This window comes from Corapipo altera, unplaced genomic scaffold (assembly GCF_003945725.1).
Source record: "Corapipo altera isolate COAL_440 unplaced genomic scaffold, ASM394572v1 51, whole genome shotgun sequence".
NCBI classification, from domain to species: Eukaryota; Metazoa; Chordata; class Aves; order Passeriformes; family Pipridae; genus Corapipo; species Corapipo altera.
The window spans coordinates 7,135,494-7,207,582 of NW_020884892.1; the positions used below are offsets into that span (position 1 = coordinate 7,135,494).

General features: G+C 39.3%; 2 long non-coding RNA genes across 2 annotated transcripts; one reads left to right on the forward strand and one right to left on the reverse strand.

Annotated features, from left to right (window-relative positions):
- Positions 1 to 8,390: 8,390 nt before the first annotated feature.
- On the reverse strand, positions 8,391 to 15,913 carry LOC113948241. Its single transcript, XR_003528056.1, has 3 exons — positions 15,784 to 15,913; positions 15,222 to 15,363; positions 8,391 to 9,663 (listed from the first exon to the last, which is right to left on the reverse strand). It is a non-coding gene; the product is annotated as an uncharacterized LOC113948241 (long non-coding RNA).
- A 28,879-nt stretch (positions 15,914 to 44,792) lies between these two features.
- LOC113948268 lies at positions 44,793 to 55,611 on the forward strand. Its single transcript, XR_003528073.1, has 3 exons — positions 44,793 to 44,883; positions 48,689 to 48,797; positions 55,372 to 55,611. It is a non-coding gene; the product is annotated as an uncharacterized LOC113948268 (long non-coding RNA).
- Positions 55,612 to 72,089: the final 16,478 nt, after the last annotated feature.

Genomic DNA, 72,089 nt, shown 5'->3' on the forward strand with positions numbered 1-72,089 from the left:
ATAGGCAATCAGAGAGTACTCTGATATCAGAGCAACTTTGTCCAGTGGAGTGTGTCCCTGTCCATGGGGGGGTTTGGGAACTACATGATCTTTAAGATCTCTTCCAGCACAAACCATTCAATGATGGGTTCAGATTATGGCATTCAGCCAGTGATGGAGCAGTACAAAAACACCTGGAGGAAGATGGTGTCCACGGGAAGATGGGACAGAGCATCTGTCACATCCTGTCTCTTGTCACAGTTGCCCTACTGTGACTAGACAAGTTTATAATGAAGATTTGCCTTATTAACAGTGTCTGGAATAAGATTATAATGTTGTTAGCACCCTAAAAGAAACAAGGAAAGAAAGAAATATCTGTGAAGGAAAACTTCTATAAGAAGTAATGTGACTTCATAAGACTTCTCTGAAAAGTGTTTTGAGTTTTAATTATTTAGAGTTTCTCACTGTATAGAAGCAAACCTCATACAGATTTCTGAACCATAAAAGCAGATTCAGATTACATTTGAAGAAATTTAATGCCAATGGAAGAGTGGACCCATTTCTACAGAATTAAACCATACAAAATGTCATCTGTGGAGGTATATTCAAAAAAGATCTAATTTAATTACTATGCAAAAAGCAAGGCAAAATGAAGGATTTGTACAAAGAATAAATTCCTATTCATTCCCACAAAAGAAATGATGAAATTCCAAGTTCTTACTACACTGAAAATAAAATGTAACAAAGTGCTGATGATTACTGGAAAAAAACCCACCCTCTGACAGGGATGTGGAATACATGACTGAAAAGGTGCTTTTATCTTGTTTTCATCTCTAATTTCATACTCATTGATTAACAGTTTTACTCTGTGTTTCATATGATATTATGCATTATTCAAGCAACTTCTTAAAATTTAACAAAAGCACAAGAAACTAGAGGAGAATATCATTACATACAGAATTTTAAATGTTGTTAAACCAAAGGTATACTTTAAAGAAAATATCTACTAAGCATACCAACATAAACAAGCTGGTTTCCACACAGCATGATACCTAATTTTGTTTGCCTTGTTTACCTGGGTTTTTCCCTGCCAGGAGCCCTGTGTACAAAGCTGTGCAGTAGCTCAATAACATGCTGCAACTAAGCGAATCATTACAGAAAGGAAAACACAATTCTTGCTCATTAGGCGTACCATTCTTATTCATTAGTATATTCTTTCACCTTGATTAAGCAGTAAAAAGGAAGAGAACTGGGGATTTTAAGAGAGGTAGCAGGCTTTTGGAGTGCAGTAATTCTCAGCAATTCTCAAAACACTGCAAGGAGTTAAGAAGGAAAGAGTGATTTCTGTGTGCAGCCCCACAATTTAATCAATCCAGGTTACATGCTTTCTCAGCAGGCAAAATTCTATATTCTGAAAAGATATAAAGCATGGTAATGTCGAGATGGTACAGGACTTGAAGTACTGAATGCAGATAAATTATAATAGCTTCCAGTCTCATTTCCTGGAAATATACTGTATAATTAAGAGTTTTCCACTTGAGTGAAAACTCCTAACGTTCCATTCTTTTATTGACCTCTACTTTGCCCTAAATAATCTTGTTTATGCTGTTTGACTTCAGACCTGATTACATTTTTCGCTATGATTACTTAAAGCTTTCTATTGACATGGTTTTGTTAAGACAAACAGAAAAGTGAAACACAAGAAAGTGCAACTGCAATGAAATGTGAGCGTTACTCAGTCACGAGGTGTTTTTAGTCTACAGAACATGATAACTCAGCAATAGTGATAAGCAAGAGACAACAGACTTCCTGATAGACTGAGATTACAGAGAGTTCCTAAGATTTACAGAACCAACTGCAATTAAATCGTACTTGAGCTCCAGGCTCCCTAGGGAGCCGTTCACACCTATCACAATTTAGTATCACAATTATTGTGACTATGCCAATCACAACAAGAGAATCTCACAAGATCCTAAAAGTCATTAGAAATAAGTACCCCAAAGTGTGAATGCTTAGCCAGAAAGGCCTTTTCTCTGCCTCACAAGACTGAGAATTTACTATTAGAGAATTTACTATTAAAGAATTTATTAAACACGTGTAGACGCTGTCATTTTAGAGCCAAACTTTTCCTATAGCAAGAAGGTGAAGAAGACTGTCAGTATGGCTAGTGAAATTACAAACAGTAGTCTTTGTCTGTGGGAGAGGTAGCATGGTAAGAAAACATACCTACATTTAGAGTGTTTTCTCATGTAAATTTTTTTAGCAGGTTGCCTTGTGCTGACTGGATACGTAGATGATATGTGGATTAGGCAGCAGACAGATCATCTATCTAAATACCATCATGAAACAGCTGCCCTCTTCTTTTCTATCCTGTTAATGCTAATCTTCCAAATCTCAAGCAGGCACTGGTGTTTTTCCTAGAAAGACAGCAATCAGAGCAATGGACCCAACAGAACACTATGCAAAATGGCATGTCACATTAGAGGAGCACTTTGTTTTCATCTGAGTATTCAAAGTGTTGGAGGCAGCACATTTAGAACAAAACTCCTGGACTGAAACCTTGAGAGCTTCACAAATCACATTTTCTTTGCAAGCCAACACAGCATTTTTTTTCTAATTGCCAAGCTGCTGATTTTAATGTAGAGTGGGTTCTGTCAATAGGTTGGGATTAATGTTGTGGAGATGTTGCAAGTACCTAACAGGAAGTAGCATTCCTTCTGATAAAATCATCTTTATTACTTGTACTCGCACTTGCACTTTTTGGTTCTAATGAAAAATCCCTGGCTCAGGGTAGTTTCTAATCACTTGGAGAGATGTTATGCATTTATCTATGGTTCATTCATTATTATAATTACGGTTGCTGTCTGGAACTGAATCATGCACATCAGGGTTTTTTGCCTCTCTTCTCTACAGCCGGATTTGCTGAACTTCTTGAACTTGACGTGACTCTTGAGGACGGTCCAGCAGAGCTAAGAGCTGGACTTGATGATCCCTATGGGTCCCTTCTTACTCAGCATATTCCTTGATTCTATGCACTTTGTGTGAAACCTTCTAATGCTGTTTAGTATTGGTACACAGCTGTGAGCCACTGCATCTCTGGAGTATGTCTGCATATGTTTTCTGCTTGTACCTTACCATGTCTATTCTGCTGACTTCTGTACGCTGGAGACCATGGGGATACCAGTGAAACTCCTTGTGTGGTTCACAAGACACAAGGAAGGGAAGGTGCTATGAATAGAGTTATGTGACATGGGATTGATTACTGTTAAAATCTTTGATGTCTGGACACTTGTTATTAAACACACATCAGCATCTCTAACAGCAGCCACAAAAAGTTCAAACTGTTCTGGTAGGAAGACATCTATAAGACTATTGCGTAAGTATTAGAAGATGATATAATTTTTTTTTTACAATAAGTATGAAATTCAAACTACCTGAAATCTAAAATAATGTGGGTTTGTGTGAAGTTCTCATGCTCCCTGGTGTGAGCTCCACATTTTCTTTTTGTTGGCAAAGCTGATTAACATGATGCATGTTTTGCAGGCAGATACATAACCCAGACAACTACCTGGCCATGATGTGAGCCATGACTGGGAAAGGACTCTTTCACTTTTCAAAGACAGATATAACAGCCACATAGTCAAATGCATGCATACCTGCTTCCTATAAACTTGTGGTGTGAAATGAGGATGCAGGGGTTTTACATGGCTACAGATCCAACTGGTTACAGATGTAATCAGAGCTTAGAGCTTTCCATATTTTATCATCCAGGTATAATTTTGCTTGTTCACATATGTCATCATATCATGGCTGGGCTTCGCGAAAGAAGATTTGGGAAGGGCTCTATCCACATTTGTTACAGGCACGTTGGTGACTTATGAGGCCAATACTAGACAGACATATCCGATTGCAAAAGGCACAGCAGAAAGACTCCTTAGATGGTGTACTCTGCAAGACACGGTTCTTTCTGCATTGCCTTTTCTCCTCGAGAGTGATCCTGTGTGTGTTCTCGAAGGAGACAGCTGCGTTATAGATGGCGTGTCTCCAGGCCTCCCGATTTGAGGCCAGAGTAGACCAGTTATGTTGATCAATATGGCCAAGGTTGAGATGTTGTTTCAGGGAGTCCTTGTATCTTTTCTTCGGGGCTCCTCTCTTGCAGCAGCCAGTGGCAAGTTCACCATAAAGCAAGATCTTAGGGAGGCGGTGGTCCTTCATCCTTGAGACATGTCCTGCCCAGCACAGCTGTGTTCTCATCAACATGGCCTCTATACTTGTGACTGCTGCTTGCTGTAGAACAGATGTATTGGTCACATAATCTGACCAGTGGATGTTTAGGATTGTACAGAGGCAGCGTTGATGGAAGCGTTCTAGGAGACGCAGGTGGTGGTGGTAGATGACCCATGATTCGGAACCATATAAGAGAGTAGACAGCACTATGGCTCTGTAAATACTGATCTTGGTACTTTTCTTCAGGTGTTTATTACGCCATACTCTTTTGTGGAGTTTTCCAAAAGCACTGTATGCCTTTGCTAATCTGTTGTCTATCTCTCCGTCAATCTTACCATCCGAGGAGATGAGGCTGCCTAGGTAATTAAACTGTTGGACTGATTTGAGTTCTGATTGGCCAATGGTGATGTGGGGATGATGGGGGACTTCCTGAGGTGCAGGTTGATGGAGGACCTCTGTCTTCTTTAAACTGACTTCCAGCCCAAAGAGCTCAGCAGCATCTGCAAAGCAGGATGTTAAACGCTGCAGAGCTGCTTCTGTGTGGGCAACAAGGGCGGCGCCATCAGCATAAAGCAGCTCCCGGACAAGATGGTTTAAGGTCTTGTTCACATATGTAAAAGGTTGCTAACCCCTGTGAAGCAGTTAGTAAACTATTTAAAATACATTAAAAATACACTTGGAATATAAAAAGTGACCAGATTAAGTTTTCCTTCCACTGTTTGAAATCAGTTGAGAACCAGGCATGCTTTGGTCTTTCAGCGCTGCACAAGCTCATGTTTGGAAAATTATTTGGCCCTCTCTATTAGAGGGTCAGTAGGGTGTGCAGTACCACTGTCCCTTTCCTGCAGCTAAGACCAGTGCATGGAACATGATTTTTCTAAAAACAAATCAAGTCTCTCCCCCATTTACCTGGAAGAAGCTTGTTTTGAATGAGTACACAACTTGTCTGTGATGCTTCAGGGCTTGGGCCCAGTACCCAGGCAGTGGGACCCTCATGGCCAGCCCTGTCACATGCTGGGGATATGTCATGAGGCTGATGTGATGGTCTGGCATTGCTTCCTTGACCTGAATAACATCTGCTCTCACCTGAATTCACATTTGAGCATGACACATGTTGTGGGCACCAAAGTCAGTGTTCGGTGAGTCATTGCCACCATTTTTCTGCAGAGAGATATTTAGGTGCAAACGAGGCCTGATTCCGCAAACTTATGATGCTTAACAGCAGGGACAGGTGAAGGTATTGTGGAGTAGATATCTTTTACCTTTGTACTGAGTAAATTGAAAGACCACTGTGTGGTGAACAAGTTCAGCAGCAAATACGACCTCAAGTGATGTAGCACTGATGTTTGTTTCCTGTGGACCTGTAACTTACCCCTGTGCAAGGTTAATACATTCTGCTTTGGACAGGTGCTGAGCTGATCCCACTGACAGACACCTGGAGGAGCTTGAACAATTTTATAGGAATTTATCTTTTTACTCTTTATGGCAGGAACTGGGAAAAGTCAGTTAAGAAAATTACTTCAGAATATTCTGGTGTCTTCTAAGACACTTTTTCATCACACTGGCAATTCCTTCTGCCCTGGAGAAGGAATGGGTGTCATTTCTTGAGGTTATACCGTGCTCCTTGTCCTGCAGCTGAACTGCCAGCTGAGTCCCCCGGACAGGCCAGTAATTGGCTGAGTGCATATCAGGTTCCATTCCACCCCCCTTTGTGAACACAAAGGCTGGGAAGTAGCCAAGGCAAGAAAGTGAACAGCAAAACACAGCTGACATGAATGGCATAATAAACAAAAGCAGATGTGCCTCTCCACATAGTCAGTGTGAGGGAGGTGGGAGCAAAGTGTGTTTCAACAACAAAAGAAAACTGTTACCTGAACACAGGAGGATTTGCAGACAAAGAAAGATACTGTCAGTGATGGTTAGTGAAGTCACATTTGCAGATCACAAGATACCAGCTGTGAGGAAATGGCTGTTGTGAGTATGAAACCCACACAACAGCCCAAAAAAAATGACAAAAGCATGATGTCCAAGTTCAAGTCTTCCAAAGAAATATCGTTGGCATTTGGGCTGGCAAACCCAAAGTGCTTCACAAATCTATTAGATGGATCCAAGTTCACTACTGCTGTGCCACATACTGTGTACTTGCAGATGAAGAAGTTTTTTGGATCCAGACCAGAGGGAAACAATGTAAGAAATTAAACATGGTTTAAATTTGAATGAGTGTCAAGTGCAGATGATGGCACTCTTGAAATTCAAGATGCCTCAATGCTTTAGGTATGCCTGGCTTATGGGTTGTTATAAATCTGCTGTTGCTATAATGTTAAGACCACTGTGAAAGTACTGGCCTCTGTATTCATACACAGAGTATTCTCTGCATGTTTTAGTGGTAACAAGTGGAATGAGAATGGATATTTTTGATCACACCTAAGACAAAGATTGCACTGAGCTAAGAGTTTTACCTACCAGTTTCACATATCACCCTCAACTACTAAGAAACCCAAACCTTTCCTTTCTAAAGATAGACTTTGGGTGAGAAAACTTGATGGGTAAGGTGACTTTCCAAGGTTATTTCAGTGTCAGAGCTGAAGTTCCTAACTGTAGTTATATCTCATATCTAAATATCCTTTACATTAAGTCCCTCAGTGCTGCTGGCAGCAGAGTGCATTAGATAAATCAGAGTATTCAGAAGAAAGAGAATTACTTTAACAAGATAAAAGGTTTTGCAATACCTGTACTTAAATGACAACAAGAATTAATAAAATATTGGGGTTTAGATGTCAGAATTAACAGAGGAAGATGATATATTCACATTTTATATTGAGCTTTTCGGGTTTTAGGAGTAAACTTTTCCCTTCCACAGGGAAGTTGGTGAAGGCTATGAGAGCTGTCCTTTGACTGTGTTTTGGTGTAAATAAAAGGTCTTTGTTCTTCATTTGCACATCATGGTCAGATACTTGGTCACAAAAGGGATTTCTAAGCACTACATACAGGTGAAAGAATAAATGTTCTCCTTTGTAGGTTCCTAAAAAGATTTTTTTCTTGGCTCATATGCAGGATTATGCACCCATATTTTGGTATTAACCATGTGTGAAACTGCAAACTTGCGTTTACTGATGTTTTAGCAGATCATCAGGGATGCAAAGAAGTATCCATAAGATAATCATTATAATATTAATAGCAAAAGTGTTAATTCACATCTTGAGGAGCCCTATATCATGGTCATTATTCATGACAGATGTTTCCAGTTGAGTTGTAACTAAAACAAGAGAATTTTTTTTTCAATGCTACCTATCCAGAATTAAATAGTTTTTTATTATTGTAATGTGGAGATAAGATGCAAATGAAGAGTTATAAACAAAAAACACCTGTTTATATGCATTCAGAATTCACTCTGCATTTTTATTTAGGTTCTTTAAGGAGCAGGAAAAATGGTTTTTCAATTTTTTTTCCAGTATTATTCTGGAAAGCTCACAGTTTTTTCATAAAACTTTTCCACTTTTTTTCTTTGCTTGTTTATTCCTTACATTCCTTTAATGCCAAATGGCATTTTTCTTTACTAATGGCACTGTAGTCCTAAAGACCAGGAACAGCAGTAAGTTTATTAAAAATTAAAAAGAGCCTCTGAGGTAAAATATGCAAGATATGCTTGACTGTGCTATCAATGATTTTGAAGTTGTTTTTTTAGTTTATTTATCCATGTGCTAATATATTTTCATAGCACCTGCAATATTCAAACCAGATGACATAGAGTATAGGTTTTCAGGCCAGGGGGTATATGTTTCATAAGAAAACACAATAAACTGAATGAAGAAATGAAAGAAAAACATCAAGAAAAAAAAGAAGAATTATGATTTAAGCTTGCTTTTTTGGGGATAGTTGCTGTTGTTGCAACTAAATTACCAACACAGTTGATCATCAAGAGAATTAAGGTATTGTGTAGTTGTTTAAGTTGAACTCACCAGGCTGAAACACTTAACACAGTCAAAGAACTAAAATGTAATTAGAATAAGATGTGACATCATACACATTCATATGATTTAAGGAATAAATAAGTTTACATCTACAGTGCTGAGATTTATGATGCAAATGTTTAAGTTTCTGTTTTACCCCTGGAAAGAAAGAAGCCCCATGCATTCTAATAAGAACACTGAAGTCGGAACAGCAGTCTATATACTCAGAGAATTTATTCATAATAGATAATGCTAGGAACTTAATTCCAAAACTTACTTTAAGAAGAATCAGCCCACAAATTGGTAAAATATTATATATATTACAGTGCAGGAACTTATTATTTATGAGCATAAATAACAGAGGAAAGATTGCACCTGTGACAAAAATTTTGTTTAGCTAGTAAAAGAGCAAATTGCTGTTGAATCACTGATGCAAAAGCAACCAGGGAAGAAAAAATTATTTGTTTAACATAATTGTAACTTATCTGTGAGCTAAACTGCAGTATGTTTTTGTAATGTAGTCCAAATAAATGGTTTGTGTTGGTGTTCAACAGGTGACAACTAGATAAAAAACCTACCTTGAAGTTTACAATACAGCAAGAAGATGACAAGGCATTTGCATGAGTAAAGGTGAAATATACCAAGATTTATTAAAAGTTTAGATATAATGGATGCATGTGTCCTATTCTTTATGCTCCTAGATAAAAAAAATTATCTGATCACGGCTATGTTTACTGTTTCTTTTAGTGCAGGCATAAATCTTTGCAACTCCTCATTAATATATTCAAACTTTTTTCCCTTTCTACTTAAAATGTAGGTAATATTTCCCAGAGGCTGTAATGTAATATTTAATTAAGTTATTTACTTTTATTCAGAAATTGCAAACTATCTAAATCACAACCCTCTAGTCAATACTTAAACAATAAAAAATTAAATTTAATAGTAATTTTATACATACATATATAAGTCTAAAATATGTACTTATATACTAAGAATAATTCCTTGGTGATGATGACAATCGCCCCCTGCCATGGACAGGAACACCTTTCCCTGGACCAGGTTACCCACAACCCCATCCAACCCGGCCTTGAACACTTCCAGGGATGGTACATCCACAACTTCTCTGGGAAAACTGTTCCAGAGCCTCACCACCCTCACAGTTAAGAATTTCTTCCCAATATCTAACCTAAACCTACTCCCTTTCAGTTTGGAGCCACTACTTTGTCCTATTTGTACATGGCCCTAAAGGAAGCCACTCTCCAGCTCTCTTATAAACCCTTTGTAGGCACTGGAAGATGGATTAATGCAATGAGGGCTCCCTGGTTATATCTGACCATTGTCCATAAGGCTGATTGATTTCGTTATCATGGAAAGAGAAAACAAAGGAAAGTGGATCAGTGTACAGTATCATGTATTCATTCCAATCGTCTGCATTTTGCTCCATACAATTGTCTTCTCCTTTGAGCGACTTCTCATCTGCTCTTTAGATTTGATGAATAATTTTACTCTGAAAAAAAATTAAATATGGTGAATCAGACTTTTTACAGATAAGATAATAAAATAGCTTCAATTCTACCCTCAAGTGACATCATGAAAATTAAAAAACACAGAAATTAGGTCTGCTAAATCAGGTTAATACAAATTGAGACCAAAATTCAAGTAGTTTGATTTTAATGTATGTTTTTGTTATTACACTGACACACACTAAGACTGTCTGAATGCCTTAACTGTGCATTTCTGTACCTTCCATTTCGTTTAGATTTAATTTTGACTTCAGAATTTGAGCAATTTGTTTAGAGGACAACTGTAACATAGCATTTTTTCTTAAGTTGTATTTTTAAATGATGACTTCAATTTTATTCCATTATTTTTACTGTATGTAAAATAGGTCCTTGTGTGTGTGTGTTTGTCTCTGGAGGTCTACAGAGTGAAGAATTTATTTTCAAACATTTTGTGAATAATTGTGTTAGTCTACCCAGTGCTTGATTCAGAATTCTTAGTGCATTTGAAATATTTAAGCATGTTAAAAATAAATCTAAATATCCCATTATAAACCATTTCAAGATCACAGTTTTGTAACCGAGAACAGAATAATATGATAATCTGGGAAAAAAAAATGCTGAGACAAAATGTGTGTAACATACTAACTTGAGTATACAATGAGAGTTTCCAGAAGCTGTTAGGCACACTGTGCTCTTCATGAGAGACAATACAGGATAAACCTGTGGCCTTTTCATTTATATGTTCCTTTCCCCTTACACAAAACTTTCTGATCTTTGGAGAATAATTAAACATAGTATATCAGAGTATGGGGAACGTTCCTTTTTCCTCCAAGAAGGAAGAAAAATTAAAGTTACTAAATCGAGTTACAGTCATAGAAACAATTCCTTCCCCAGAAAAAAGGACGAAAGAAATAAACAGGTCAGAACCTCAGCTGATGCCATTTTGAGTGATTCCACTGAAATGGCTGATAGACACATCCATTTTAAGGTGAAAAAAACCTATTACACCATCCTAGTCTGGCTTCCTGCATAATACAGACCAGAAATTTCCATATAGTAACTCTCATTGAGCTGGTAGATCTCTTGATTCACTTGATTTGGGTCTCTACTTTTTCAAAGATTAGTAGATTCTCTCCCTAGGAGGCAGAACATCATGAGATAGCTGCAGTACCTGATTCAATATTTGATTTGCAAAAAACATTTACAATTTTGGTCTGTGATTACTGTGAAGATGTCAATAGCTCCTTCTGACCTCTCAAGAATTGGTTTACTGCCAAAGTGAGAAGGACAGTGTTTCAAAGAAAATGAAAAACTTTTTGGAATCCCGAGCTGACAGTGACAAATGTCTGGATGACAAGGTCAAATGGTAGGTGTCTTTGTTACTGAATATAATGAAAGGTCACAAATGGGATGAGTTTCTGATTTTTAAGAGAATTTCAAAAGGAACTTTGTAATAAGATGTCAGAAAAAAAAGGAATAAAGAAGAAGCCTAGTCATGTATAGAAATAGAGAGTTCACTGCATAAATTACATGAGCAGTAGACATAGACAAAAAAGCAGAATGAAGAGATACAGAATTTATTTCTTGAAAGACCAGATGGGCCTCAATGGAAGGATTTGTTTTTTCAGTGTTTGGATTTTCTAAGCTTGAGATCAGTCTCTTTTTTTTTTTCCCTTCTCTGCACACTAGAATTCACAATAAGGAGAAAGTGCCATTGGCTTCAGATAAATGTGTGCTTGGTGTTTAAATAGACATAATAAATGTGGTTGGCTTAAAAATGGATTATTTGTGGTGGTAGAAGTCAAAAGTCATCGATTTACTTCATTGAGGTCATAGTCAGAGGAAGGAGAAGTTAGTTTTCAAATGAGAAACATGCTTATTCAAATTGTCTTAGTCCTGTTACACTGGTGAAGTTATTTTGAAGTATTTATAGGAATTTTAAGAAAAGGAAACTTTTTGAATTGTAATCTGGAAATAATGCTACAATGGCCTTGAAGGGCAGTTTGGAGAGAAGAAGTCAATGGCAAGAATGGATGACCTAGATTTTAGTAGGAGTTGGGCAATTCTGGATAGCCCATTCAAGGCCAAAGCCAATGAGCCAGCTGCTGCAAGCAGACTTGCCAAACGTCCTGACAAAATAAGAGACAATTCTGATTTTTTTTTTTTTTTGCAAAATCCCCCAGCATCCCAGTAAAAGAGTACAGGTTCCCATTTTTGCTGTAAGTCAAACACAACACACCTAAACATTTTAACGCAGCACACTGAAACCAACCCATTGGATACTGAAGGATCACACAGGAACCTGTCGAACTGCTGCCTGCTCCAGCTGGCTGTGTCACAGGGAAACTGTGACACTGTGTCACTGTGGTCCCCATTGTATTTGAAATTGAATCCAGTTTTCCCAGTGCCTAGAAAAAAGCCCTGACCATGGAGCTATTGTACTGGGGCAATGATACTGCTACCTGTCAGAGATAGCTCTCTGGCAGACACTTCTGCCTAATGCAAGTTTCCCTCAGAAATGATGAATTCTGCATTGTGTTCACAGGGTGAATGCAGAGAGATTTCTATTCTGTCCGATTTATTTTGTGTTTGAAGTTATTTTCCCATTCCTATGAATAATTCTTGGCTATGACCTTTTTCACAAGCAACTTATTGCAAGGCCTGAAATAGCTGTGGGACAGATTCTCCACTTGTTGAAGTCAGTTTTGGTGAACTATGCTGATTTAGGTTAGCTCAAAATTTATCCCAATGCATTTTGATAGGCCTTGACAAGTCAGATACTTAATTCTAATGCCTCATTGAAAAAGCAGACCCCTTAGAATGAGACCTTGGATGTAACGTATTATCTGGATGTTCATTTGCCTGCAATGTCCAGCTACATTTATTTAGGCATGACAGTAAGTAAGCCTAAAAGGGATGCACAGATACAGATGTGATTTAATTTAAAGTACTGGTATATCTAATCACTGAGTTTTCTGCTTTCATATCTAATCAGACCATATTAACAAGAGTTAGGGAAACAGGTAAATTCCTTTGTGCAGGATTATTTAAAATATAGGGAAGAGGAAGGAACCTTTAGTTAATTAGATTTTTCTTTTTATCCAGTATTTCAGTAATGCTGAGAAATAAGTCATTTCTGTAATGGAGTCATTTCTGTAGTGAGCAAAGAGCTCACTAGCCATCATCCTGAGCAGGAAGAAGATTTGGGAAACAGAAGTATCCTTGGGGCAGCCACAGTCCGCTGCCACATGCCACATTTTGCATGCAGTGGGGATGCACTGCTGTGTGCCCACTGTTAATTATATTCATCCTGCAAAGGACCACTAAGTCACTGTCATTACATGGCTGCTTTATATGCTCTGCTTATAGCTGTGTCTCTAGTTGTAATGCTGCTAGCAAGAGTGTGACAGAAAAAGCTGGACTGTGGGGGAGAGGTCTCCCTTACTTGCACCCATGCCAAGGATGCACTAATGGAAAAGGTGTTACCTGTTCCTTTTTTCTTAAGATCTGAGTCCCATGGCTGTTCTTCCTTGGTGCCCTTGTACCAGCACTGTTGTGTAATTGCTCCTGGGTGCTGGCCCTGATTTTTTCATTATTAATTTCCTGATGGGTATGATTATATCTATAGTAATTTTTTCCTGTTTGGAGGTTTATTTTAGCAATAGTGTGGTTGGGACAGATAAAAATGTAAAAAATCTCCTTTACTCAGAACTGCCTCTTGAACAGAACTGGAAGACATGTAAAAAGCGCATCCTTAATCTATTGTTTTGTGAAAGGCAATCTGTCAGATCTTTAACTGGACATCTGATGGCGGGAGGCAGAGGGATGACATTTAATACTGTCATCCCACAGACCTAAGGTGTGTGAGAATTTTATTAGGATTTTCTTTAATGACTTCAAGAGTCCTTATTCTTTCCTTATCAGCCCATCAGAGCTGAGGGCCTGCCTATGATATTCTAGCACTTCTGCATTAATGTTTTGGTCTGCTAGTCTCGTCTTTTCTAAGAAGGTATGGGACAGAAAGCAAATAATCCTGTTTTTTCATTTAGTATTATCTTTTTTCTTCATTAACACATAGGGGTTACAATTGTGTATTTGAACTTCCATTGCATTCATGTAGTGAATTTTTTTTTTATTGAACTGCTCTACTAGGAGTGGGTCAGCCTAATACAGCAAAAGCCAGTCCCCATAACTGATAAAGATTACAGTTATTGTAATCTGGGAAATTGTTAACAAATGGCCTCATTGCATCTAAAACAATGTATCTCACATATATTCCTTGTTCTCATAAGAACAGGCATCTTGTGTTGCCTACCAAGTCTAGGAATAAATTATATTCATCTAAGAAAAACTTCACATTTATTCTTAGTTCACTGATTTAAGAACATGACACACTACATATTGGAAATCTGTCTTTTTTTCTTTAAAAAAAGAAAATCTCCCAGGATTACTGTGAAACATACTGTATAGAAAAGTATTTTCTCACTTCCTGATGAGTCTTATCATTTAAAAGTCAGGTCATGAGTTTTAGACTTATGTGCCTGCCTTCAGAGAGCTAAATAAAAGTTTCTTGCTTTTCGGAGATGCCCACAACAATAAATACCTCCACTGATTTAATTAAGCATTATGATACTTAGCAACTCAGAAGAATTCAGGTCTACCATAATGTGGGTGTATAATATGGCTCCAGGCATTCACAGAATAAAAAATTAATGTTAGCTTTAAAAACTGCGTAAAAAAGAGTGAGAGTAACAGTTTTGGCCAATCCCCTTCATCCCCATTTCCAGTGAGCATTTAACATGGTCTGAAAGTTAAGCACTATTAGGAAGAAGGAGGCCTAGGGGAGCACTACTGCACTGACAAGTTAATAAACTGTCGGCAGTATAATCAGACTGTTACAGCACAAAACTGAGAATGTGGAAATACAAGTTCTAATCTTGACTTGATGTGTGGCTTCGGCAAAGTAATTTCAGTCCCTCCTTTCAGTTTACTAGCTAATAAACAGAGAACAGTAAGTTATTTTGAGGATGCTGTGATATCTAATTAATTTTAGTCAAGTAAGCATTTTGAAAACTGACCATACTAAGCACAATTTTCTACTATTTTCTACTACTACTAGCAAAAGTAAAAGACAAATCAATTAAGTGTGAGGTGTCTCTCTCCAAGCTTTCAAATATATTCAGGCTCTTGCTATATCCAGTTTCAAATGGAACTCACCAACCTGACACCTTTTTGGATTTAAGTATCTACTTCAAAATGAAATGAAAACTCCCCCAAACCTTCCTCATAGTGTTGTTGTGACACATTAAAAACGGAGAGATTTTTTAACAGAGGAATCTATGACTCTACACTTACCAGTCTTTTTCTCTGTTTTTGAATATTCAAAAGACTGGCTTTCAAAAGGTTGGTTTTTTCAAACTTTTTTAGCTCTATAGAACGGTAAAACATGTCTGTTACCTGTAACATGTGAAAGTATTGGACAGTTACCTTTGTGATAATAAAATAAATGTTTGAATTACATACCCGGGCTTTAGAATCAGTGCTGAGAAAAAGGAGAACTTACTTTCAGCATCTCTGTTTGAAGGTTTGCATTCTGGAGACTATCAGGACACCACAAAGGTCACCAGGTCATCAGCTTCATTGAATTAAACCTGAGGTTCCATAAGATGAACAAGAAATCCATTCAAACTGTAGATTTTCTGAATCTGTGGAATACAAATTTTAAGTATTTTCTGTTTGAGATAAATCTTAACAGTTTTTTCCCAAGAATTCTGTATTCATTGTCATATCCTCATGATTACCTCTTTTTACCTAATCTGCCCATTAAAAATGTATCCTGCCCAAGGTCTCAAGACTTTGTGCTTCCAAAAACCACATAGTGAAGTGTTTTTTCTTTTGTGACTAAATTTCAGTGAAATAATTTTAGTTTTAGGGATCATTATAGTGATCTAATACTCTTCAAGTAATTTATGAACTTGAAATATGGGAAATAAATTCTCAGTCTTATATGAGAGGCATAGGCTGGTACAAATGATCACCATATTCTTGGGGGTGGAGGTGCTGAATATAGGAATGTGTTCCGTGGCTAACTCAAACCTATGGTTGTTGCTACACTCATGGCTTACCTCCAACAGTATTCACTTAGTATTAGAAAGTTAAAGCCTATTTTAAGCATGACATTTGAGAAGCCAGTGGTGTTAAACTAGATACCCAAGTAGCAGAAGGAGCATCAAAGTCTTTCAGAAGATGCAGATTTTAACCTGTGTCACAGACAAAAACAGACAGATTTTGTTTTGAGAGAACTTCAGGAAAGAATTTAATTAAATTAAGCATTTGCTTAAACTTGGACCAACTGTTTAAATGATGGCATAAGTAACTGATATTATCTATAATAATCTCCTAGTTTGATTTCAAGATGGACTTTAAATAGCAGTGTCAAAATACTGGAATAGGGCAGTTTCTGTTGATATTTCAGCTCTACCAAAACAAAAAAAGTAGAGTTCGCATGAAAATGTTTATTTGCGTGCCAGCCTTGCTATTTGACATTAGAGATGTGGATCATTCAGGTGCACATAAAGATTTACAGTTATTTATCTTTGTCCAAATCTTTTGATTGCCACGATATTTTCAATAATACTTTCTGACTGTGCATTTTTACTACATTTCGGTTTTTAAAAATTTCTGAACCATTGCAATACTTTGCATTTTAGCAATGTTGATCTCAGACTACAGGGTTTTGAATACCCTCTCCTCTCATGGTCTGGTCTTCAAAAGAGACAAGAACGAAGCACTACAAAAAGAGGTATTGTGCTGACAGAAATTAATGGAAGACTGTAGCACAGCCAATTGTCTTTCTCAGCAAGTGTGTGCACCACAAACACTCCATCCTACCAAGTTGCATAATGTAGACATGAAAAGCTCCATTCACTCTGACCTCTTCTGCTTACTTCATTAGAACATACAAGTGAAAAGAACCTCCATGTTTAAGTAAGCCCAGTGAGCATTATTATGGGTCACTGTATCACAAAATTGTCCTAATAAACTAAACAGCCTCCTCAGAACATCCCTGCTACTTTTAGTGAAAGGATGTTTTAGGACCTTTCTGCTATCATAATTGGAAATGTTTGACCCATCTCTACCCTGCACTTACCAATGACCAGTTCAGATCCACATAAGATTCTTCAAGCCCTAGTATGACCTCTTTCACATCCTCTGCTCAAATGTACAACCTTAAATTTAATATGCAACAGTATTTCAACTTCATTTTCAAATGAAGGTTCTTTATTCTACTTCTGAATAGCAAAAAATTTGAATAGTTTCAAAACAAAAACTCATAAGTACTGCAATGGTATGTTCAAGCACACCATGCCTCCTACTCTTCCTTCTCACTTCAAGTTTCAGGCATCAGATTCTGTTACCCTTCCCCTTGAGGCACCAAACACACATTTAACTTGTGATATTTTTTTTACATGTACACTGTGATCAAGTGACCTTTCAACAAACCAGTCTCCAACCTTATTACACATGGGGTCTTTTGCAGGTCTTTGGGCCACTGCTTCATGGGTATCTTTTTGCATATATTCCAGCTTTTTGTAATCCTTCAAATAATACAAACTCTCACAATATAAAAATATTTTGGAATCAATACATTGAATGCTGTAGGTAGAATATAATTCACATTCATACACTCCTCTACCCTGTTCATTGTCATGGTTTAACCCCACCCATCAACTCAATCCCACACAGCCACTCACTCTCCCACAGTGGCATGGGGAAGAGAATTGGAAGGGTAAAAGTGAGAAAACTTGTGGCTTGAGATAAAGGCAGTTTAATCAGTAAGGCAAAAACCATTATGCCAGCAAAGCAAAACAAGGAATTCATCCACCACTTCCCCTGGGCAGCCAAGAGTGTCAGCACCTCCAGGAAAGCAGGGCTTCAACATACATAATGGCAACTTGGAAAGACAAATGTCATTGTTCCAAATACCCCCTCTTCCTTCTCCTGCCACCCAGCTTTATATGCATGACACCATATGGTATGGGGTATCAGCTGTGGTTAGTGGAGCTCACTAAAAGAGCTTTAAACTAGAATTGAAGGGTTAAAGGGATAAAAATCAAGCTTGCTAGAGAAAAGCCTGAAGGCAGCATGTCAGTGTTTGAGGAACCATGTGCTAGCATGGTCCTTCAGTCTCAGTGAAGGTAGGGATGGAGATCCATGTGGGAGCAAAGACAGAAGAGTTATTGATTCTTGAAAACACAGAAGTGCCTGAGAACAGTCACGTAGGAATTAGCATTTCTCCTGCCAAAAAAGTAGCAAGGTCAATAGTCCAACTGAAGTGCATCTACAGCAATGCCTTCAGAGTGGACAACAAGCAGGAGGAGCTGAAAGCTGCTGAGAAGCAGGAAAACTACGACATAGTTGCCATCACAGAAACATAGTGAGATTACTCACATGTCTGGAATGCTGCTATAAATGGTGGTTATAAACTCCTCAGAAGGGGTAGGCAAGGAAAGAGATGCGGTGGTGTAGCCCTGTATGTTAGGGAGTGGTTTGGCTTAATGATGCTGATGAAAATGTTGAGTGTTTATAGGTAAAAATCAGAGAAAGGCCAACAAGGTAGATATCATGGTGGGAGTCTGTTACAGACCACTCAACCAGGATGAAGAGACAGATGAAATATTCTGTAAGCATCTGGGAGAAGTCTCATGATTGCTAGCCCTTGCTCTCCTGGAGGACTTCAACTTGCAAGATGGCTTCTGAAAGCACAACACAAAGGAAAAGCACCTGGGGGTGCTGGTCAACAATTAGCATGTCCAGAGAAGGGCAACAAAGTTGGTGAAGGGTCTGAAGCACAAATCCTATGAGCAGTTGCTGGAGAAGGTGAGGGTGTTTAGTCTGGAGAAAATGAAGCTCAGAGGAGACTTTATCACTCTACGACTACCTGAAAGGAGGTTGTTATGAGGTGGGGGTCTCTCTCTTCTTCCAATTAACAAGCAAAAGGACAAGAGGAAATGGCCTCAAATTGTGCCAGGGGAACTTTATGTTAGATATTAGGAAAAGTTTCTTCACGGGAAGGGTTGTCAAGCTTTGGAACAGGCTGCCCCAGGAAGTGATGGAGTCACCATCCCTGGAGGTATTTAAAAGATATGTAGACATGGCACTTAGGGACGTGGTTTTGTCATGGACTTGGAGTGGTGGATTAAGTGTTGAACTTGATGATCTTAAAGGTCTTTTTCAAAATAAATGGGTCTATGACTATATGATTCTATAAAATCTTATTTCTATAAAACATTTCTATAAAATGTTAATATCAGTTTCCATATGGAATCCAGGTATCTTATTAAGAAGACCATTTTTAAACACTGGTCTCCAAAATATATCTTTAAAGATGAAAAATTTACATTAATTCTCCCATATCATATTATTTGTGGTCTCACTGTACTGATCTTTGCTCCAGAACTTTCATCCAAGTAAAGTATAGGATCGTTTAGAGCTGCAGCTCTGTCCCCTGCTGCTTCACAACAATTTTAGACTCTGTATGCCACCCTCTTTACATATGTTTTTCAGGTGTCTGCTAATCGACCTTTAGCTCTGAAGCAACATGGCAGCAAATGAGAAGTCACTGGAAGGTTCTTGTTTTGGGTAAAGTCTTTGCCCCAGTGACTTTACGGCAGAGCTGAGATTTAGAATTTTATTGCATTTCTGTGAAACAGGTTTTGCAGTCAAATCCCACTCTTTTCTCTTCCCCCTCCCTTTCCCCTTCCCCTTCAAATGAAAGGTTTAGGTATTAAGCCTGAAGTTGCAGCCCAGCCCCCACCTATCAGCTGTCACAGTGTATTTAGATGTGTGGCACACTTCTTTTATGGTCAGATATGTAGATCTGTTGTCTGCCTCCCACCTCCCTTCCAAAGTGCACTGTTCTGGTATTGATGGTGTCACACACTTTAGCTCAGTGGTCCCAGCATACCAAGTTATCAAGAACAGTTTTCATCACTATCTCATTATCAATAATTAGGGCTCCATCAGGCCAAGTTCATGAAGAGTGTTCCCACATTGGACTGCTTAGTTAACCTGGAGTCAAAGCTTGTCTTCTTCTATGGCAATTAAATCCAGGGGGAGGGGGCTAAAATCACTAGATACAGAATGATAATGTGAATGAGTAGGTACACTTGTCCTATTGAAGATGGTAGGAAGACTTCAGGGTCCATGGAGCAAAAAGAAATAATTAACTCAAGGCCATGAAGATGTTGCCTTGTTTTTATAGGATATAGAAAGTGAGTAAATTATAAAACTCAGTCCCATAGGGGCTTTGCTGTCAAACAGATTAATGCCATCAGAACTTTTTCTGAAGTGCAACACTTTCCAGTTAATTGCAAAAAATAAGAGTCATTGAATGAGTCAGATGGAGTGGAAGGCCTAAAGGTTGCCTGAGTCCATCCCATATTCAGAGAAGGGATGACTTCAGATGTAGATTGCTCCCCCAGTTTGGCATCACCCTTCACCTTGCTTGAGCTGCTGTCTGTCTGATCTTTCCCCTCAGTGATGAAAACATTTTACAATCTCAGCCCCAGTGCCAAACCCTGAGTAGAAGCAATGGGGGAGGAAGCAGAAGTTTGTCTTTCCCATTGCGTGTCTTCAGTAAAGGACTCATCAGGACTACAGGCGACCTCCATCCAAAGCCTTTCTCCAAGTGACAGATGCAAAGCATGTAGTGTGAGATTCCTCTTCTTCAAGATGCATAAAAAGAACCTAGAAGGTTAGAGCACTTATGGTGAATTACTGAACTAGAGCAAAAACTGAAACCTGAAAGCTTTTTCTAACTTGTAGCTACACTACAGAAAATAGCATAATGAAAGTAATTTGAGGCATACAGAATCTTGAGCATATAAAAGCCTTCTATACATTTACAAGCTTAATCCAAATGTAAATGGTATAATTTTTCTCATAAAATTAATTCTAATGGGCAACACAATTTTCCTAATACTGATTCTATTAGTATTAATATTTCTGTAATACTTTCAGATTGATGTCTAGAAACAAAAATTATTATTGTGGCCTTAAAATCCAATTTTCAGAAAAGCCTATTCCTCTAAAATCACAAGTATTATATCTGCAAAATAAACAGAAATAATCATCTTGATTTCCTGAGTAGTTCCATTGAAATCAATCTCTGTGACTGCATGCATGCTTAAGAAAAGAAACACCCTAGTGCTCTGCTGAAGAGAAGCTAAATTACCAATAAGCACAGTTCAGATGCTCAGTGTACTAATGCAGCACTAAATCCAGTGGAGTTCACTCCAGGAGAAGAAAGTCTTTTCTGGTTATCACAAAGATTACACATATTCCCTGGGAGATAAATTCTGGTCCTGACTTGACTTAAAACAAATATTCATTTTTTATATTAGGTTTTATAATAAATGAGCCTTCAGTGAAAAAGTATCTTCAGAGAATATAACTCATGACTATAGATTTCCTCAGGCATTGTGTTCTAGTTCAGCTGTAGAAGTGGCTATGCTAAAAGACCCTTTTACTTTAGAATATATATTTATGTGTACATGTGTTTACACACACATTTTATGTTTTTCAAAAATATATTATTAAGGGAACCTTTTAAGCCCAACTTAGGCTTCAAACTTCTACAACTCTTTTGACAATAAGGTATTAAATCAGTGACTTAAAATTCAAAGGCCTAATAATACTGTATTCAGATTAGGTTTATAACCTAGTCCACCTGCACAGCGTAAGTCTCCACTCTGGCCAGGGAAATGTACTACAGTCTCTGCCAGAAAAGCCAGTCCTGCTGGAAGACTTTTATGAAGACCTCCCTGCACAGTGCACCATCAAATGTGAGGCATGAATCTACATCTGAAGTACAGCCAAAGCAAGATAAGGAAAAAACCCTGTCTTCACTGCAGTACTGGAAGACTTCAGCAACAACCCCTTGATCTACTTTTAGAACATCTTGCCATCTAACCTCTCCCTATAGTCAATGGGGAGAAAGAGGCATCTGTAAGGTGAAATTAGTCTATTTTACATATTTATCTTGGGATAAGATGGACCATGCACTTGATGAACCCACTTCTCTGCATTGATTATGAAAGTTACCCAGCGATTAGCTCTAACGCGAACATCTACACCAGACACCCAACATTAATTGAAATGGATTTCACCCTGTCTGTGTCTCTCAGCGTTGCAGAGAAGTAGGCCAAAGGGTGGTTCCTAATAAGACAGAGACAGTTCATGAAACCTGGGCCTAACAGAGCTCAGCTCTGTGTTGGGAATCAAAGGAATCAGGGTTACAGCCCAACATCCCAGAAAGGGAATTTCTGTACAGATACCTTAGTTTGACATTTCCTTGCAGTTTGATTCTGTGATCCCATAAGATGGATCCATAGGAATCCATAACTTCTATTCTCCTGTTATAACATCCCTGTCAAGCCAACATTTAGCTTACGAAAAGAATCTGGCATCCTTGAAAGTAGTTGAGCAATATTTTGGGAAATCTGGAGCTGTACCATGTATATTCTGTCTGCCTGGGATGAGAAGGAGCCCATATTAAAATAAAGTTTGACACTGTCAGACAGTTTCCTGGTTGATATGATCACGCTAAATATGAAGAAAGATACTAACAAGCAAGGTAAAAAGGTCACAGAGATTAAATGCAGAGAAAGAGACGCTGAGAAATGCATTCCAGTTGTGTACCATTTGCATTATAATCAGCATGGTTTAGGGGGAAATGAAAGACCCAAAATAAAAAACTACACAAGAAATATACAGAAACACATTCATACATTTCGGCAAAAAACAGTTTTCCTGCATTTTATATTCCTTTTATACATCGTAATCTCCCCAAATTACTGCACAGGCCAAAATTTAAGATAAAACAAAATCCTACTTGTTCCAAAATATTTTTGTTGGATTTAGTTCAAAATTTGATTTCACCTTGACTTCTCTTTGTTAATGTTGTTAAATTATTACCATTAAATTAATTTTTGAAAGAAACAATTTACATTCTTCAAATTGGAATATCATACAGGAAAAAAAAGATTTCAATTATCTGGAGCATGGAGAACTTATCTAAAATAGTTCTAATATCTCCCAACAAAACAGTTTTGGTTTTAAAAAAATTATTAGGAGCAGATTGTTTATCAAACATTCCTCCAATGTTGCCAATCTCTATCCATTTTGAGTCAAAAAACTATTTTTCTTCTCCCTTCTACTCTCTTGGTCAGGAATAGCTGCAACATCACAGTGGAGACAGGCCAGTACACCAGAGACTTAGGTGGAAAATGTGTCTTTTGATATAGTTTCTACAATACACAAGAGGATGCTTGGCAGCTGCCTGTTATACGGAGGATGTTAACCATTCTGTGCACGTTCTAGTACCTCGCTGTTGGTCGTGCACACATCCATGCTCACAGATCTTGCCCTGACTCACAAACCTAATGATCTGTTCCCTATAAAGATGGATGCAGGCTGAACCTTAGCCACCAGCAACAGTTAAAGCATCTCTCTTTTCCTTGGTGCCTTGAGACTGCCCTCTAATGCAGCCAGTCTGAGAGATAATTTCTCTCACGGTGCTCTTAAAAAAAACCCCGTGGCTTCTCTGTGGGATGAAAAACCACTCAAAGAAATAAAGACTAAAAAATTAAGATCATTATGGTGCACCTTTTATGGAAAATCTAGGAGAATGATTAAGTGAGGACTATGAATTTAAGAGAATACTCTTTCAATCCAAATAAAGAATTTAAACAGGTCATCATCTCAGATTCTCTTTCTAAAGCTTCACAACTACCTGTAAAACTTACGAAACCAAAGCAATTGAATTATCTTTCTGTTAAGGAAAAATAAGGCAATTTAGTCTTTGATGTTTAATCTTGTACTGTCTTTCCACCTGCCTGTGAGCATGATTCTGTAAGCCACCAGGAGCCTTCTGAAGTTGCCTGCAGCACTTAACAGAGCTGGGCCAGCTTATGTCTCTGCTCCTAGAAGTCAGAGCATGGAAGTCCTCCTCTTCATCATTTTGTGGTGCAGCTGCTAGACAGGCACTCTAAAGACCCAAAGTCATGTCCTGTGGATACCCAGAACACATCATCATCATGGCTAGGCTTTGCAAACGAAGATTTGGGGAGGGCTCTACCCACATTTGTTACAAGCACGCTGGTGGCTAAAAAGGCCAATAGGAGATAGGGACGTCCGGTTGCAAAAGACAGCCCAGAACACATATGACAATGTCAATCCCTGTCTTCCTGATCTTAAATGCTAGAGATGGGGTTTAATTATTCAGTTACTTAAGATACAAACTCTTCAAGGTACAGACAGCACTGCACAGGAATCTCTCTGCTGATCTAAACCAGTCTCCTCTTGCTCTCCCTTTCTCAACAAATGCAATTTTTCCAAATAATCCTTTTACCTTTCCTTACCAGTATGAGCATAGAGATTAAAGGCACATGAGTTGCCCTTTCCTTCTGTGTTCGTGTGTGACCCATGCTACTCCAAATCAAAGAGTGCCTAGACATAAAATAATTCTTCAAGGCCCAACCTAAAAACAAAGAGCTTCAGAGTGTATATATGCTTTTATGTTTGTATATATAGAATTCCAATAAATACATACTGAATAAAAGTGGAAATTAATCCCATCTCCTTACTAGCCTGTCCCTGTCAGACAAGGACACATCTATGGAGTTGTTAATTTAATTTCACCTTCTTACATATTTTGACCTGTTAAAAAAAGAGGATTCTATAATATACAAGTACATCAAGATGCAGTCAATTTATTTATAATTTTATTCTTGCACTCATGGAAAATTATGTTCCGTTACTGTATTAAGCCAGCTTGTAGGAAATTGAGGAGTTTGTTCTGAATTAATCTTTTCACAGTGGTATTTCTTTCACCCATGGAGGACCCAGCACTTTTAATATCTGCCTCAAATTACCCTATTTCCATTACAAGCAATGATAAAAGAAGATGGTGCTGAAGATCTTTCACTGTCATAAGAGCAAGATCCTGTTGGAGGAATGGACAAATCACTCTTTTTCATTTACAGCAAGTCGGCTTTTTTTCTGCAACAAAAGCTTTTATTCCTCATAAGACAAATTAAATGTATTTCAGCTCTGTGTAATGTTAGCCAACAAGTTCATCAAAAAAAAAAAAAAAAGAAAAAAATCTGTTTCTCCCAGTGATGGGTTTGCTAAGGACTGATCCCACCACTCTTGTCCAACATCACCGTAGGTGTGGGGGTTTTTTTCCAGTAGAAACATCATAATTTCCACAGTTGTTCATATTCCTGTGCCATATTCAGTGATGATTAAACTAGTTAGATAGGAAACACTCTTGAGATTAGAGACCGTAAGACAGCCACCTGAGAATACCTCTAACTGGTTGGGGCACTCAGTTGAAAGGTTGTGGTGTTAGTAACATAGAAACATCACATGTGGAACCTGAATTTAAATCAAAGCTTTTAAGCACCTTAATGGTAGTGTGACTATGTAGTGTGCCCCTGCTGTTATCCAGTTTTTTTACAGCCTAAACTAGAAAATGAGACTATTATCTCTCTGTTCAAGCCCTATATTCAAGTATCTTAGTGTAAGATCATCTTAGTGTAAGATCATCATCATCTATGTAGACTGAATTGGGGGGAAAAAAAGTATGATTTCAGTTCTTTCATACCTTAGATGTTGGACAAGACTTTTGAAGAACTAGGTGTCAGATTTAGATGCAGACTGTGGCCAAAAAAATTTATAGATATACTCACAGCTGCCCTAACTTTTCCATATTTTTTTACAGTACTGCAGAATTTGATTAAATATTTGATTTCACATGGGGCAAAATCTGGGCTGCATAAAAAAGTCAGTGGAGGTTTTACTATAGACCTCATGAGTTTTACTATAGACCTCATGAGAAATTTCCAAATGTAATGATTTCCTCATTAAGAACCCACTATTTTTGGTACTGCTAGAGTTTTAACTCTCAGGAACCAGAGAGCTATGAGAGTCTCTCTTTCTGATACACATGCAATACGCACAGGTGCATGTAAACCTTAGAAATGTGAATACTAGACAGCTCTGCAACCAGTTAAATGAACACTAAAGAACACTATTTGTGTGATCTTTCAAACAAAATATCACCACAGTGTTAAGCCAGTCTCATGACAGCTCAGGGCTTGGCAACAGAGAATGCATTCAGTACATAAAAAATATTCAACTTTATATGAAAGAACGCGTAGGTCTGGATGATTTGTTTTCTTCATAAATAACCATGTTTTGATATGTCATTTGCATGAAGTTTTGTAAACAAGACCGCTAGGTGATTAAAAAAACACAGCAAAAGGCAATTTGGGGAATTTAATTTGAAGACTACTTTGCAAGTAATATTCCACAGCTTTTCACCAGCTATGCTCATCCATCTCCAAGCAGCTTTCAAAGTCCCCACAAATCAGATGGAAGGCAGTAACTCAACAAGTGAATTGAACTTGGCGCTTTTACTGTACTTTCAGAAAAGGAATATATATCCTTTGGAAATATCTTTCTCTGTTTCTGCCAAAGCAGAACTTTTGCAGCATGAGAGAAGGACTTGTTGGTAGCATGTTTATTCATTTAGGGGAAAGGTCTACTGCCTGTAGGAACAAAGCCATCATTCTCATACATATTGACAGAATGTAGGCACAGCCATGGCTGGAACTGGCATTTCTGCTTCCCTCGGTCATGTGCTGTGTATCATTGATCTGGAATGACACTGAAAATGTTTTTTGTTGTTTAAAAAAAAAAAAGCCATGAGCAAGTAGGATTTCTGAAATATTTTTGTGTTAGTGAGACTATGGTAGAAAGAGCAGCTCTTCATGAATATAACAATAACTTCAGTTAATTGGATTCTGAGCCCCCCTCTGCATCGAACCTTAGGAAAACAATCAGACAAAACAGCCAAAGCAGAGTCCAGCATTCCTTTTAAATTGCTTTCTCAGTTGATTAATGATGCCACAAGAGAAAAGATCATATTCAGCAAAGTATTCCTAACACTATTAGTCCAGAAAAGATCCTTGATATCTTACAGATAGGAAGAGGAGGAGAGATCTGAATGGGTGTGGCTTTTGCAGCTTTTGGACTCTTGGAAATGTGAAGAAGGGAATTTTACACTGACCCTTTCCTATGTACAGTCCCACAAAAAGCCAGGGAAAGTTATAGGATGGTCTAAGTAAAATGCATGAGCACTGCTGATGCCTAATAAAATACCAAACATGCAAATATTATTGACACATGGCAGCATTAAATTGCAAACACATGCCACAGTAAAGGGCAAGTAACCACTAATAAATGTAAACTATTAACCAGCTCTTCAATAAATAGAGCCACAAATCATGCCAGGACTTACTATGAGTGCTGCAAAGCATATGAGCAGCTGCTCTATTTCTTTCAGGAGAATAATGATGACAGTAACAAAAAATAAAAAGGCAGAAAATGCATTGAGATGAAATAATAATAATAATAATAATATTAATAACAACCTTGATTCCTCTTTAAGAAAGGTATAAGATCTTTGTTTGAGATAAGGGAAATATTTTTACAGGCTTCTACCTTAAACCTGATTTTTATTCTTTTCATACTTCTTTCTGCATTGTCCTGCCCACATGTAGGGCCTTGAAGTAGGAGCCAGGAGCTTTTACTTCTACTCTAATCATAATATATATTTTCATAAAACTGTTTTAACCATTCAGTCTCCAAATACTTCATAAAGTCTTTACCTCCTAATACGGCAACAAATCGTATAAAAAACTATTTACCCAGCCCTCATGTAGACCCCAAAGGGGGTCAAAAGCAGAGCAGTTTGCTCAATGCCAGTGCAGTTCAGTCTCCAGAAGGTCCCTCTTTGCAATCCTGCTAATTGTGGGGCTGGTGATGAGAATCTGAGGGTTTGTTCCTGCCATTATTGAAATCAAAGGCACCTTCCACTTAAGAGTAAAAGTGCAAGATCTTTGGGAACGGGGTCTGGGTTGGGAGTCTTTCAGCAGCACGGCATCCTGGTGCTCACGACGTCGTGGCATGGGACAAACCCAGCTCCTCTTTAGACAGGGAACTGAGGCAACTGGGAAGGAAAACTGAGGTGAAAACAAAGAACTACAGTCAGACAGTACTTCTAAACAATGTGGCTAGATTTTCACACAGAGCTCAGCAGTGAGTTTAATTAAATACTACACATATTTACTTACTGAAAAACCCTGTTTCATTAACATAAACAGATAGGAGAGCATCAGTGCGTGACAACCCATAGGGCACCAGGGGAAATCTGTTTTGAATTTTGTACATCAATCAAGTGATTCATATACATGGCATTTGCAACTGATGACTGCCTGAATGGAGTCTAGTGATTTTTACACCAGGGTACACCACTAAAAACCTCTCATTAATAGATAATCAGCTTCTACTGATCAACTCCTCGGCTGCATTCCAAAGCATCTGTTTCTCCTGTTTTGTGATTTAGACCTGCTAAGTATGATAAACGCAGTTCTGTGTTATTTCTTTACTCATTAACCTTATTATAGGATTTCACCCTCAGCAGTGATATTTTTATTTTTTTAAATGAAGTTGATAAAAACAAATGAAAAATACATTAGCCCACTAAATGGCCCATTATTTCTTTATGTTTCTGCTAACAATGTAAGAGCCATTCTAAGCAAATAGTATATTTTAAAGAAAAAAGTAATGAGAATGATTACTTTTTTAGCCAAATTGAATAGTTTGTCAGTAGACTTTTAGAATTCAAGTGATTTTGGTGAAATATTTCTCTTACTAATGTTACACTATGAGATGAATGTGAAATTAGTATGTGAAAAATAGCTTAGAGGAACAACATTTTTTATTCAAGGCATGTAAAATGTTTATAATTTGCTCTTCAGGTTGATATTCTAAAGGTTGCTTTAAGCCTTTTTTCCTACTGCATGGTAATATACTTCCAAATGCAGGGATTTTTTTAAACGGTGCTGTGTCTGTAACCATATGGTGGTTTCCAGCTTTGTTTTACGCTACTGCACCTGAAAGTATCTATGGTCAGAACATTCATGTAACATCTATATGTTGTTTATATATTTCAATTTGGAGGTAATGTAGCCTAGGGCTAATCCCACATAGATTGCATCTGCCACTAGTGTTTTCTGGTGTCTTATTTTCAGGCCCTCTTGAACCTTACACAATGATAGCTGGAAAGGAGAGAGAAGGCTAAATAAATAAAGCAACAGTAAGGTTTGAGGAAGAAAAAGGCTCTCAGCCCACTTTGCTGTAGTTTTAATTTGTTTATTTGAAAATCTTAGCTGCCAAAACCTAACCTATACCCGGCATCCAAATTATATCCCTAAAGGTATCCCATGCAGGACTCTGAAAATCACTTACTTCTCCTCTCTGCCTACTCTTTTTTTTTTCCATGTTGCTTTAGCTCTGTGGATTAGGCAACAATCCCAAAAAGGTTATTTGTTCCAGAAAATCTGCAGAGCTAAGTAGCCATCCAGGATCTCCAGGGTATACAGAGGCTGTGGTGCTGTCAGTGGTCTAGTTTGCTGGTAGCCCACAGCTCTCTTCTGAGCAAGCTGTGGTCCTTGGCCGATTTCCCAGGTTATTGGTCCAAATGGCAGCCTGCTTCTCTGTGAGATGCCATCTCCTGAATATATTTGCCCTTGCTCTGAGGGAAAGTATCCATAGCCAACTCATGCTGGTAGGAGTTCAGTCTGGGCATTAATCCATCCTCACATAATTCTGCTCACATAGACAAGAAGAGGATATATGGGAACTAGATCCCTCTTCAATAACACCTTCTGGAATCATAAACATGTTCTCACTATTTCCCAGTGTATTAGAGTGTATCTTATGTCACACCTTATTATCACGATCATCCTGAAACATTTATACTCTCAAGCTGCTGAAACTTTCCTTATTAAAATCTCACAAATTTCATTCAGTGAAACACTGTCCATACTCAGTAAAGCCACCTTACCGGCAGAGCAGTTCAGTAAGCAGGCACGGTTTAGCACCGGCTTTAAAAGAGATAAATGTGGATAAATGAAAAATTTAAGTAAACCCATTTTAACAACAGACGTAGAACAAATTACACAGCAGTATCTCTGGCTCAGAAGAGTGTCCAGAGCTGTGGGGCTTTCAGGAGATGTAACTGGCACATGACCCTCTTGCTTTTCTATTACTTATGCTTTCCATGAAGGGGGTGTGACATCAACAATTCCACTTGTTGGGTTTTCTTTGTCTCTAGTGGTTGTTGACAAACCCATGTAAATTAAAACAATCCTGAATTTTAATGCAGCTTTATTTACCCATGGTTGGACTATGTCGAGTACAAGTGTGCTGCAACCTGGGCCCAGGGCCATTGTCTTCAGCTTTCCTCTAGGTCCATATGGGACCCTGAAAGTCGGTGTTTTCCAGCTGCTCTGATCATGGAGATGCTTCTGCACTGCGGCTTCCTGGATTTTTAATGGATTTGGCCCTTGTTATTTTTAATTCCAAGACAGAAACCTTCTGAAATGAAATTGTCATAAGTGAGATTTATCAGCACTTGAGCAAAAGAGCTTCTGCTTAGTATTTTAAACAGTAATTTGAAAGTTAAAACACCTCTTACCTATGAGTCAAATTCAGGTACAGACCAGTCTTCAACACACCCTCTAGTGGCTCTGCCCATCATTTCAAGTTACGGGTCTAGCTTTCACAACAACTTATGAAATATCTCCATGTAAGTGAATTAATTTACTGCATTTTGCGACTGAATATCTTCACAGGAAGAAAATTATATTTTTTAAATTTATTTATCTAGTCCCACTGAGAAGAATAATCTGTGTCAGCACAAACAGACACTTTGTATGCAAAAAAAATTATAACTGCTACCCATTTTTATTCTCTTCACAGAGGAAGAGAGAAATTTGTACCTTTGTAACGTCACAGACTGCTCTTTGGTTCAAGCTGTGATTTATGTTTCAGAGTTTGGATAGAGAAAACTGCAAAATTTTATCACAAAATATAACCAAAGAATCTCAAAGCAAGCTCAATTGCTTTGATCACCATTAATTAACTAAGCATCACAGACAGTTTTAATGGCTTAACCTCATGAGAATCCAAGGAGTTAGGATAGAATGAAAACTAGCTATCCCTTATCTACAGGGGCATGGTATTCAGCAGGTGTAGGTGAGATTTTCTCCATCCGCAGGATATTAGCAATGTTATTCACTGTGGGATTTCCAGTGATAAACAGTATATGCAAAAAAAAGGATAAAGTATGTCAGTAACCAGTGGAACAATATTTTAAAGAAGATAGAATTTCATTCTGGGAGGACTTTTTACAGGACCAAAATGAACTTGGTTTCTTACCTACCTCCCTTCTTACAAAGCAAAGCAGACTTTGCTGACTTTCTGGTAGCATCCATGTTACCACATAAACTGTTTGAACCAGTCATATACTGAGAAAGTAGAAAAAGGCTCCTGATGGTTTCCTGGAAAAACCCCCACACCTGGGGACACATTCCCAGAAACTGGTAAAAGGATTAAACAAAGAAAGGAGTGATATGGAGATAACACTGCCTTTTCTTACAACCATCCTGCTGGGATCCTTGGGCTTCTGTCAACTGTCTATCACCCCAAAATTAATTTATTGACTATAGCCACTCAAACTGCCTAAAGAAAAATAAAATATAAAAAGGATTGGACCCAAGCAAAAACTGGGGAGAAGTTCCTTCAACTCTGGGGAGGTAACCAAGCGGCTCTTTTTTCTCCCTCCACTATCTCAGGATGCCTTGGGGTGAGTGATCATTTTATGCATATATATATATATATATATATATTCAGTTTCCTTTTGCTTCATAATACTTTAAAAATTTTGCTTATTTGTAAGTTGCTTTTGCTTTAGGGTGTGTCCTTAAGTTTTTGCTTTACTTATTCTTTGTACATTGTCTTACTTATTTTGCTTTAGAGTGTGTACTTAAGCTTTTGCTTTAAGTTTGTAAGTTGTTTTAAGCTGCTTTAGAGCATGTGCTTTGTAAGTTACTTTGGTTTAGACTTTTTGCTTAGGTTGAGAGGTATTAGTATTCTTTGTAAGTGACTTTGCTTTAGAGTTTTTTGCTTAGGTTTTGCGGTATTAGTATTCTTTGTAAGTTGCTTTGCCTTAGAGCGTGTGCTTATGCCTGGCTTTGTTGTTGCTACACGGTTTCAGTCTAATTTTTGCAGTTAAATGTTATCATCGACGATACAAACCCCATAAATTGTCATAAATTTGTATGAATAAATGTGTTTTTCCGTGAACTGTTGGAGTGACTCCATTTTTAGGTGCTGACAGTTTAATCGGCAGCAAAATAACTCATAGGAGAAACTGATTGAGGGGTTTCCCTATTGCCATTTTGTCCCTGTATAAATGATATCAAATGTCCTGTGTCATTTCAGTGAATCTGTTAAGCGAAGAGTCTCATCTAAGGAGACACTAACAGACTGTTTTGGACAGTAAAAGGCTTTGATCTCCTGGGGGGGACACGGATAGCAAAAAAAAATAAAATAATACAAATCGGGCAGGAAGTTCTTCTTTTCTGTTTCTTTTAACGTGACAACCATGTCAGGACTTCGAAGGAAAACACCAGAGTTGCAAAGATGATGAATGTCCTCGTCTAAAACAGCATCATATGGACCCAAAGTTTCTCTAAAAGTCATTGTTACATTCACTCTAGCATGCCAAAGCCAGCTTTAGAAAATGAGATGTAAGTTCTTAAATCACATACACAATTCCAATTATTTCATTTACAATGGAATAAAAATGAACAAAAAAGAACTATCACCTTGCAGACAAGAAAAATAGGGTCTTTTAAAGACTTATTCCATTAAAGTCTCATTTCTACTCTGACTAGGATCAGGAAGACTGATGTTTTGTGTCCTTTCCAAAACACTGAAACACTCCATGAGACATTCTTCAATTCTTTTATGTACTGATTTTTAGAATGACAGTAAGAAGCTCTCTTAGCTTCTCTGACATCTGACAGGGTAATTGAAATTAATATAAGCATAATTAAAATAACTAATTTGTCTACCACCTGATCTTTAAAGGCATGGCACAGTGGGCAGCCAAGAAGAGCGACACAGTCAGCATTCCAACAGTGTCAACCTCAATCAGCATCCCAGCAGCTCACATCTCTAGAGGGTTTACTAGACATGTAGACATTCATTATCCCTTTCCTAAGGAAAATATCTCATTCTTGGATCAATAAGAATATTTGATTGAACTATAAATACACAAAATGGAAAAATCAGCTTCAAAGTGGGGTGTCTCCACTCAGTAATATCTCTCCAGAAAGTCATCTTCGTTTAAACCAGATTTCTCAGTGTGGTTCAAAATGTCACATTTTCTTCCGAGTCTTATGTTTCCTGTCCATCAGACTGATGTGGTATTAATTACAATGGTTTCTGTCACATTCTCTGCCCCTAGTTTGTCCAGGACTGTGCTTCTTTTGTTTAAATGGCTGCAGGACATAAATGGCACGCTCTCCCTCCATACTCTTACTCTTCCAGTAATTCATCTATTATCTACTGCCTTCGTTTTTAAAGCACGATTTCTTTTTGACAGACCTGTTTTAAATCACCAATATAGAAAAAATTTGCAACACAGTTGCCGCAGTCCAAAGAAGGGATGGGACATGAGGAAGGGTGCAAGTAGAATGATTTATTCAGGCGTGCACAGGATTCTTATCCGTTCAGGCAGGGAAAGGACCAGAACATAGGGTGGGGTATCAGACAGACAAACAGGGGAGCAAATCAGGATAGAGGCACAGGCAAAAGAGGGAGGAACCGGGGAGAGAAGGGGCAAATTGAGTCTGTTTCCTCCCTGCAGCTCCTCCAGCCAATCAGCAGAGAAACAGGGGAGCAGGGAGGTGAACAGGTCAGGATATGCCCGGAAGATACAGATTCTGGGGGAACATACAGTGTGTGTGTACATAATAACTATAAAGTCTGCATCATAAAGTCCGTTCAATCACTGTACATCCTTTTTCACTTCTGAGATTTTCCCCATTTTGATTCCTGGTCCTTCACACACAGTTAAGAGGAAGGCCCCTAGACAGATCTGCAGTCTTATTGTGTACTTCTTCTCTTCCTTTTCCTTACAGCTTTAACCACCAGTGAGAGCTTCCAACATGGTGGAGTGAGGATCTAGACCTGGTCTTGGCCCCATATTGTTATGCCTCACATGTTCAGTGGTAATGATCATCATAGAAGTGGACCGTGCCTTAACATGTGTTGTTTCATCATGATAACACCACGAACCTACTTGAAGACAAAAAGAATTTTTAAAAAACCTAAAACAATACATAATGCATTCAAAAGAATATGTTTCCCTACTTAATCCATGTGCTGGGAATAAAATCTGGTCAATATTGTTTAAGTGCCACCCCAGTAAATCAGAAATCATAGCTTAGTTTTTGCAGATGTACAATTAAATGTGATTCCATTTTGATCATTAGCTCTCCTCACTGCTTTACCTTCTTTCAGGAATGTCACAAGGAACATTGATCTGATCATCTTTTCCTTCACCCTCACCATTCCTGTGCAAACCTTATATCAGAAAGAAAGAATCCAGTAATAGGCATTTGTCAGTGATGGCTTTGGGCACCTCATCTGCCATGGAGTGATCAGGATCTGAGATACTTGAGGTGAGATACAGCTGAAATTAGGACATCTATAGTGACACTCAATTCAGCTGGTCAGGCAAAGAGATATAAAGATATAGAATATGCTTAGGCTGCCTGAAGTACCTGCACGGGGCTGGTAGATGTGGTATGAGACATATGGGAGACATGTCCTCTTTGAGAGTCTTAGATGGAGACAAGACAGATCAAGACAGCATATCTCAAATAGTAAGAAATATGTACTGATGGAGAGCAAAATTCAAGTTCTCTTCACAATACAGCATGCAGCATTTCAGATGAGGCCCAGATCAGTCGCCTAACAGAGGTGTCCAGAGCTCTTTGACATGTTTTTTGTTATTTCAGGAAGCCCTAAGGGGCTGACAAATGTCTCTTAAGTTGGCACTTGGACACCTATGTCTATCTAGTGAGCTGGATTGAGCTCCCGCTGCCTCCTGAAGGGTGTGCTGAATGCTCCATTAACTATATTGATTAGATCATCATGACTTTTTCCTCTTTATCACTTGTTTTTCAAGTCCTTTCTACCTACCCAGTAACATTCACATTCAAGTTGACCTTTTGATCCTCCTCACATTGTTAGAGGAGGTTCATAATTAGAAAAAATAAAAATCTCTGCTTTGCTTTGCCCCACTCAGTCTATATATTATGGAGTGGGAATAAAACCCAATCAGTATTGTTTAAGTGACACTGGTGTAAATCAAATAGGGTAGTTTTCTTTTTAGAGAACAACTGTATTAAATAAGAGGCATGTGATTACTTAAAAGTGATATCTCTGTAAAAAGAAGTGACTTAAGTTATACTTTATTGCAAATCCATTGTGCTCATTGTCAAGTAGTTCAGACATCCCACAAAAGCTTGAAATATGGAAAAGTGTTACCTGTAGGAACTGTCCTTTTATAACATCCCTACAAGCTCCCAACCCTCCTTTATCAAAAGCTGGCAACTGAGCAATTGTGGTAGTGCTCATTGCAGTAAATTACCAGCACACACACACACAAGAAGCTTCTGGGCAGTATCAAGAGAAAGAATAGTCTCTCCTCCAGGTCACTTCGGCACTTTTTCTTAAGAGTTAAATATTGTTATCACTTTGACCAAAGAAGTCAGTAAGTAGATAGGAACTTGTGGGAATATTTCTTTTTAAATTAAAATCTAGTATGAAATGGATAACTAAAGTCTAGTATGAAACATTTATAGCTTTTGATGTAACCTTCTTTCTTTGCAAAAAATCAACCAAGCTCTGTCTTCTGAATAGACAGAAACAAGTGACAGCACACAACTGTCTCACTCAGAATTTCCAAACCTACTTTTCCAGTGTGTTATATTCTATAAAATCTCTACCTGTTGATTTTCCTCAGGGATACACTCACATCTGTTGCTCTCGTCTTCTGATGTTTTTCTCCTGTCTTCCTCCCACATATTCAATTTGTCAAACAATTTCTTCGCCTTTGAATTCATACCCACTGTCAGGGACCCCTCTCCCATTCTCACTATTGCTTTCATATCACTGGGTGCCACCATTCCTGGAGCAGGGTTTTTTCTTGCCTTTTCTTACCATTGCAGTACTCGACCTTCAAGTGGTTCCCTTCAGTCAGCTCCATGAAGGCTGAAAAAGACTTGACTTTAAATATGTCTGTGGCTAAATATGGCTTTAAATACGTCTATACTGGTCTTGTGAACCAGGAGCCACCTGATGCACTCCTCTCAATACAGCACAGTTCAGGAGCTGTATCACTAGGATTAGTGTTGGTTATACCAATCTTTCCACTCAAGCCACAACATTAACATTCAGTGTTGTATTAATTATAATCATGCAAGCAGTCACAGACACATGCACATACAAATGATCAAACACAGCAGGATCAAAAATCAGGCATAGTCACAAAAGTATTTTTCACTGATGCATATCCAAGAAACTATTTTTTCAAGGCAGAAGGAAAGGTGATGATCCATAGACCAAAACCTGAGGTTTTTACTCTATTTTGAGGCAATAGTGCTGTAAACCGAAGGAGTCAGTAATTTTCAATAGGATTTGTGAATTACTTTGGATATACTGTAACCACTACAAATATACACTTTTGGAATAAATCAGATTTACAGTACTGTTGAAAACATTCATAATTTGAAAAAGTAGGAATAGGAATTTGAAAAAATGAGTTTATTTTTAGCCTTGACAGAGTTTTAGACCTATCCAAGGATTTTGCCATCTAACAGTCTCCAAAACTGGATAAGGAATAGCCATTAGACAGCAGACCAGGCTGAAGCTAGAGCAGACCCATGGAGTTAAGGCAAATGAAGGATTCTTCTGTCAGGCTTTTAATTTGCACCTAAAAACTTGCTTATTTCAGCAACAAACCACTCTATAGCACCCTTTTCCAGCCTAGCAGCATGGAGATAAGGAAGGCATCTCTAGTTCTTGCATCTGTTTTACACACCTTCTTATCAGGCAGTGTGCTCTGTTACTGCCTTGGATTATTTCTCTCAGGCAGTAAAAGCCTTCTGCAAGCAATAGAGCTTAGATCTAATTTTTCATGTATCCAAAGTGAACAGATTCCACTGGAACTTTCCAGCCTTAATGATATTCTAGTAACAAATAGTTTAGATACCATAGACATAATACATGGTGGCTTTGTAGCAAACAAGCAGAAAGCTATGGTTTAACTTCCAGTGACTGGAGTGCACATTTGTAATTAGAAAGATGGGGAACTCCGCAACCTCCGATTGAAATATGTCATCTTCCAGTACAAGCGGTCATTCAAGAAAGCTTAGAAGTGCATGAGTATGAAAATATCAGTCATCATAGATCCTATTTTGCGGATAAATGTAAGCCACCTTTATCCACAAAATATTCAATTTTGTGGATAAAGGTATCACTAAGTTACCTTCAGGGAAAGAAAAAACCCCATGTACATAATATTTGGCATACCAGTTCTTGAAGAAAAAAGGAGACCTGCAGCTATGGTACAGCAGTGACCACCTATTCTGGTGTTGTAATAATCTTGCCTCATTGAACACTTGGGAAGATAAAAGATCCAGAAAGGAATCACGGAAAATTCCCCACAGATCTATTGCAGTCATCAGGAGAAGTGATTTTCAGCTCCATGCATTAGAAAGAGTGTTTATAACACTCTCTTCTCTTCAGAAAGCTGAATAATAATTCAGAACTCAGCTATGTGGAACAAAATAATTATTGAGAAAGTGGTGAAAGGCTTTTATGAAGCTAATGAATTAGCTCAAACTGGAAAAGAAGGTCAGTAAATTCAAGGCTTTCTGAAAGTCCTCTTATCTTTCTCTGTTAAAATAGTAGAGACCATCTAATACACTTTGGGCTGTCCATTTCCTGCAAGCTTCTGAACTGCTAGAGCTGGCAAGAAGAATGTGGCATTTTTTTATAATGCTTGGGACTTGTACAAGGAAATTTTCAGATTTGACATTTTTCCCAAGACCATTCATTTTCTGAGATTCCCTGCAGTGTACAAAAGGTCTGGCATCTCTTTTTTCAGACTTAGTTAGGCACAATTAAGTTAGTCTTGATTTACATCACAGCTAAGAAAATAAAATTCTTTACCAGAATACCTCTGCAAGAAACCAATAAAAATTCCACACTACTTCTTTATTTACAAAGGAAAATTCAGTGTGGTCTTGCTTTCTGGTGATTTGAACAGATCCTGCTATTTTCCTGCATTTCTCATTTTGTAATACTAATAACGAGAATTTTAAACATATTTTGGGATATTTTGCACTAGAGAATGTGACTTTGAAAAAAATATGGTATGACAGAGTTCTGTGTTTTCTGTTTCTCAATGATTTCCAGATCAAACACGTTGACTTCATAAATATTGTACAACTCTCCATGCAAACTCTACTTGGAATCTGAGAGCTCACACTAAGATCTCCCTTTCTTGTGTATCTTTACCAGTGGTAATGGTTCAAGAGAACACACTGCATTCTCAACAAGAAGTCTTACCTGAAAAAGGCAAAATGATAAAGAAATTTTTGAGCAAGTGGATTCCTAAGGGGTAAGTCATTCCACATGGTTCTACACAACAGCTTGGGTGTGGAAATGCCTTTTGGCACTAACAGAGTGTTAGGCAGGCATAGCAGCATGCCATCATAGTTAAGCTGAATCCAGATTCAAGCTGACAAAGCCTTCTTTGTCCTATGTCATGCAAAGGTGTCCACAAAATCAGGCCTATCCTACACCTGAATTACTATGTTACTTCTTCCTAGGTTCCCTCTGCTTTAGAGAGGGACATAAAATAAAAGCCTAGTAAACATAAGTAATTCTGGAGAAAAGCCAAATATTGGGGGGGGGGAAGGGGGGAGGAGGAGAAAATCTAGCACCAGTGAAAAAGGAAGGAAGAACTAACACCTTAAAAGCTTCCCTTTACATTGGGGTTTGTCTTTAGGCAAAGCTTGCAAATATTTTAGCACTCAGGCATTTGTCATTGTTTTTGATCACTGAAATGAACAAATCCCACCCAAAAATTTTAAAATCACAGAGGCATCACAAGGGGCATAGAAGAGATCCAGGGACAAGTACTGTGTAGGGTGAATGCAGCCAGTCTGCTCCTAAAGGAGCTCACAGCAAAGCAGCCAGAAACAGCTCACACCACCCGGCCTGGAAACCAGGATTTACTCCCATGAAGATATGCACTTAGCAGTGTAGATGTAATCTTCAACTTACACGGTTTTCAGTCAAGTCAAGCAGATGTCAGAGAAGGACTAGGCAATTTAAAGGCAGTTGTCTGATCCTGAGCATTACATGCTTTTAAGGAGATAGTCCACTATCTGAGAGAAAAACTTCAGTTTGGAAGAAAGATTCATCATCAGACAAGTCTTCGCTGCTTTTGCTCATTGTGCTCTGTATGACATACCTTTTGACAAACAAAGAATGCTTTGCTTCCAAAAGATTGTTCCTGTGACATGTTATTTCCTGCTCTCAGAGGGAGAGGGCTTTTGAATGCTGGTAAACTGAGCTGCAAGTTTAGTGTGGAACTGCCATGTGATGTCATCCAGTTTTGGGTTTTAAGTGAAATCTGTCCCTGGTAGGTTAAACTGAAGAGACACCAAAACAAGTTGAAAGCAGAGCTCCTCTTTAGCATCCGTCTTCAGTCTACATGTACTATACATAGATGAGCAGTTTAGAGAGGCCATTTGCTTTATCTGGTTTGTCTTAATGCACAGTTCAAACCATATATTTTTATACAGAGTTCCAGAAAGCAGGGGAAAATGGGAGAAAATCTTTACAGACATGAAAATTGAGTTGAAAGTTTGAGCATGGAAGAGAATAAAGAACATGAAGAACACATTTTTTTTTTCACCTCTGGCATAGTACTAGAGCAATAAAGGAGTAAAGCAGTCAGAAGTCCACAGACTGTGTCTCTTTACTGAAGCTGGTGGAAAGGAAGAGCATAACCTTGATCAATATTAAGGTAGAACAAGATCTGTTCCTAACCTAGCAGCAGCCTTTTAATTGGACAAATAACTCTATACCTTCAAAGGTCATCAGTTGGAAGAAAATAACACTGCTAGTGTTGAGGAATACAAGCTCAGTGAGCAGCTGCAGTGTGAGCTGCAGGTTGAGCTCTGGTCACTGAGAGCCCAAGGCAAGAGGCCATGAACTGCTAACACGCATCAGCTCGAGCTGATTCGGTGTTACTGCGCTGTGAACAAATTGCTTTCTGGAACAAGACATGTGAGATTATGCTGTGGGAAACCCAGATTCGAACTGGCGAGGAAACCCAGTCTGACTTTTTGGGTGGGTGTGTAGGGAGTCAAATGAGGACCCGTCAGGTCACTGGAGCTGCCGCTGTGAAGGGGTTTCAATCCCCTCAGTGAAAGGCTCCAGTGGTGGGAGTGTGCCAGAGAGCTTCCTGAATGGTCAGACAAGGAGGTTTCCTTAACACTAGGGGTTTGGAGGGGTTTTTTTCCATTTAGGGGAAATGCATCAAGTGCATAGAAGGAGGAACCAATTATTGTGGGATGAGCTCAAGAGGAATTTGGGGGACACTATCTGGAGAAGCCAGCAGTTAACCTCACTAAACTTTGACAGTCCTAGAGCTAATGACATTACCCAGTCTACTTCATCTTTTTGTATTGATAAATTTGTATTTCACAAGAAAATTCATACCAATACTGGCAAAATTCAGCATTAAGAACAAACAACCTAAGAATTCTTTCTCACAGTTTCTTCCTTTCCCAGGGAATTGCAGATAGCTGTTGATGCAAATATTGCATCAGCACATACTGAAGTCTGAGAAACAGAAAATATTCTCCTTTTACATGCAAGGAATGTGATCAGTACAATAAAGAACAGAGTCTTTTTCACACTTGTCATGTTCCCAGGACGTTATCACAACTTACTGAAACTCCCAGAAAAGTAAAATAAAACCTGAGGTTCCTTAATCTTTGAGGGGCATTGAAATTCAAGAGGAATAATAAATACAGAAGAGCTGTTCCTAGAGAAGCCTAGGGATTTATCTACACATCTTCCATTAATATATATTTGATGGAAGTTGAGCAAGTAAATCCCTGTGCACTATGGTGAACATTTACAACAGGGTGCTGAAACAAATATTTATGTTTGAACAAGTTCTTCCTCCTCCAGATGCTAAAAACTATGTGTACTTTCCCATGCCTTTCCAAGGCCAGTAGTGTCCCCATTGTTTTCATCTCAAAGGGTCCCAATAAAACTAGGAGAGTCACTTCACTGATGCAATGCTGCCCACTCTGAAGTGGTGAGCAACAACTTCTTCCTGTGTCTGACAGAAATTTTAATCAAGATGAGTGAGGTAATTCAGACTTTTAATAGTCATCATGCTGTGATCTTTGTGGAATTAATAGATAACTAAATTAGACAGATATGAAACCTCAAACAAATGAAAAGTGCTCAGCTTAGTTTTTCAAGGAATTGCCTTGAATTCTACCATAGCACGTTCAGGCAGTATAAACTACTGTGACTATTGAAGTTGAGGTAATTATGCTGTATTAGTTTCAACACAGCAGGAAGAAAGTGTTAGATGACATTGCTGTACTTAAACCTCAGGTACCAGTGTATAAAGAGGGAAAGAATCAAAAGCCACAATCAGATACCCACACAGACCTCCCCAAAGTTTCAGAGCACCCTCATACAACATCATCCATCTCTGATATTACACACAGAACATAAAGTTTGTCTAGCCAAAACGACAGTCTCTATGACTTCAAGAAAATAAGCTTTTGAATTATCTGGGAAAGCCTCTGTACGGTGGCATTAAACCTAAATTTATGAATATGCCACTTAAAATCTGAATGTAGCATGCTCATTTTTAAAAACAGTGAAGTGGAGAAGATAATTTCTTTGCATAATTAAACAGCCAGCAGTGTCATTAAGTGAACTTACTTCCTTTGCTGCTTTGTGATAAGTTGTCCATCTTCCCTCCACTTTAGTGCTTCGGCTCCAAAGACAAACTTCTAAGGTTCATAAATAAATGAATAAAGTAAATTTTCCAGGACCATATGCATGCATTTTTTCAAACATACAAATGTCTGCAGTTATTTTCTTCGTATCAGAATGGGAAAAAAGAAATCCATGTGCTGCAGTTTATTAATTCAGCTTCTGTTAGGAGACAGTATCCCATGTTTCAGAAGGCAAAAGGCATCCCAGACTTGGCAGATGGTTTTTAGTATACCTCCAACCTCTGGTGTCCCCTAATCTTGAATAGTGTTTGATTGGCTCAAATGCAGGAGGGAAAAACAAAGCTTAATGTGTTCCAAAATGTTAGCTTTTACAATTGTATATCACTGTATTTTATTATCTCTATATAGTTTTGATCCATATTGTGACCTATCCACCTATTTCTGGCCTCTATACCATGGTGAAGCCGTGAGTTCCAGCATAAATTACAAGCTGCATGAAGAGATATGTTCTTTATGCAGTTTTGAATTTATCATCTCATTGTGTCATTGAATGTGTCCTTGGTCTAGGGTTGTCAGCAAAGGAAAAAGGAAACTCCCAATCTTTGTCCTTTGCACTGTAATTGCATAAAGAAGCATAAGATGGTGAGCCAGTATGAAAAAAGGACTTTCAAAAATACACTGTGGTTTATGTGGAAACAGTAATATGTAAGGGGCAGAGATTTGGTGGTCTGAATTGTGAATTACTTCCTCATCCCAGAAAACTACCCTTGCTGATATCATAACAAATACAGTAACAACCTCTTGTCCAAGAAATTTAGCAATGTCTGAAAGGCTCAAACCAGGCACAGATGAAAAAAATTCCACTTTAATTTCCACTGTGATTCATCCAGAACGTCTGTAGTGCCAGAGTTTTATTCAAAGTTAAAAGAAATGTGCAATTTTTAACAAAGCTTTCAGAAGAGTGTCTATCAAAGAAATAACACAAAAAATGTCATCATTCTTCAGCTAAAGGAAACAGACACAGTGACTTCAGTTATTGATCAGGGTTATAATACCATCTTCCCAACCTGAGATACTGGCAAGAAATTTTATAATAGAGGAAACACAGCAAGACCAAGGAAAAATGGCATTTGCTTCATCTTGGAAAAAAAAAAAAAAAGGAAGTAAACCACATATGTAGAAATTGACAAAAAGATAAACGAAAACAAAAAACAAAGAAACACTTTCAGTGGAAAGCTTTGGAAAACTCTATTTTAAACTTCATAAATTAAATAAGAAGTGCTAAATAAGTTGCTGCCATAGGCCACAACTGGTAGAACCAGATTCTGACAAGGAAAGGTAAATTTTCACTCTAAAACTGAACCTTCTTGGGTACAAATGAATAAAGAACAAATCTTAGCTCTCATCTGGAAAGAAAAGAAGGCAAAATGTTCCACTCTCATGGCTGCAGAGCAAAGCTGAATACTCTGATGTGAATAAACTACAGAGGTTTGAAAAAATGTGGTGAAGAAGGTATAATAGGTTCTCTTATTTTAAAGTTTCCTCCATTTTCAAAAACATGGTTTGTGGCACCTCCCGTGTTTTTCAGGAGTTTCAGAATGTGAGGATCAGTGATGTCACCTTTCTGTGGATTCCCAGACCTCACGGATAAAGAGTGGGGATGTGAGCCTTTGGTGGCAAGAAGCACAGCATAGGGCAGACACCAAGCTTATTTTATATGACCTAGCAAGAAACTGGGAAAAATTGGTAGCAGCAACCTGTAGTCTGCCAGCATGCAAAGGAATGTCAGCAAAGTAAATTAAATCATGTGACACCTTCATACAGATTCAGCTAACTTGCAGTTAGGATTTGAACCAGCTTGTTTAATCCTGAACCAAGGAGTTTGTATCCCAGACACCTCAGTCCAGATGCATCCTAAAACTGCAAAAAAAAAAAAGAAACTCCAACCTTCGACTTTTGCTTTCCCTTTCCAAACAAAGTTCTTGAGGCCATCCTTCTTATCTGCCATTTATAGAAAAGTAAAATAAATATGAATTATCTACATTTTTGCTGCTACTTTCAAACAATTATGTAAAAATAGCACCATTCTGACACCTCCAGAGATACATTTAAGGTTGCTTCTATAATCTGTAGAGATGAAAACAAGAATTTGATGCTGTTCTTTATTTTCAGCCCGTAAGACCCCACTGTAGCTCCAAGAGACAGAAAAAAAGAGTGTTTCTGTTAATTCTTGTCCATTGACCACTGATTTGCTCACTAATGTTCTGACAGATCCAGCTGAGCTTATCTGAAGAAGGAAAAACATCTGGACAGGTGTCACTGAACTCATAATTTGTCATTCCGAGGTCAGAACTGAGTGCAATTCTGGCACTGCACTTTGAGTTTTTAATGGATTAATGTTTAAAGCCCCAAATGAAGAAAATGAATTCAGGTGGGTAATTAATCCTGTACTGCTGCATTTGTGAACTAAGTTGATTTTGGGAGTCACCGATTTCCCAGTCAAATCCTATAAAGGAAGGTTTTCTTTCAAATCGTCATAGTTATATCTGCTGTATTTGGATATTTGACATTTCAGTCAAGAGTCTTTCTTTGATTACTAGGCACTGGCATTCATTCTATTTGGCCCTGAAAAAATAATTTTCCTTGATATGAAAAACCTCTTGGAAATAACCTGTGACCTCAGTTTTCATGTAGCAGTTCCACTGACACTACTTAGAAATTATAGTCTGTGTCCCAGAAGATTCTAATTAGCCCAGTGAGGACTTTTCTTTTGCTGAGTTCACATGAAAAAGTTTCCAGAACAGAGCTCAAAACCCCAAAATGTCCTGTCAAAGACCATATCAAAGACCTTTACAGAGAGGGTAATCAGGCATTAGAATGGGCTGCCCAGGGAAGTGGTGAATTCTCCATCCCTGGAGGTTTTTAAGATGAGACTGGATGTGGCATTTAGTGCCATGACCTAGTAACCACGGCAGTGTGGTTGGACTTGGTGATCTCAGAGGTCCCTTCCAACCTGGGTCATTCTATGATTCTACAATTCTATGATATTAGAGGTCACAATCAATTGGAAAACAGAGTTCAGGTGTTCTAACCCTTCTATTCCTTTTGCTAAACCTTACAATGCATCTGGACCACCCCCATTTCATATCCTACTCATGCATTAAGGTCTGTGCAGCTTTAGTGTGGCTTTGGCAGAGTATCACAATAATGGACAACTTGAGATCTCTTTCATCTGGGTGATAAGGGACCAAGGGGAAGAGGCTTTGTGAAACAGGATCTATGAGAAACAGCATCTACTTCTAGAATATGATTTACAAAAGCTCTTAACCTTGGTCTAACATTTCCCACTGAAAGCAGTGGTAACCTCTTTAGCATGTGCAGTCAGGTCAGTGCTAAGACTTCCTACCTGTCTTTCAGGAAAGATGCCCCTGTTTAAGTGGGTCACTTCATTATCCCTGGTTGATGGCTTGAAAGCCTCTGCAACCCTATTCTGTGTTTGCATTGTGCTGTACCTTTAAATTGAGGGGGAAAAAAAATCACTTTTTCATAAGAAAGCAATAATCTCTCCAGCATTAGGAAATATAAAGGAATAATTGTATAAATTGCAGCTGTCCAAGGCTGGCATTAACTTAAGTACTAGAGCTGATTGTTGGCATCTGCTCTTACCCACAAAAAGAGGAGCAGTTTTCGGGTCTTTTGAAGTTTGTGTATAAATCCATCTTTCCACTCTTTAAAAGCAAACAGCCAGGACTATATTTGTAGTGAGTCTCTAAACACATTTACTCAGCTTGACAACACCTCTGCTCATATTACCACTGCTGAAATTTGAGGGCAAGGGAGGAGGGAAATGGTGACAAGTTTTATCTTGCCAATTTTAAAATGAAAATTTGTCTCCATTTTGCAGCCAGCTCCAATTTGACATTCTAGGGAGCTCAGTCCAGATTAAACCCAAGACAAATTCTCCTTTATTCCTGGTATGAGCTCAGCTGGAATTTCTCTGGGTAACTGTCCCTGCAGAGAGGCAGTTCAGCCAGTGAGCCTCTGAACCTTACCTCTCTGTTGATTGAACTTCATAAAAATATGAAAAATATAACCAGAAGCCACATAAATAAAAGAAGCATTTAAAGATTAGACAAATATTGATTATTTGGTATTTTGGAGTAAGACTCTAAACAATAGAATTGTTTGAAAAAATGTATTTCTATTTTACATATTTTGACAGCACTTTTTCTTTCCAAGATAATTTGAAAAGTGTAAATCACAAAATAGAGTAGCATATTTTTCATTATAAAGACATCTTGAAGGATAGCTGATGACCAGTCTTTTGACAATTTTTCGTCTCTCACTTTCTTTTTTGCTGCCAACATCACTTATTACATTCTCTTTTTCACATTCCCAAGCATAAATATGGAGATAGATTTTAACCTATATACTTGCACACCTAGATTCAGAAATGTTAGCAATACTCGGAATTAAAAATCAAATTCTAATTCATTAATTTCTCATTGTTTCTACTTTTTTTTTTTGCTCAAAGCAGTTTGACATATTAACATGAAAAAGAGAGACTGTAACATTTTTTAAAAACCCATTAGTATCCTAATTTCTAATATATTCTGTGAAAGGAATAAAGAAAATTTTCTGAGAATTCATTTTTCTTACTAGAAAGATAACATAGCTGTCAAAATTATGATAACTCTGCATTTGTTCTTGTAATTTTGACCTTAGAATATGTAAATTGATATTCTATTTTGACCCTTTTTGAAAAAAGAAACCTTCTTCTCTTCATTTTTGACAGAAATCGTCCCATAGTTTTGAACAGATGAAGACAAATGCAGAAGAGAAATAGGATCTATTCTAGCTAGATGAACAGATTAGACACCCATGTCAAACATTATTATAACCTATATGCTTCATAGACTGGAAGTTAAATACTGCAGACTCAAGTCAAGCATTACAAAACCAAAACATTTCTCAGCCCACTTACTTCTTCCTGTATGTTCTCAATGATTCAGTAATTAACAACATACTGAGACAACATTTGAAGCACCGCAATGATGCACAAAGTGCACAAAAAAAGAATTAATATATTTATAGGCTAAAATTTGCTGCAGCCATACGAACATTTCATAATCAGGTTCTGTGTGAGGGGAGAGGATGCTTGCAGAAGTGAAACAAGTTCAGAAGCCAGACTGCAGGTCTGCTTGCTCTCTCACTCTCTCCCTGCATGCAGCAACCACATTCCCTTATCAGCTTTTTAAAGCCCTGAGATTACTGGATCCTTACAAATATAAATCCATAGCTTCATGTGCCCTTCTCTTACTCTAGCAACAAATTTAAGGAGGAGACCCTTCTGCATAGTGTTCTATTTTGCTATTTCAGTGGTGTTTTCTGATCCCTTTTCCCCAGGAAGATAATAAAGGCGTACAAAGTTTTGGGCCAGCCCCTTGACACCAGCAAAGCTTTTCTCACACTTACTCTCCACTGCAAGTTTGTTGTGTTTTCCACTCTCTGGAGCAGTCCTTCCCCAAGACAGTTACTTCACTGGCCAAAGTACAAAATGAGGGCTATTCTGGGGAGCCACCAGGATTGCATGGCTAAAATTTTATTGAGGAGGATTCAGGATGTGGCAGGACCCCTGTCCCCAGCAAAGAGGCCCATCAGCACTGGGGAAGAATGACACAGCTCTGTAGAACTTGGTATGCTGAGACCTTCTGAGCCCGTGTTCAGCCTTGGGCAGAGGTTGCTGTTGGGCTCTACCTGGGAGTCCCAAGTAAGAGCAACTACACATTTCACTGAAGACCAGGGCCTCAAGTCAATAACAGGCATACTAAGAATGGAACATTTTGGACCCAACCGAGCAGAGCAAGAAGGTGAATGTTTAAAATTAATCAAGTTTTCTTATTCCCCAGTAGATCAGGGTTTGCAATATGTTTCTCCCTCTTTCTCTCTGTATGTATGTGTATGCAGTTCTTTCCCCTGCTCCTAAAGTACATACACACATACTTGCTTCAATATCCCACCTACATAAACAAAGTGCTTCATGACTATGTTACAAGGATAAACTCAGCAGTCTTTAAGGGGTTGTCAGACTCTGTTAATGCAAGCACTGTGAGAGAGGCTGTGTGACATGACAAACGGAACTTTTGGAGTCCCAGCATCTCAGCTCTAATCCAGCTTTACCACTAAGCCATGCCTCAGCTGCCCCACCTGTAAAAATGTGTGTAATCACACTGCCCCCTTCTCAGGACTGCTTTGATGCAACTCACTGTATAGGAAGAATGAGACATTATAAAATATAGAGTCACAGTTCCTGCTGCTTTCCCCCTGTATTTACACTGAGGAAAGCAGGAATTCTGTTCAAATTTTTCAAAAGAGTGGATGCTTACAAGTCTGGTACTGATAAAATATGGCCTGCTGGCTTAGCAAAACCACAGGAACAAAACGAAAAATCTGGTCATTTCGTTTCCTGAGAACAAACACACAAAATGAATGTCACACATTTCAATAACAATTGGTGTCTATGTAGTTCAGAGAAAAACTTCTGGTCCAAGGAGACAACAGATTTTATTATACAAATTAAAAACAGCAATTGCCTGCAAAGACAAAGGAGCACTGATCAGAACATGACACACAAAGAAGGAAGAAAGGAACTCTGATTTAACCTGCAGAATACTAAAATTATTTCTGGTCAGCTTGTGCTATTGGGGAGCTTAGCCAAAATCCTCTCTGTTTGCACGGCTCAAGGAGTACACGTGATGAGATCCCCCATCAGCTCTGCAGTGAGAGTGCTGGGGAAGCCATGTCCACCTGTCCTGGGAAGGAGTGGGCACCATAGCTCAGCAGCAGCAGCCCCTTGGCTGACCATCCTCCCCAAAACTACCCTGGTCCCATTTTTGTGGGATACCTCTAAGCATTCAATAAAAGCTGTTTGCTGTCCAATCTATAATTTTTTTTTGGTAAGTGTTATCAGTATTGCAGAAAGAAAAGGTCAGATTATCTGCAAGAAGGTGACCAGCAGCAGGAGAAGCTGCCCTGCATGGAGCCTTGGCTCCAGAGGAAAGAATCTAGTTCGGAATGAGGTCAGCAGAGGGGAAACTTGTTAAATCTCCTATCTTGCTAAATCTTCGATCCACCCTTCTTGGTCTAACCACTGCCTAGTCCTCTGTGCTAGACTGGGAAAGGCAATGCCTTAAAGGAATTGAAGAGAATGGGAGATAGGAAGCACAGGAAGTCACGATGGCACAGGAAAATATTGGGGGTGCTGGAAGAGGTCCTGCCCCACTGCAGCATCCTGGGCTATTTAAAAACTTGCTGAGTTGTCCCATACCTGTACCAATTTTTACCTCAATCAGCAACATCTGAAAACAGAAAAGGGCTTAGTATATTTGGTACAAGTATCTCCACCAGCTCCTCCCTGCTCCCCATGTACCTGGACAAAAAAATGTTCACACAGAGTCTTCACTGACATATGCTTTTACAGGTTTGAACACTCAGCACTGCTCTGGTCCAAAGAAAGGTAAAAGGAAGCTATAATTCTACTTTGCCTCACTCCACTGCAAATCTAAAGTAGAGTCACTTGTCTAGTTAAGTTTAAATAATGCACATTTTTTAACATTAAAATATAATCACCTCTGTTTTGAATAATATGGAGCATTCATTAGGCCAGTCTGGCTTTCAGGTGTTTGCTCTGCTCCTTGTTCAACCCTGATCCATCAAGACCACACGCGAGCGGTATTTGGGAGCTCAGCTCCCCCAGTTTATGCGGATCCTTTTTACGATGTGTCATATCCTTTCTGACACCTGAGCAGGAAGCCCATCCACACACCACCTTAGCTCCTGTCACAGGATGCCAGGTCCTGCGTGGCTAAGTATATAGTAACACAATATGGGCAAAAATGTCACCATAGCACACACCTCTGGTTTTAAAGGCAAGAAAATTTTCCACTTAATTCTTTGCAGGAAAAAGGTGGGGAGCAAGACAGTGTACTAATGAGCCAGCATGAAATCCGTTTCTCCCTGTCATATACAGAAAAATGTTACTTTTCAACTACAACATGGTTTAGCCATTTTACAGCCTTTGCTTGAAAACTAAATTCCTCTTCTCTCGTGGTCATATAGGTATGCCTTGTTTTGCAATGGACCTTTTCCTAACAGGCTTGATGTCTTCAGAAAATTTAGCCCACCATTTTGGTGAAACACATTTGGAATTTCCTTCTATTTCTTAACACTGAGCAACAGAGCCTCTAAAATGCTTATAGAGAGCACATTTTCCTGGGGCTGCAGGGAATGAGTCATTCCAGATAGACGTCAGATCAAATACAGCAAGTAATCAGTGAGCTGGCACTGACTGGCCTAAGAAAATAGCATTTCACTCGTCAGTCTCCCTGTACCTACCTGCAACAATAATTTTCAGGGTGCTATTCAGCAAGTGGATAGACCGTTCCCTGCTGTGTTCCTGCTTCAAAGTTGTACAAATTAGCAGGAAATAGATTGCTGTGCATTGAGAGAGGCCTTTCTGGGCTTTCTCCCACATGGCACTGAGCGCTCTGGCTCAAGGCCATGCTGTGGCTAAAGCTCCACTGCCCTGTGTGGGTACCGGTGGGAGTCAGTGCCTTGGAATACTGGACCTCAAAGACTCATCTTTTAAACACTATTTTAAAAAGCATTTAAACGCCTAACTATATTCTGCAGATTTAATTACTGTATAAATCACATCAGTACAGTAACCCCAGAGTGGTGGGATTGGAAAGAATGCCCCTCAGCTCCAAAACAGAGAAAAGTCATTTACTTCTGCATTTTGCTTGCAGTTGCTTGAAAGGGCGAGACATGAACTCTCATAAATGGTGTTCCCTTGGTGCCCAGCTCTGCCATCCACACGTGACAGGTCACAGTGAGGTTTAGGAAAGTAACTTAATGACTTTGCTCCAATGTCCCCATCTGCAAAAAGGGATTGTCCCAAGGTTCTGCTGGCCCATTAAAAGTGTGTGCAGCTCTGAGTGAAGAAAGTGATGATGAAGAGTAAAACTGCATAAGCTGAAGTTCGGGTTTCACTTTCTGTACTTTTAACAGAATTAATTTTTGTATTTTATTTTGCCAATTCTGCACATCCCAAAACTGCTGGTCACTAATAGCTAAATGCTACTTGGGGAGAAGAGGATAAACTGTGAATGAAGTTGTGTGTGCTTTGTTCTCAACTGAAGGAACAGTGTAACTCAGAAAAGACCTTACTAAGAAAGGAAATCATTTTCCCAATCTTCTCTGTGAGCCATACTGAAGCATGGCAATTTTCCTTTCTGGTCAATAGTTACGAAACTTTCATGTGTTTTGGTTCATATTTATAATCTGAAACAGAGATAGAATATAAATATAAAAATAATTTTGTTCTAATTAAAAAAATGCAGAAATAATTATTTTTATCTTTAAATTACCTGCATTAAAGTTACCTCAAGATCCATTGCAAATGTGTAGTAATTATTAGCTTAATTTTTAACATCTCTCAGCAAGCTAATTAGCTGGGCACCAAATGAAAACCATTTTTGCCTGAGGTCTAGAGGGGCTAAACCAGAAGATTATCTTAATATTTCAGATTAAATATTCAAGGTAGAAGAATTTCTGCTTCTGGAATCATGAGCTATTTCATTGCTCAAAGAAAATTTAGAAAAGACAAAATAAAAATCAAACAAAAATGATGAAAATTGGCCCACACCCTAACTTTAGGCACTGCTAAAAGATGGATATATCACCTTCTCCTCTCAATGATGGTGGCTATGGTTGTTGATTTTCCAGCTAAAGGCCTCACCAGCACAAACATATTGTGTCACTGAATGAACAGACCATCACTAGAGGGGACAAATCATCCAGATTTCTTATCATTGCACCTTCATCAGTGACATACTGAACCCTTTGACTCCCTCTGGAACAGAGGACACAGTATCCTGCAGGATGAAACTGCTGGGGATTCATCTGTAACCATCAGCAGGGATTCGATGATCTGGGCTGTGGTGGAGCAGCCTTTGGAGTTTGTGGATTGCTTTGCCCTGGGTTGGAAGGACACCTCACAGCAGACAGACAATGCCACCTGTAAAAGAGACCACGAGTAACTCCTCAGACCAGCCAAGACCCTTGGTCAGCGAGGGACAGAAGTGCCCATCCTTCCAGGTCCCACCTCACCCTCCTCTCCCATGTCAGGACTCCAAATGTCACACATTGCCCTACTTTATCTATCTGGCCCCTTCAGCCATGTTCTGCATGAGGGGGCAGCTGTAGTGCAGCAAGACTGTCTCCCGCTCACTCCATTGCCATGGGGAGTGAAACAGCCACAACTCACACACATCCTGCAGGCCCAGCTCATCCCTGTCTCACTCATTGCAAAATACAGTATGAGAATGTTTTCTCAGTGGTTCTGGGAGAACCCTATCAGGGTCACAGGCATAGCCTTGGGAAAAGCAAAGAGGCACAAGCTTTTGTCATTCAAAACCCTACATATTACCCCTCTTGCTATGGGAAATTCAGATGCTTGCCCAGAGGTCTCATAGTCTCATTTTGTTAAAATGAGGAAAGCACATGTTATTTAATTCTTGTTTTTACATACATGCCTGAGCAGCCCAGAAAGGCTCTGCCTCACTGCTGCAGCAGCCAGCCTTGCAGGGTGGTGGCTGTCCTGCAATAGCAGGGGACATCACAGGGCAAACCTGGGCCACGTAGCCTCATCCATCACCATTGCAGGCAGCAGTCACAGTCATTTGTCTCAGAAACATACCTAACACCATCCCTCAAACCTGATGGCACAGACACTGTTCTGTGCTTGCTCAGTGGGAGGCCAACAGAGAACCCTCTCATGTCTATCCAGCACAAAAGTCTTTTCAAGGCTGTTGTTTTCCCTGTTGTGCTACGGAAGATAACAGCTTCATACAAAAATAAACAAGTTTGCAAACTCTTTCGGGGTGCTAACATCATACTGATATAATATACCTGGAGTTTGATGCAATGCAGCTTTTTAGCAAATAGACACTCTCTGCTCACACCTCCCCTGATACAAATTCTTTTTCATGGAAACAGCTAAACTGATTTTCTTCTTTTTAACAACTCAAATTAACTAAGTTTAAAAATGACCCTCTAATCAAAAACTAAAGCATCAAAATATTTAATTGAAATATAGGAAGAAATCCCTTCCTTACCAGCTGTTACTGATGGAAATGAGTCAAAAACTAGAAACGGGCTTAAGGAAAGATGATGATAATTTTATAAAACAGCACATGTACTAAGGTAATAGTACACTCATGCAACATAAAGCAACAAGAGAGTATTCCCCCATTCTCCTCTTTGGTGTTGAATGTGGACAGAAACAAGTTTTTGGGGCCAAGGAATGAGAAAGCAAGAGGATTCGGACAGGAACCACACCACACCCTCTGCCCTCCTGCTGTCCTGACCCTCTCATGCCCAGTCCCAGCAACCTGCTCGAGCTCCCAGCACAGCTCCTGCTGGGTACCAGTTGCCAAAGCTGTGCTGGGAGAATAGGAGGCAGGAGTGGTTTAGCTGCAGTTGCTGAGAGAATAGGAGGCAGGAGTGGTTTAGCTGCAGTTTGTGTTGTGCCTGCCCATGCTGGGACAAGATAAGTGGTTTGTTAAGGGGATATTTCCCCTCCCTTTTAGGCTCTGACCATGTATCAGAGTGTCAGGACTTGAAAAGCTGTTAGATACGCGATGAGATACTTACCCTAGCATGATTAATCAAAGTGATTGGAGCAAAGTAGTAGACAAATGCCCACACTAAAAATTAGGAAGCAGGAGAGAGTCTGTGCAGAGACCAGATCTCCGACCTGTTTTAAACCCTACAGTTGGGCTTTCTTTTCAAAACAGTCCTGCAGTCCAATCCCCACGGTGAGTCTCACAGACTCTCTGGCCTGATTATTGCCCATTCAAACTGAAAAGACTGACTGAGTACTCTGGATATTCAGTTTCACTTGCAGCATGACAGCACTTTATCCACAGAGCTCAGCTATCCCGTTTCCAAGTATCTCTCACAGAGTTACAATGGTATTCAAATAGGTCTATGCAAGACTGCAATTGTTATAAGTTTATAATTTTAAATCAAAACAATATTAGTCCCTTAGTTCTCAAAGAGTCAAAACACAATTATGATTAGGTACAACAAATGTCCAGATAAAATGCTGAATAAAATTTAGGTTATTAGTTGATCAAATAATGTTTCTTTCAGTCTGCAATCCTTATAAATAAAGTTCATAAATAAAAAAACCAGTTAAGCTCACCTTTAAACAAACATGAAAATAAAAGAAAATGGTGTGGCTTCCTATATACAACTTTTACTGACAGCACATGAGCATTTTCCCCATATTTCTTTAAAAGAGACATAATGTACATTTTAAATGGAAGGAAAGATTATTTTTAATTGGATTTGTGACATGCAAGGGAGACTCTCCGTCATAATAACAAGTTTAGGAAGCCTCATTTACATCTGAAATGCTTCAGGATCCTTTGTGATCTAACAGTGATGATCAAATCAAACCCTACGGAGAGATAAATTGCATGCAACTTACAAGCATTATGCCCACAACTTGGGTGTTTGGATTCCTTCTGAGCTATGTGTGTTTTAGCAAGACCATCTGGACGTTGCCAAACTGATTCTGAAGAGAGAAATATGTAGCAATAAAGCAGAGACTTATAAATAGTAACTTGCCTGCTATCCAAGCTGCATGTTAGGGCTCCCTTGTTTGCTGCACTCCTGTTTCAGAGCATACAGTGTAATAATTAGTCAGGCTGTATCTGTACACCCAGCAAAACAAGGGTTGGTAGGTTAGGTGTGGAACCAGAGCTGGGAGTGGTGTGGTGTGGAGGAGCAGGGATAGTGATCCTAGGGTTTTGCTTTGGGAGCAGAGGGAAGGGTTGTGGACAGTGTTATTGGAGAGCTGAGGAGGAGGAGGGAGTGCGGGAGGCCAACATTGCCCAGATTTCTCACACATCTGGTGCCTCTCAGTCACATGCACAGTTTTGTAAGTGGCAAGATAAGGCAATAGCACTTGGCCATCCCTAAAACCCCAGAGGATTAGTAGTGTAAGAGGAATTTAATCTCTTGATGGGTCTAAGCAACATTTCAGTTTATGCCATTTGGAGGGTTCTTAATGTTGTTGGCAGCCCAGCAATGGTGAGAGGCCCCAGTGAGCTTCCCCGATGGGGAGTGTCTCTGATTTACCAGAGGGATTAGCTTTGGCTCCAAAGACCTTCCAAGCTAATGGATAGGAGGGTTATGCAGCAAGCAGTGTTTGGCACAAAAAAATCTTGTTTGACCCTAGAGCAATCTCTACTTCACTCCCCACTTCTCTCGTGAGTAATCACACCTGTGCTTGACTAGGAGCTCTCTTCAGTAATTTGAACAATATTAGTCTCCACCATTCACACAGGCTTAGGAAAAGAATACTTAGAAGCATTAAATCTCAATCATCTTCTTCATCCAAAGACAATGGACATTGGTAAAGCTTTGATAATTAAATATCTTTGATCTGTCTGTGACATCTGCCTTCTATTTCATAAGCCTTTGGTATGCCAGCATATAGTCTAGCAATTGTATGTATATGTGTATATATGGACATTCGTACATACACATATATGCACACACTAAAGCTCCTTTGTCTTTCAGTGTCTTATAGGAAAGAAAAAGCACCTGACTACTATGTCTATCATACTGCTTATCTGGTCCTGAATTCAAAATTAATGAGGAAATACTTTATTGCTGTCACTGGTCATTGAGCCACCAAATCTGCATACACACAATCTGGCACTCTTTCCCACTAAGTGCAAAGGAGGAGTCAGTAACTACTAAGCAGAACTACCTGTCCTCAAGGGTCCTGTGGGGCAATTTAACCCTATGGATCAGAACTCCTACAGCACTCCTGGATTACTTTGCTGTTAGTGTGTGACAAGTGTACTGAGTAACCACAGAGTAAAGATTGTAAGACAGCTGTTGAGTGGATTGAAAAACTATCTTTATCTACAGATAAACAAGGGGATTTCTGCTTGGGTCATATCTCACTCCAATTTTTTTCTGCTGAGCTTAATCTATAGGAGTCAGTGGAAACAGGAAATTTTCAGCAAAGCAGTTTGAAGTCTCTCACAAAGGGACAGGGAAAAGGAGAAACATTAAGTTTCTTTCTCCTGACTTAAGGTCTAAAGGTGTCCTAACTGAAGTAAACAACTATTCCACTTATTTCAGGAGCAGAACCATTCTCGTGCATTTAAATCACAAAAAACCCGAAGTGCCTCAGTTATCAAGTGTATTCCCACCGTGTAGACCATTCTAGTAGCGTAACAGACTCTATCAGGTGGATAGAAGTGTAATATATTCTGTGTGCATGCACAAATGACTTCTCATCATCAGAGATACGTAACATTTCTCATGGCTAGGCTTCGCAAATGAAGATTTGGGAAGGGTTCTACCCACATTTGTTACAAGCATGCTGGTGGCTAAAAAGGCCAGTATGAGACAGGCACGTCCAGTTGCAAAAGGCACAGCAGAAAGACTCCTTAGGTGGTATATTCTGCAAGGCACGATTCTTTCTGCGTTGTCTTTTCTCCTCAAGGGTGATCCTGCGTGCTTTCTCAAAAGCATCAGCAGCGTTATAGATGGTTTGTCTCCAGGTCTCCCGACTGGAGGCCAGAGTAGACCAGTTATGTTGATCAATATGGCCAAGGCTGAGATGTTGTTTCAGGGAGTCCTTGGGTCTTCTCTTTGGGGCTCCTCTCTTGCAGCGGTCAGTGGCAAGTTCACCATAAAGCAAGATCTTAGGGAGGCGGTGGTCCTTCATCCTTGAGATGTGTCCTGCCCATCGCAGTTGTGTTCTCAGCAACATGGCCTCGATACTTGTGATTTCTGTTTGTTCTAGTGAGGAGGACAGAAAATCAGAATGGGAACAATTTCAGGCTTGGAGAGATATTTATGGAGCCTGAAAGGACTGTTATCTCATGGACTTTCATGTTATTCCCCAGTTTTACACTAAGTTCAATGTACCCCCATGTTATTTCCCTTAGTCTGTATGGTGCAGGGCTTATCTGTACTTGCCCTCACATTTTTTCCCGCCAAAAGTTGTTTACTCCCTTGTTCTCCCCTGGCTTTCCCGCTCATCTCTCACTGATTGGCTGATAGTTGCCGCAGTGCAGAGTGAGCTCCCATTGGTCCTTTCCCCTGGATACCCATAAGTTACACCCACCTTTCCCCTGTCTCCCAATCCTGTCTTATCCCTGGTTGTCAATCCCATGCTCCACTCCAGTTATGAATCCTCCCCTCACCCTTACCCTATGTAAGTCCCTGCCTTCTCTTAATAAATTGGCATTGCACCCAGACTTTCAACTGCATCTGAACCCTTTTGTGTGGTGCCACATCCCTATCCCTTATACCCTCGGGCCGTGGCATTCTAGAACAGATGTATTAGTCACATAATCTGACCAGTGGATGTTTAGGATTGTTCGGAGGCAGCATTGATGGAAGCATTCTAGGAGTCGCAGATGGTGGCGGTAGATGACCCATGATTCAGATGTGTATAAGAGAGTAGACAGCACTATGGCTTTGTAAACACTGATCTTGGTACTTTTCTTCAAGTGGAGTGGTACTTTTCTTCAAGTGGGGGTCCTGGCCAGGCTGGGACCTTGAAAGGTACCCAAGCCCTGGGTGGGTAGGGGGGCCAGAAACGGTTTGGTTGGTTGGTTTTGGCTCACCTGCGGCTACTGCCCAGGTTCGGTATGTTCTGGATATATTTGTTGCATCCTGAAAGGGTGATCAGGACAAAGGGTTGTTCCTGGGTATTTCCTTGGGATTGAATATAGATAGGTGGCAGAAAAGAAGGAAGTTAAAGACTTGCCCTAATCATTTTAATGGGAATGAAGCCTGTGTACCTCTATCCGGTTGCGAGCTATGCTGGCGATGGTATGTAACATTTAATGGAGAAAGAAATCCAAGGTATCCAAAAAAGCAGTTGCCTCTTTGGATACTTGAGAGCAGGGAGAGAATAAAAAGGATGACAATGCAAACTCCTTAGCCAAGATTTTAATAAATATTGCACAAATTAATTAGAAATTCCAAGCACTCGTACAAGAAAAAAGTTGTTCCCCCTTGATTAAACATACATTACTGCTGGAGGTGTCTGAGGGGTCTTTCTATCATAGCACTTGAATCCAGTGTTTGATCTTCCTCCCTGAATTTAAACTCACATTCTGACAATTCCTTGCCTTTTCAATTTATAAGTGTGTCTCTTGTTCTCCTTTTTAAAGAAAAGGTCAGTGCTTTTCACTTAAGTAATGTCATTAAAAAATCAAACCTCATTTATTCAGCTTGTGTAGCTGAGGAACTGAAAGGCACAACCTCCATTTACCTCACTCCCACATTTTGAACACAAGGAAAAAAATATGAATGCAGATAATCACAGGCAATGAAGAGTAATTTCTAGTAGTCTGTCTCCAGGATTGTTCCCTGTAGCATATTTTCCAATTTTTTTTCCGATCATTTAAAATTACTCATTTAATAAGCTAACTATTCTTTCTTTTCCTAGGGGAGACTGTTTTGCAGTGCAAGACGTTCATGTTATGAGGGTCTCTCTGTTTAACTTATCCCATTATTCCTAGTTATGTATTCTAATATCAATCTACCTGACTACCTTTTCAGCATCCTGCAGCCTATTTCTTTGTGTTTCTGTCAACACAATAAACTGATTTTGCACCAAACAAAGAACTATAATCGTTATTAGTTTCCCCACCTCTCTACCCGTTCCATCCAGGAGGTTTTATTTAATGTCATGTACAGTACCAGCTTATTCTCATGATAAAAATGTGGCTGTTTTTTTTAAATATATGAAGAAAATATTGTTTGCAAAATCAATGTCAGTTTAATATATTGTGCTGCTTTCTGGTTAGCAGGTGACTCCTTCTCTTTAAAAAGCAAGACAGCTTTTCCCCAGTCATGAAATTAGGAAATTTTGCACCAATAAGTAATATTCAAATTGAGCAATGATTTTGAAAGAGGGAAGGCTGCTTCAGTTAAGCTTTATAGCTTTTTCTTCAGCTCAGATTTGTAGTCAGAAGCCAAGACTGAACAGAAATGTTTTTAGTTTTGATGCAATGACCTTTTGGACCGTAGATCCCTTGGAGAATTTGAAACAGAGTAAGACTTTAGAGTACAGTTTGGGGTTAATTGTTGTTAGGTACACTTTCAGCCTGTGGTTAATTCAAGGTCCCCAAATCCTGTAATAATGTTCCCTTTATGATCATGTTGATGATATCTTTCATGAGCAAAGACAGATTTGGACCTAGGGTATAAACTACATTGAGCTATGCCATATTCCAGCTGCTTCACACATTCTTAACTCATGTTTGATGTGAGTTTACAGGATGCTGAGGGCATTTTTTAGAAATGACCAGTCATGCCAGTTGATAGCATGACCATATCTGAGTGAAAAATTGTCTCCTCCTGGGAAATACCTTGGAATGTTTCTGTTTAGTTCAGCAAATAACATCAAAATGTACAGGAGCTGAATTTCTGTTCACTTCAGTAATGTGATATTCTACTGCTGACAGCCTCCCTGGATGGCTTGTAGTCAACTTTCCAATCCAATAAACCTACGATATGGGCATAAAAATGAAGCAGAGTCAGATAAACATAAATGAGAGAGCTCTGCCAAGGAAACTGACAAAGCACTGTGCAGGACCTAACAATATAAAATAGACTGGCAAAAGAGAAATTAAATAGACCTGAGATGTAGGAATTTTCCCAGTCAATACCTCTATCACATTTTCACTCCCTGAAAGCCTTTCTTTTTGTTCCTCAAGGCCAGAAAGATCTGCTGGAATATGAGGGAGATCTCTTGTGTGAAAATTAATGGTCTTAATCCCATCACCTGATTCACTTGAAATTGCACCCATTGCTTGAATCATTCAAGGGCAGATTTGCAGGGCAGAACTTTGTCATCGTACAAGAGGTGACAAATTTTAATGATATTCAGCAAAATATTTCCCCTCTTCTCCCATTCCTTGTGAATGCTGGCCCCACCTATGCTTCCTTGTGCTGTCTTCTGTAATTCCCTTTTGACTGAAGTGCTGGAAAGGCTGACTGGTGCCCAAGATTTCCACTCTACCTGAACGAAAAGTGCTTCTAGCACAGGTACCTCCACCCAGACCAGCAAGCACAAAGCCCACAGGCATGCGCAGAGAAAGGTGGCTCATTGTCATCAGAGAATGGGAATAATAAGAAAAAAATGTAAGAAAAAACAAGAAAAATTAGTTCCCGTATTTTCTTCTTAGTACAAGTTTTGCATTTGAGATCTCCTGAGATACCACTACGGTGTGCTGAGGATAAATATCATGCAGATAAACTATGGCAATGGAATGATTTTTTTTTTTTTGCAATTGAATTATTTGCCTGGGCTGAAAAGAAATATGTTATTTTCTGACAAAAACTGATTAAATCCATGAAGACTTGATAAACCAGCACTGAAAAGGCTATTGTTTGACAAAGTAGCACTCTGAAAGCAGGTAAGTATGGCACAAACACAAAACAAACTCACCTCTTCTTGAAACCAGAAATGCCATATTTCTGTGAGGTATGTCACTCAGTCTGATTTCAGCTGGCATAAATCACTGCCATTTTATCAATAGCAAATGGAAACAACCTCAGCTACTTCCTTTCAAAAGAACTATGCCCCGACTTCGCATCACATTGGATTAGGTGTAGTGAAAAGGCATGGATTTACCTTGAATTTTAATATAGCCTGAGAGCTACTTTTAAAGATGAGCTGGAACCCAGTTGCCCTCATTGGGCTCTATAATCTCACACACAAATTCACAAGTATGGTGAGACACATACCCATATCTCTTCCCCCTACATGCACAGTCAGATATTATATTTATTTACTGTGCATGCCACATTCACCTGAGAATTAGGACTGCAGCAAAACTAAACACAGTGACAAGTCGTGCTGTTGTTGTTATGAGGTAAAAAGTTATGAGGAGTCTCTGCATGAAAACAAGCTGCTCTAGGATCCAAGTTTCTTCCCAAACTGTAGTGGTGGTAAGATATCCTTTCAGATGCCTACAGAGTTGAAAACTGAGTTTTTAATAACTACATTATATAAACAGAAGTTTCCATCAGATTTAGAGATTAGCCTTTATCACCCATAGCTCACTCCATCCAGTCTAGGCTTCCTGTAAAATGCCACCTGAGGAAAGCACCATGCAACAATCAAAATGCACCCCTTCATAGTAAGAGAAATAGTAAATTAGAACAGTAAAATGCTTCACTTAATGCTGAGCTTGCATTTTTCGTCTTTCTCAGTAATCTGTCCAACTCCACTTGGAGTTAAACAAAAGTAAAGGAAACCCATGCTTTCCTATGCAGTCTCTGCTGCAAACCTGTCTCATCTCCTACAAAGAGACAACAAAGACAAATTCAGTTTTGTCTTAATGTGAAGCCTATTGCCCCTAAGTCAAATTCATAAGAAAGGCTTTGAGCGAAAGCATAAATTGATGTCAAACTTAGTGGTTCTTCAAAGTCTTAGAGTCTTTAAATTTGGAAGGTTCAGAGATCAGCCATAAGGAAGAGCACGGAAGCAGCTCGTGTTCCCCAGCCAGCATAGCACTTCTGTGTGCCCCTTTCTCACCTTGCATACTCCAAACAGGAGCAACTCCAGGAGACTCAGTGGATGGACTCTGTCAGCATAAAACACTCTCATAGAGTCTAATATGCCATAATTTTCACAGTCATCATTACAGATAAGAAACCCTGGCAAAAGGGGGAGCAGAGGCCTGAAGTAATGAAGGACACATGGCCATCAAAATACTTCAACCTCACAACTCCTACAGATACCTCAAATCTTTGGTGGATCATAAGACCCCTTGTACATTGGTATACACTGTTAGCGAGTGATGTAGTTAACACATTTCATGTGCAGAGGTGTTAATTTTTTTCATGTTTTTTTGTTGTTCTACTCACATTTAGTCAAATAAGAGTCATAATATGTTTCTAATGTTGAGTTCCCCTAGATTTTGATAAATATTTTTCTTTTGCAAACAGCTGATGTCTGCAGTGAGCTGAGTGCTGTATAAAAGCTGTATGAAGATCTGCCCGCTCTGAAGAACTTGCACTCCAAGGACTTGAGAGGTAAAAAGAGGAAAGGGATAACAGCAAGTAAACAACAAACTACTGTGGCCTAAGCAGAAAGAACTGTGTCTTGCAGAATATACCATCTAAGGAGTCTTTCTGCTGTGCCTTTTGCAATCGGATATGTCTATCTCATATTGGCCTCATAAGCCACCAGCATGCCTGTAACAAATGTGGATAGAGCCTCCCTAAATCTTTGTTCACAAAACCTAGCCATGATATGATGATGATAACTGTGGCCAAAAACTTGCAACTAACCAGGCACTGATAACACAAACTGTTAGAAACACAGTAGACTTGCTGAGACTTGAAGGTGACATATTTTGTACTGATACAAGGACAGTGTTTCACACCAATTTCAATTCACCTCTCTTTGGCACAGGATATCATCAAGGTTGAGAGCTTCGCAGGAATCAAAAAGATGCAAGATTGTATACAAGTATCAAGAATGGGCAGAATTATAGTAGCAAACCCTAAAGAAAAAGAAAAGAAAGAAAAAAATAAAAGAGAAAATAAAGAAAAGGAAGACCTGCAAAGCCTGCTATCTCCAGGCATAAATGAATTTTCCACCCAAGCAAACTGAGAGAAAACTTCTCAAAGGTTAATTTTCAAATTGCCACTAGCTGTGAAACTTCTTGTCTCCTCTTTTGAAGCAGCTGGTGCTGTCTGCTGCCAGCTGCAGAAGACTGGCCTTCATCAACCTTGGGTTTGACCTGCTCTGGCAATTCTTCTTGTTGTATATATTGCGAGTGGAAAAAAAATCTGCTGTCACACAAGAAACCACAGACAAATATGTTTTAAAAGACAAGGTTATCCTTTTCTCCTTCCTCAGTGAAGGCTTGGAAATAGACCTGCTTATATCTGGGATTTTCAAACATCCCAAATGTTTAGGAAGTAATGTATGACACCGAGAAGTCTGATAAAAACAAGTTCTATTCATCTTGTACATAACAGCACAACAAGGGGATATTTAATAAAAAAATATGAGTACAATGAACAGAATTTGAAATTGCCTTAAAATCTCATCTCCACTTTGATGATTAATCAATTTCAGCAGCCACTTATTGCTTAATGCACAGCACATCAACAGAGATTATTGCTGAAACAACAATTCCTCTTAGTCAATCCTAGCAGGGGCTGAAATTTTCCAGAGCAAAACAAATTATTCACACTGACGGGCCAATGATTGTCGGTAGAGAAGGACAGGTAACAGAATCTTTTCCAAAGACAAACATAACACATATTTTGGACCACTAAATGCTTCAAATACATTATCTTCTTTCAACTTTGTAAAACACCGATGCAGCAGTTCCTAAATGCACTGTGACTTGCTAATTCTCCTGAAACAGAGGATAATTATATTAACAAGTGACAGAACAGATATTATTTTCCTAGCTATGAGAAATGCAGCTCTAAGGCTCATAAATACAATTCTGAAACCTCTAGCTGAAATCCTTGCCTCATTACCCACAACTACTTTCTGTACAGGACTCTTTTATTCTGAATATGCATTTTAAACACCAGATTTGCATCATTTGGTGGAAACTGGGATAGTTTCTCTGATTTCAATAGAGCTATGCCAAACTGTATTGCCTATAGATCCAACCAGGAAAGTAAAAAGAGAGATGAGACATAACTGCTGTTTTAAGCCTTTAGAAGAAAGTTTAAACACATAATGTTAGGAAAAGAAAAAAGCCAGAGGGAAGGATCCAGATACAGAGCTGATTTTTCTCTCTCAGGCCTCTTTTCATACAGTGGCAAGCAGGCAGCCTCAGACCTGTATTACCCATCTGCCTCAACCTTTCCTAGATGGAGCATTTTGCAGGAGGATGCCAGGGTCCTGTGGATGTGAAAGTCTGTCTTACATACCCAGTCCAGGAATAAAGTGGATGACTCAGAGTGCAGATGGAGATTTCGAGCAAATCAGAAGAAACTTCACTACAGAAAATATCAGCAACAATTTTGGTCCATACCACAGAAATTAGGCTCCTGACAAATGTTTGTTAAGAAAAATGTATTTCCATTTATTTTCATCAGTGTCTTTTTTTACCTTCTGTACTAAACATTGATTATTCTCTGCAACTTTCACAACATCTGCTTCTGGCAACTCCTGTGCTACCTGCATGGTAACAGAAATCTTGCCATACTAGGCCTTGAAGGGTTTATTAATTCTGGAGCTGTTCACTGACACTTTTAAGTACCACAAAAGTTGTGTATGCTCTTTAGAGAGGGTGCAATGGCAATCCCTTATTGTATATATAAAGAAAACACTTTTCTTTAAGAAAAGCGGTAAATACCATCTCTTTCTTTGTTATGAGAAACAGATCCTTGAAGAGATTGTTTTTGATGAGTGTCCCCAGCTGTGGATTTGTAGCCTGTGAAAAATGGAGGAGAGCACAGACGTGTAAATGCACTTAGTGCAGCCTCCTGACAGGTATGAGGAATTCAGTCTGCTTCATGGGGTTTGCTCCTTTTGAGGATATACTCTAAAACACAGACTTCTCTGTAGTATAATTACTACTTTTGTCTGCAATTATTATTACCAAAAAGAATGAGTTTCAAAAAATACTATGCAGAGAAAAGTCTATAGCATCTTCATCATGGGTCATTAGTTTGTGTAAGGTCCATAGTGAGTGTTGCCCCCATGGTCAGTGCTTATAACAGAGCTCACATAGCACAGTATAACCATAGTAAAAAGCAAACCCAAATATTTTCATGTGACTGGTATGAAAATTGCCCCCTCCTGCAGGATGTGCTTACAGATGGCTTTGTAAGGCCCTATTTCAGCCCTAACTCTAATTAAAGCAGGTGCTCATCTTTGTGCCAAGAAGAGTGTCCATTGTCTGCCTTATAATACCAAAAAGGTTATTCAGGTCTGAAAACAATGGTGAATAATGAGAGGGCCAAGCAGCTGCAAAATAGGAGGTTATCATATACCAGAGCACATCAAATCTACCACAGTTCTGTAATGGATCCCAGGACCCAGTTCTCAGGACTGTAGTGCCATAGGGGACAAGTTTCCCAGTCACTACAACCAACTGACTGTACAGTATCATTCACATCATACAGTACATATCCTACATACACAAACACATGCTCAGCATGCATTTATAAAATCCCCAACACTATTTCTGGGAAATATTCACATATCTCCTCCACTCCACTCCCGTCTCTTAAAAACCTTCAACAACAGTTAAAGCAAAGATTCTGGGAACTGACTTGCTGAAGAAGACCACACAAAACTGAAAAATGACCAACACAGAGCCCACCTGCTCACAAATCAGGCAGCCTTGTCTTGAGTCAAGGTCAAGATAAGACTCTGCAAATGCAGTGCTCACCGTGGGAAGTAATGAGAAACGCAGGTGTCCGTCCAAACTCAAGCATCTCTGCCAAAGGCTCTGGATTTTCAGGGAAATACAACCCAATGCCACCAAACAACAGTGTGAGCTCATGTTTAGTCATGACCACAAGCAGAGCCAGGAGTGACACGTGCACTTCTGAGCCTCCCTGCAACTTGTCCAGAGAGTGATGTATTCCATGGAGCACCTGTCTGACTCACCTTTCCCAGCACAACAGTGACTGATATTCCTGGATTACTTTATCCTGGCACATTTTATGTTGAATAACATTAGGTACACCTGTAGTTCATCATACTCAGTGCTGTAGCTGTTCCTGATACTCTCGCTTTGAAGTAAAATAGTAGGAAACCAGCAGGAACATTTTGTCCCAAGAGGATGAGGGTTACTTTGCCTTTTCTTTTATTCAAATCCTTTCCTGCAGCTCAGAGGAGCTTTACAAATGAAAAAGAATAAAGAACAGGTACTAAATTCTATTGAAAGCATGGATAACATTACCTAACAGCAGTCTTGCATTAAGCTGTTCTTTTCAAAGACGGGGGATTGTACTGGACCTAAGTGGGAGATGGGGTTAATTTTCTTCATAGCAACTTGTATGGTGTTGTGGTTTAGATTTGTGACCAAAACAATGGCAATAACAGACAAATGTTTTATCCATTACTGAACATTGCTGTTTCTTACTCTGCTCACCACCCTTGGTGGGGGCAGCACAGTAGGCTAGGGAGGGACATAACGAGGCAGATGACCCAAACTAGCCAAAGAGATATTCCATGGCATATATGTGTCATACTCAGCAACTTTAAAAAAAAAAAAAAAGAGAGAGAAGGAGATTTAGGGAGGTTACACATCTTTTGCTCTTTTGTTCAGGAATTAGCTGTGCATCGTGTTACCTGTGGGAGGTGATGAGTGATGGCCTCTGCATAGAATGTTTTGTTTTGCTTGCTTTCTTCTTCCATTTCTCCTGTGCTTTTTAAGTTGGGGTTTTTTGCTAGTTGTTTTTTTTTACTTTTTTTTAATCTTGAGCCACAAGTTTTCTCACTTTTTATCTTCCTTTTGTCTCCCCTCTGTGGGAACCCAAACCCAGCTTTCAGCAAAGGAAAACAAGGCTGACAAACACCTCATGATTCAAGAAGTTTGGACCCTTGTCCAGAGACCTGTTGATCTGCAAACCAGAGATATAAACCTGGCTCCAAGAAGAATTAAGAAAGGATTTTTTGGGATGATTGTTAAAATTATGTCTAAACCCCTGTATTCCCTCTATCCCCCATGTAATCCTACTAGAAGAAAAATTAACTATTTGGAAACTGCAGTAAAAACTTGTGTAATTCCCTAATTAACATAGGTTGTCCCCTTTGTTAACATGTCCAAACGCAGATGCCTTTAAAATAGTGTTCTCGTGTTCAATAAACCATTCCAGTTTCCCCATACTGGGATCGCGTGTAGCTTTTATTTTTCAGACCACCACTCCCCTCCTTCCCATTGGGACTTGGGTTTGAAGGCAGGGAGGAGGGAGCAGCTATGTGGTGCTTAGTTGCCTGTTGGGGTTAATTCACAAAAAGGCTTGTAACTAAAAACTTTTCTCTTCATAGCTTACAACCTTCTGTCACTGGGTAATGCCTGTGACCAGTGGACCACACTGTCACTGGCCCTCGGCAGCTGTGCAAATGAATGTGGAAGGGCTACAGCAGTGACCTCCTTCTCTCCAGGTGGGTACCATGCCATCGCCAATGCTTTCCTAATTGCAACTGCAAGGTAGAGGGGGAGGCTAACTGCTGGGCTCCAGCCCTTCTCCTGCATACAGCTGAAGAAAGCACAAGCCTGTGGTTTCAAGCTCAGAGCAGCTGAGGATTCATGCCCAGATTTGAGGAAGGCTGAGACGAATGCTACAGTCGGTGAGTTTTCTCATTATGTCACCAGTGTACTGTTATGCAGTATTTTCACTCAAAATCCAGCTCCCAGCATCCTGTAACTAAATGAGAAATATTTTCTTCTCGTTCAGAAGAGAAAGTTTCTAGAGCTTAGGGTCAGGCAGAAAAGGCAGAAAATACAAGGCTCACAAAATATCAACCAAGATCAGCATCTCGTTTCTCTGTGATGACATTCTATTATTGATGTCAGAAAATAAAGAAGAACCTGGGAACAGTCTCATACAAATCAGGGTATAAAAAAGATGGTGGGCTCAAAAGCCCAACTGCAGCATGGTCAACAAACAAGAAGAGCTGGAAGCAGTTGTGCAGCAGGAAAACCATGACATAACTGCCAACACAGGAACTCTGGTGGTTTGAGACCCCCAAAAATCCAATTCCTGAGTTCAAGCCCCCCTCTCACAACTCACCGCAGTGTGAGAGGGGTTTTCCAGACACAACACAAGACTCAATATGGGGGAAGGGAATTATTTTACAATCACTACACAAATAAATATTATAATACATTATATACACAATCTTAACTATCTCTCCTATGACAAAGCAGTATTTACATTGGATCAAATCTCTTTTCCCTCCAATAAAAGTTCAGAAGGGAAGAAGGAAAGATACTTTCCACCTTTAGGGCAGCAGTCTCTTCTCCTCAATGCAGCAGCTGTAGCTTGGAGTGTTGTAGCTGGATCTCTCTCTCCATTACATGCAAGGGAGGTCTCCTCTCACCCCTCTCGGTCCTTCGACTCCAAGCAAAGGTCTGTCTCCCGTGCACTGAGATAGCAGGGACAAGCTCACTTCACCACGTCATATCATGGGGTGTAAGACCCCCATGAAGGTCCCTTCCTCAAAGGATTGAGTTCCCTCAAGTCAGAACATTTAGGACAGCTTTCAGTTCAGTCCTTACCCTAAGTGTTCTATCAGAGCTCCTTTGCTCTGTCTCGGGCTGCCAGCTTGGCAGCAGCGGGGAGAGGCAAGGCCCTCCTCCACATTCCATCTGGCCGTCCTGGTCCAGCTTCCAGGACATCTGACCTTCTTAGCTTCTCTCTGTTGCATTTTAGGACTTCCATCCAGTAGGAGTCCACCCCCTCCTCTTAGGAGGAGTCTCAAAAGGGTTTGGGGAGTTTGGTTCAGCTCTTACCCCCAAAACTGTCTTTGTTGAGCTTTCTCTGCTCTGTTGCCGACTCTCTCTCTCTCCTTGCAGGATACCTCTCTGCATTGCTGCATGCCTTCTTTGCTGCTTCCCTCTTATCTCTTTTGGCTTTCAACCATAGCCTTCCACTCAGCTCTGCCTCTACCACCACATTTCTGTCTTCTGCTGCCCACTCACAGTGGAGAAATTCCCCCAGCTTTTCTAGTCACAGAACTCAGTCCAGTTTAACACTGTTTCCAAGTTTCTATGACCCCAGCCAGGGGCTGGGGGGCCATGGCCCCCCAGCGGGGCTCCTAGCCCCCTCTCTCACTCCTCGTGGTCTCAGAACATGACCACTTCTTCTCCAACTACCTCATTATCCTTCTTTTCTGGTCTGGTGTGATATGTTTAAATTTCGCAGGGGCGCTGATTGGGTGAACACCAAGAGAGACACCACCCCCTCGGAGGTTACCATTTTTTTTAACTCAGGAACATGTTGGGATAACTCACACAACTGGAGTGCTTCAGTAGATGTGTATAAACTCTTTAGAATGGTCAGGTGAGGAAGGAGAGCCAATGGTGTAACCCTGTGTGTTAGAGAGTGTTTTGCCTGTCTAGAGCTTGATGATGGGGATAATCACAAAGCAGATATCACAGGGGGATTCTGCCACCTAACCATGATGAAGAGACAGATGAAATATTTTATTAGAAGCTGAAAGAAGTGTTACAATTGCTGGCCCTTTTTCATGTGGGGGACTTAAGCTTGCCAGATGTCTGCTAAAAATACAACACAACAGAGAGCAAGCAGTCCAGAAGGTTCCCAGAGTGTGTGAAAGAGAATTTCCTAACAAAGCTAGAGAGGGAGAAAACTAAAGGTTGTACCCCTCTGGACCTGCTGTTTGTGAACAGAAAAAGACGGGTGGGTGGTGCAATGGTTGGAAATTGTCTTGGGCAAAATGATCATGAAATTATAGAATTTTCAGTTCTTTGAGAAATAAGGAGGCATGTCAGCAGAATTGCAGTTTTCTGCAGGAAAAAATCTTCACCAAAATGGTTGTGAAGCCCTGAAACAGACTGCCCAGGGACATGGTTGAGTCACCTTCCCTAGAAGTATTTAAAAGATCTGTGAATGTGTCTAGGCATAGATGTGTTGCTTAGGGACATAGTTTAGCGGCAGTGCTAAGTTAATGGTTGGACTTGATGATCTTAAAGGTCTTTTCCAGTCTAAACAATTCCATGATTAACAACCTGACATATGAAAGGTCAATCTTGTGATGTTGGAGGAAAAGTGAGGAGGGCAGAGAAATGGCTCCCAATGCTTTGAGCTGGAAATAAAGTCAGGCACTGGTCCTTCACTCCTATGTCTTTTTTGGAGGACAGTGATCATCTGGCAGTTTGTATAATGCAGTGTAAATGTCCCTCAGTCACACCCTCAGACATAATGAGGAGAGTAATTCACACTTCTTGCAGACCTGTGAAGGTGTCACATCACTGTGACCAAAGTCAAGGATGCAAATTCTCTGTAAAGCAAGTGGAGAGGTAGGTCCCTAAGCAGAGGAAATAGTATGTAAGTTGTCTATTTAACATGTATCATGAGTGTCCTACACACACACCCCAGTGAGTACCTAACATGTAAAAATTTACCAACTGGGGTTTTCATCATTTGGAACAGAGAAAGGAACGGTCACGTCCTTTTAGGTACTTGCAGTAGCTTAAGGTGAACTATTTATAGACCAATTTCTATTGATGTTCATGGATCACATTCTGTATTTGATTGCTTCAGAGTAAAGCGGAGTAACTGAATGGCATAATTACAAATACTACGGATTCACACCAGAGTGAGAGTCTCTGCTCTTTCCCACCCCCTACATCCAAGGGTCATAGCTCCAAATGCACCAACAACAATTTCTTGTGTGAGAGCTACTGGCTATGGAATTTGGACCTGCTGAAGTTCGGAAAAGAGAGAAAAACCTACACAAAGAAACACCTGCTTCTAAACTCTAATCAGTCAATCAAGAGACTGCCACAGATTTGAAAATGCAGCTTAATTGACCGTCAGAATCCCAGACCTTGACATTGTAAATGAAGGTAAGCACCAACATATTAAAAACTCACCACTGTAATTAACCTTGTTTTTAATAAAGACTAGAGTCCCACAGAAAATTAAGGGTTATTTATGCAATTGATTTCATTAGTGTTGTGTGGCAAACATAATAAAAATGGCCTTGCAGGCTTATGTGAGATTAAGGACAGAGTGACACTGCATTGAGTCCGGCTTGACAGCGTTATCACAGTAAGAGCCACACTTATCACATGTGCTGCACATTCTTCACAATGCTCCTAACAGAAATACAGTTTTAATATTCCTACACAATGCCTCCAATTGTGGGTTGCTTTTACCCTCGTAAGACTGCATTTGGGTATTTCTGCTCTAATGTTGTGAAATAACCTCCCTTATATTTGTTTTCCAGAAATTAAATCAGACCTTAAACAGGTTGTAGGGTGCAAACAGGGAGTAAAATGAAATAAATGAAAAGTAGTTACAGTTTATATGAAGCTACAGTAGTTTTCTACCTACAGGGGAACACTTGGTTATACTTGGTTTGACTGTTTCAAAGGTTTTTTAGTCAAAGACCTTTGTTAAGCCCCCCTGCTCAGATATGTTGAGTCCATTTGCTCCTCGGGTTGTTCATTGGGAGAATGATTCAGGACTGGAGGCAGAAAATCTTGAAGTAGCGCTGACAGGTGGAATAAACACAGCGTAGACTTCTTTAACCTTTAAGAGGTCTCTGATGTGTAGATGTTTACGTAGAAAGACAGCACAGAGAGAGATACAAAGAAAAATGAAATTGGAGAGAAATGCCCAGAGAGCATCATCATGACTATGGCAAACACATACCTCTGTCTTTCCAAGTTCTCCTAGCTCTGGAAACATTTTTCCAAGTGCAAAAATTTCAGTTTTCCCACACACTTGACGATCTACCTTCCAGCTCTATCCTGAGGTTTGGCCTGTGCACGGCACTAGGAATGTCCTACAGGCATCTCAGTGTCCACCCTCCCTCCTTTTCTATCTAGTGATACAGTCTTAGACATTTCGCAAATATATTCATGTGCAGATGGTACAGGCTACCTTGTACAATCAGCAGCAAGGGCAAATAGAGGGCAAATTAGTGCTGTATTGATGCTAAAGAATCACAAAAGGCTTCAGCTCCTCTTTGATTCAACTCTGCCTTATGGAGACAACAGATATTTTGTAGGATAAATCGTCATACAATTATTTGCAGAATAAAATTATTCATCCTGTGCATTGGTGCTATAATGCAGAAAGCAAGGCTGACACTAGAATGAAAAATATAACCCTTCTTGTCAAACAAATTAGAGAGCTACTGTATGTGTGTAACTCCCTATAAAGACTACTGTTTCTATTACAGTTGCTCACTGATTTTGAATTTCTGAATCAAGGCATGAAAGCAAGCGGAAGGTTCTTGTTCAGGAAATTTAATTAACTTTCTTTCCATACAAAATAGGTGTGCTTAAGTCAGTATGTTTCAGAGAAAATAATTCCAGATTCTCCTAAGGAAGTTAAATGATGCATCTGTAGGAAAAGAAAAAAAGTCAAATGTCTTTTGGTATGTAGTAATTCCGTCCATGACTTTAAAGTGATCCAGAAAAAAAAAAAAAAACCCACACCAAAAAATCCATGCAAGATTACATTGGCTCATGCTTTGGAGTGTCTTCAAACAAAATATTTATCTGTATGGACCCTTCAGGGCTGGAGGACAACATGCTGATTCTTAGCTGGGATACAGTATC